This window comes from Nicotiana attenuata, chromosome 10 (genome assembly GCF_001879085.1).
Source record: "Nicotiana attenuata strain UT chromosome 10, NIATTr2, whole genome shotgun sequence".
Lineage (NCBI taxonomy): Eukaryota > Viridiplantae > Streptophyta > Magnoliopsida > Solanales > Solanaceae > Nicotiana > Nicotiana attenuata.
The window spans coordinates 20,019,245-20,091,333 of NC_031998.1; the positions used below are offsets into that span (position 1 = coordinate 20,019,245).

General features: G+C 40.8%; 1 protein-coding gene across 1 annotated transcript; it reads right to left on the reverse strand.

Moving 5' to 3' along the window:
• LOC109233127 (proteasome subunit alpha type-3) lies at window positions 23,923–31,430 on the reverse strand. The gene is made up of 9 exons (XM_019398897.1): window positions 31,133–31,430; window positions 30,960–31,043; window positions 29,866–29,939; window positions 28,665–28,751; window positions 28,486–28,570; window positions 28,296–28,342; window positions 25,218–25,283; window positions 24,580–24,670; window positions 23,923–24,328 (listed from the first exon to the last, which is right to left on the reverse strand). The coding sequence occupies exons 1-9, from the start codon at window positions 31,274–31,276 to the stop codon at window positions 24,257–24,259; spliced, it is 750 nt and encodes a 249-aa protein (XP_019254442.1). The 5' UTR covers window positions 31,277–31,430; the 3' UTR covers window positions 23,923–24,256.

The following is a 72,089-nucleotide window of genomic DNA, read 5'->3' on the forward strand; positions in this document are numbered from 1 at the left end:
TATTCTTGGTGGAAGAACAGGATGAGAGATCATATCATAGGAGAAGACTATGAACTCTGGGACATAGTCACTGATGGTCCCCTAGCGACTACAAAGAAGAATGCTGAAGGAGTGGATGTGCCAAAGACAAGAGCTGACTGCACTGCTAAAGACTTGAAGAAATGGGAGAAGAATGCCAAAGCCAAAAAATGGCTTGTGTGTGGACTGGGTCCAGACGAGTACAGCAGGATTCATAGTTGTACCACTGCTAAGGATATATGGGACACTTTACAAGTGGCTCATAAAGGAACTGCTCAAGTAAAGAGATCAAGAGGAACACTGCTATACTCTCAATATGAGAATTTCACTATAAAGAAAGAAGAAACTATCCAGGAGATGTACACAAGGTTCACAACACTCACAAATGAACTTAAATCTCTTGGTAGAATTATCCTTGAAGAAGGGAAGGTTGAGAAAATCTTGACAAGGGTCTTACCAGTGACTTGGGAAAGCAAAATCACTGTTATTCAGGAATCTAAGAACATTGCTACTCTCAAGTTGGATGAACTGATTGGAAACCTCACTGCCTATGAACTGAGAAGGCAAATCATGAAAATGGATGCACCCAAGAAGGAGAGGAGTCTGACTCTCAGAATAGCTGAAGGTGTAGATCTGGAGGATGATGAAATGGTCATGATCACAAGGGATTTCAAAAGGTACCTAATGAGAGGAAAGGGTACTTCAAGAGGTACAACCTTCAACAAACCAAGGGCTCCTGAGAAACAGAACAACGAGGGTTGTTACAAATGTGGCAAGACTGATCACATGATCAAGAACTGTCCTCAGTGGGAAATTGAATGGAAGAAGGAAAGGGTTGAACGAAGGAACAGGAAGAAGGAACAGGTTCAACCCAAAAGAAACAAAGGATCAACAAAGGCTATGGTTGTTGCTTGGGGAGAAACATCAAATGAGGATTCAGAAGATGAAGCTGGAGATGAACAAGCAATTATGGCCATCGAAGAATCAGATGATGAACAAGAGGTAAGTGTCCTTCATCTCAAAGACAAGATTAAATTTCTGTCTAAAGAAAGGCTATCTGAACTAATGCTGGATTTCATTGATGAGTTTGAAATAATTAACAATGAGAAGGAAGAGCTGTCTAGGGAGTGTATGTTCTTAAAAGCCAAGTGCAAAAATCTAGAATCTAGGGCTAATGAGAGTGACAGTAAAAATGTTGATTTAAAGAACCAGGTTCTTAAACTTGACACCAGTGTCCTAGAACTTAGGTCTGAAAATTTAAAACTAAAATTAGGAACAGGTAAGAAGAAAGCTGATCACACACATCACACCTTAGAAGAAAACCTAGGAAAAATGAAGGATGAGTTGTATAAGAAAGATGAGCAGATAAGAGTCTTAAAAGAAGACCTAGGGAAGGTAAAGCATGAACTAGACAGAACTTGCAAATGGAATAAGGCTTCTGATGCACTATCCTGGCTACAAGAACATCACAGTAGCAACAAGAGAGGACTTGGCTATGGGGCACAAGCACCTAAGTGGGACCCCAAAAGCAAGTACCTCACTCTTCTTGAAAATAAAATTTACACACACTGTGGCAAGACTGGTCATTACAAAAATGAATGTAATGCGAAAGAAAAGGCCAGTCAAAAGAACGAAGCTTTTGTTCAAAAGAAAAATAGGATGCCTGGGTGGGCTAAAAAGAATTTTATTTACCCCTTTGCCTACAAAAGGGGACCCAAACTAGTTTGGGTTCCTAAGACTAACCCCTGATTTCTTTGTGAAGGTCCAAGTGAAGGGAAGTAGCCAAATATGGTACGTGGATAGTGGTTGCTCAAAACATATGACTGGAAGCAAGAACCAGTTCCTTTCACTTGAGAACAAAAAAGGAGGTAATATCTCCTTTGGAAATGGGAAGAAAGATGAGATTATTGGGGTTGGAAAGGTAGGTAAGACAGACTCACACTCCATTGAGAATGTCTACTTGATAGATGGCTTGAAATATAGCCTAAATAAGTGTATCATAACTGTGTGACAGAGGTAACCTTGTAGCATTTACCTCTACCAAATGCTTTGTGATTAACCTTACCACTGAAAAGATTGTTTTGCAGGGAAAAAGAGTTAACAATATTTACATTGTAGATTTGTCTACTCTTTCAGAAAATGAACTCACTTGCTTGAGTGTGTTGGACAATGATCCCCTCCTGTTGCACAAAAGACTTGGTCATGCAAGTCTGAATCAACTCAACAAATTAGTGTCCAAAGACTTGGTGATAGGGTTACCCAACATCAAGTTCAAGGAAGACAAAGTTTGTGAGGCCTGTGCAAGGGGGAAGCAGGTAAGATCATCCTTTAAAAGCAATAAAATGGTAAGCACAACCAGGACGTTGGAACTGGTTCATATGGATCTATGTGGTCCAATGAGAACATTGAGCAGAGGAAGTAAGAAATATGTGATGGTACTTGTTGATGATTATTCTAGGTTTACCTGGGTACTATTCTTAACATCTAAGGATGAAGCATTTGACATGTTTACTGCCTTTTTTAGGAAGAATCAGAAACAACTAGGTAATCAACTTGTATCCATCAAGTCTGATCATGGAACTGAATTTGAAAATACTAAGTTTGCTGAATTTTGTGATGAGCATGGTATAGATCATAACTTCTCTGCCCCTAGGACTCCTCAACAAAATGGAGTGGTTGAAAGAAAGAACAAGACCCTTGAAGATATGGCTAGGACTATGCTTCTTTCTAGTAAACTGCCCCATAGCTTTTGGGCAGAGGCTGTAAACACTGCATGTTATATCATAAATAGATGCATGACTAGACCTCTTGTAGAGAACACTCCCTGTGAGTTACTTAAAGGGAGAAAACCAAATATATCCCATCGTAGGGTATTTGGATGCAAGTGCTTTGTGCACAATAATGGAAAGGACTCCCTAGGTAAGTTTTATCCCATAAGTGATGAGGGAGTATTCTTGGGATATTCTTCGCATAGCAAAGCATATAAAGTGTTCAATAAAAGAACTTTGTGTGTAGAAGAAAGTGTACATGTAGTGTTTGATGAAACTAACATTCTTTCTGAGAGACAGGAACATGAGGATGAATCTATTGGGCTGGTAAAAGACTTGAGTGAAGTCTCAACTCAAGCTAAAGTGGCACCAAAGGAAGGAACTGGTGATGGAACAGGTTCTTCCATCCAGGGCAACCTGACAGGGGGAACTGATCAAAGAGGAACTGAAACCAATCCCCTAAAGGAACCTGTTCATGACCCTGTTCCACAGCAACAGAACATGGGAGAAATATCAAGCAGAAATCAGTTGGTTGTGAAACCTCACAAGTATCAAAGTTCTCATCCTATTGAGAACATAATTACTGATCCAACCTCTGGAGTCAAAACTAGATCACAATTAAAGAATCTGTGTGCTTTTGATGCTTTCCCATCTCTTATTGAACCTAAAAATATTGTTGAGGCTTTGAAGGATGCAGACTGGGTAAATACATTGCAAGATGAACTAATTCAGTTCGAGAAAAGTCAAGTTTAGCATCTAGTTCCAAGAACCAAGGACAGATCAGTAATTGGAACAAAATGGGTCTTTAGAAACAAGCTTGATGAAGATGGAACAGTTACAAGAAACAAGGCAAGACTGGTGGTCCAAGGTTACAACCAAGAGGAAGGTATAGATTATGATGAGATTTTTGCTCCAGTTGCAAGACTGGAGGCAATAAGACTTCTGATAGCTTTTGCAGCACACATGGAATTTACTCTTCATCAGATGGATGTCAAAAGTGCCATCCTGAACGGCTACCTAAAAGAAGAAGTGTTTGTCAAACATCCTCCAGGGTTTGAAAGCAAAGAATGTCCTAAAAACATGTGTAAAAATTAGACAAGGCTCTCTATAGACTCATGCCGGCTCCTAGAGAACGATTGTCCAAATTCCTGCTCGAGCATGGCTACAAAAGAGGTAAAATTTACAGTACTGTATTTTTTAGGGAAAAGGGTAAGGATCTTCTTGTGGTACAAATATATGTTGATGACATAATTTTTGGAGCAACCTCTGACAAACTAAGTAAGGATTTTGCCAAATTAACGGGAAGTGAGTTTGAAATGAGTATCATGGGTGAACTTAACTTTTTCTTAGGCTTACAGATCAAACAAAGCCCAAATGGAACCATGATCCATCAGTAGAAATATGCAAAGGAGTTGATCAAAAGTTAAAATGGATGAATCNTTGATTGTCATTCTAAGACTATGACGTTGGTGATGCTGGGGTTTCCTAGGTTGGAACGGAGAGGTTCTCTTGGCCACACCCCCAGTAGAGTGATTTCATATTTGAAGGCTTAGCGGATGGTGGAGAAGGGGTGTTTGGAATATTTGGCCTTCGTGAGAGATGTTAGTGTTGATACTCCTACTGTTGAGTCAGTCCTAGTGGTAAGGGATTTCCTAGATGTGTTTCCTGTAGACCTGCCGGGTATGCCATCCGACAGGGATATTGATTTTGGTATTGATTTGGTGTCGGGCACTCTGCCCATATCTATTCTATCATATCACATGGCACTAGTAGAGTTGAAAGAGTTGAAGGAACAGTTAAAGGATGTTGGCCCAAGAACAGGTGAAGTTTTGAAGATTGACAAAAGAACTCAGTCATGGATCAGGTCCATCTTGTGAAGCACAGTAATGATCAACCTATACATGTGAGATGCACGTGAAGGAGATAAATCTAACTGATCAAGAAGCAATATCTCCTGATCTGATCGAAAAAGTTGCATATTGGATAAGGAGAGAAAGACTCCTTACATGAAGAGAACACAGTTTAGGAAGAAGATAGTGTTAGAGTTTGAGATCACTATGAACTCTTCTACGATAGAAGAGTAGTAATTGACTCCTTACATGAAGAGAACACAGTTTAGGAAGAAGATAGTGTTAGATTTTGAGATCACTATGAACTCTTCTACGATAGAAAATTAGTAATTGAATTCCAATCAAACTCTGATTACTAACCCATTAAATATCAGTGTTGTTCTCTTTTACAGGCAACGAACATAGGCAGAAGTTAAACTTAAATTGAGAGCAAAAGAGCAAGGCGATTTTGCAAGAAATTTATGTGTGATTCGAGTGTGCAATCCTGAAGCTACTTGAACGAGATAGAAGAACCAGTTCCACGTGTCTATCTTTTATTCTAGTTCAAGATGAGTGCACCACCTGGAAACAAGGAAGGGCAATCCACTGCTAGACCTCCACTCTTTAATGGTCAGTACTATTCTTGGTGGAAGAACAGGATGAGAGATCATATCATAGGAGAAGACTATGAACTCTGGGACATAGTCACTGATGGTCCCCTAGCGACTACAAAGAAGAATGCTGAAGGAGTGGATGTGCCAAAGACAAGAGCTGACTGCACTGCTAAAGACTTGAAGAAATGGGAGAAGAATGCCAAAGCCAAAAAATGGCTTGTGTGTGGACTGGGTCCAGACGAGTACAGCAGGATTCATAGTTGTACCACTGCTAAGGATATATGGGACACTTTACAAGTGGCTCATAAAGGAACTGCTCAAGTAAAGAGATCAAGAGGAACACTGCTATACTCTCAATATGAGAATTTCACTATAAAGAAAGAAGAAACTATCCAGGAGATGTACACAAGGTTCACAACACTAACAAATGAACTTAAATCTCTTGGTAGAATTATCCTTGAAGAAGGGAAGGTTGAGAAAATCTTGACAAGGGTCTTACCAGTGACTTGGGAAAGCAAAATCACTGTTATTCAGGAATCTAAGAACATTGCTACTCTCAAGTTGGATGAACTGATTGGAAACCTCACTGCCTATGAACTGAGAAGGCAAATCATGAAAATGGATGCACCCAAGAAGGAGAGGAGTCTGACTCTCAGAATAGCTGAAGGTGTAGATCTGGAGGATGATGAAATGGTCATGATCACAAGGGATTTCAAAAGGTACCTAATGAGAGGAAAGGGTACTTCAAGAGGTACAACCTTCAACAAACCAAGGGCTCCTGAGAAACAGAACAACGAGGGTTGTTACAAATGTGGCAAGACTGATCACATGATCAAGAACTGTCCTCAGTGGGAAATTGAATGGAAGAAGGAAAGGGTTGAACGAAGGAACAGGAAGAAGGAAGAGGTTCAACCCAAAAGAAACAAAGGATCAACAAAGGCTATGGTTGTTGCTTGGGGAGAAACATCAAATGAGGATTCAGAAGATGAAGCTGGAGATGAACAAGCAATTATGGCCATCGAAGAATCAGATGATGAACAAGAGGTAAGTGTCCTTCATCTCAAAGACAAGATTAAATTTCTGTCTAAAGAAAGGCTATCTGAACTAATGCTGGATTTCATTGATGAGTTTGAAATAATTAACAATGAGAAGGAAGAGCTGTCTAGGGAGTGTATGTTCTTAAAAGCCAAGTGCAAAAATCTAGAATCTAGGGCTAATGAGAGTGACAGTAAAAATGTTGATTTAAAGAACCAGGTTCTTAAACTTGACACCAGTGTCCTAGAACTTAGGTCTGAAAATTTAAAAATAAAATTAGGAACAGGTAAGAAGAAAGTTGATCACACACATCACATCTTAGGAGAAAAGCTAGGAAAAATGAAGGATGAGTTGTATAAGAAAGATGAGCAGATAAGAGTCTTAAAAGAAGACCTAGGGAAGGTAAAGCATGAACTAGACAGAACTTACAAATGGAATAAGGCTTCTGATGCACTATCCTGGCTACAAGAACATCACAGTAGCAACAAGAGAGGACTTGGCTATGGGGCACAAGCACCTAAGTGGGACCCCAAAAGCAAGTACCTCACTCTTCTTGAAAATAAAATTTACACACACTGTGGCAAGACTGGTCATTACAAAAATGAATGTAATGCGAAAGAAAAGGCCAGTCAAAAGAACGAAGCTTTTGTTCAAAAGAAAAATAGGATGCCTGGGTGGGCTAAAAAGAATTTTATTTACCCCTTTGCCTACAAAAGGGGACCCAAACTAGTTTGGGTTCCTAAGACTAACCCCTGATTTCTTTGTGAAGGTCCAAGTGAAGGGAAGTAGCCAAATATGGTACGTGGATAGTGGTTGCTCAAAACATATGACTGGAAGCAAGAACCAGTTCCTTTCACTTGAGAACAAAAAAGGAGGTAATATCTCCTTTGGAAATGGGAAGAAAGGTATGATTATTGGGGTTGGAAAGGTAGGTAAGACAGACTCACACTCCATTGAGAATGTCTACTTGATAGATGGCTTGAAATATAGCCTAAATAAGTGTATCACAACTGTGTGACAGAGATAACCTTGTAGCATTTACCTCTACCAAATGCTTTGTGATTAACCTTACCACTGAAAAGATTGTTTTGCAGGGAAAAAGAGTTAACAATATTTACATTGTAGATTTGTCTACTCTTTCAGAAAATGAACTCACTTGCTTGAGTGTGTTGGACAATGATCCCCTCCTGTTGCACAAAAGACTTGGTCATGCAAGTCTGAATCAACTCAACAAATTAGTGTCCAAAGACTTGGTGATAGGGTTACCCAACATCAAGTTCAAGGAAGACAAAGTTTGTGAGGCCTGTGCAAGGGGGAAGCAGGTAAGATCATCCTTTAAAAGCAATAAAATGGTAAGCACAACCAGGACGTTGGAACTGGTTCATATGGATCTATGTGGTCCAATGAGAACATTGAGCAGAGGAGGTAAGAAATATGTGATGGTACTTGTTGATGATTATTCTAGGTTTACCTGGGTACTATTCTTAACATCTAAGGATGAAGCATTTGACATGTTTACTGCCTTTTTTAGGAAGAATCAGAAACAACTAGGTAATCAACTTGTATCCATCAAGTCTGATCATGGAACTGAATTTGAAAATACTAAGTTTGCTGAATTTTGTGATGAGCATGGTATAGATCATAACTTCTCTGCCCCTAGGACTCCTCAACAAAATGGAGTGGTTGAAAGAAAGAACAAGACCCTTGAAGATATGGCTAGGACTATGCTTCTTTCTAGTAAACTGCCCCATAGCTTTTGGGCAGAGGCTGTAAACACTGCATGTTATATCATAAATAGATGCATGACTAGACCTCTTGTAGAGAACACTCCCTGTGAGTTACTTAAAGGGAGAAAACCAAATATATCCCATCGTAGGGTATTTGGATGCAAGTGCTTTGTGCACAATAATGGAAAGGACTCCCTAGGTAAGTTTTATCCCATAAGTGATGAGGGAGTATTCTTGGGATATTCTTCGCATAGCAAAGCATATAAAGTGTTCAATAAAAGAACTTTGTGTGTAGAAGAAAGTGTACATGTAGTGTTTGATGAAACTAACATTCTTTCTGAGAGACAGGAACATGAGGATGAATCTATTGGGCTGGTAAAAGACTTTAGTGAAGTCTCAACTCAAGCTAAAGTGGAACCAAAGGAAGGAATCTGTGATGGAACAGGTTCTTCCATCCAGGGCAACCTGACAGGGGGAACTGATCAAAGAGGAACTGAAACCAATCCCCTAAAGGAACCTGTTCATGACCCTGTTCCACAGCAACAGAACATGGGAGAAATATCAAGCAGAAATCAGTTGGTTGTGAAACCTCACAAGTATCAAAGTTCTCATCCTATTGAGAACATAATTACTGATCCAACCTCTGGAGTCAAAACTAGATCACAATTAAAGAATCTGTGTGCTTTTGATGCTTTCCCATCTCTTATTGAACCTAAAAATATTGTTGAGGCTTTGCAGGATGCAGACTGGGTAAATGCAATGCAAGATGAACTAAATCAGTTCGAGAGAAGTCAAGTTTTGCATCTAGTTCCAAGACCCAAGGCAGATCGGTAATAGGCACAAAATGGGTCTTCAGAAACAAGCTTGATGAAGATGGAACAGTTATAAGAAATAAGGCAAGACTGGTGGTCCATGGTTACAGCCAAGAGGAAGGTATAGACTACGATGAGACTTTTGCTCTAGTTGCAAGACTGGAGGCAATAAGACTTCTTAAAGCTTTTGCAGCACACATGGAATTCACTCTTCATCAGATGGATGTCAAAAGTGCCATCCTGAACAGCTACCTAAAAGAAGAAGTGTTTGTTAAACAACCTCCAGGGTTTGTGTCACGACCTCGGTTCGCCCTCCCAGAACCATCATGACGGCACCTAGTCTTTATGACTAGGTAAGCCTAAAATGCGGAAAATAAACCAAATTTTTTTTGCGGAAGTAAAACAATTTGAAACAGGAATAAAGAAATGAACAGCATTTAAATGTGCCGCACGGCTTACACAATATTTAACTTTCAAAACCAACACATAAATCCAAGACCCGAAAACCCATGAATCACAAGCTAAGAAATACTACATAGCTCTAACTCCAGAATGTCTAACAAGGACGGAAATACAGAAGGGCTAATACTAAATAGCAAGAATAGAAAAAGACTCCTCGATCTGCGGACGCGGCAGATATACCTCGAAGTCGCTATAGCAGTCGCCTCGCCTCAAGAGTGATGGGACTGAGTCGAAGTACCTAGATCTGCACATGAAAAACATGCGCAGGAAGGGCATGAGTACACCACAGCGGTACTCAGTAAGTGCCAAGCCTAACCTCGGTTGGGTAGTGACGAGGAAGGTCAGGGCCCTACTGAGATTAAATAATAATATGAAGTTCGACAGTGCAGATAAGAGCAGTATAAATAAGTACAACAGTATAAATATCGCAGGATATAAGACAACTATAACTGATACAGAGGCAAACAATCACTAGGATAATAATCGGGGATCTCTCAATATCCCGATGGATCACTTAGTACCCTCAACATGTATATCCGGGGATCTTTTGTTATCCCGAGGATCTCTGAGTATCCTCAATATATGCTAGGGATCTATTGGTATCCCGAGGATCTCTTGGTATCCTTAATATATATATATGAGGGATCTCTTGGTATCCCGAGGATCTCTTAGTATCCTCAATATATGTACCAGGGATCTCTCGGTATCCCGCACCTCAGCTCAATCATAAATACGTACAGGGGATCTCCCGGGATGCCTTCCCGTAGCCCCAAAACGAAATGCACAACAATAGCAGAAAAAGGATATACTCAATTAAGCTCAACTTCATACCAAGGCAAAACAGGTAATTCTAACCTGGCATGCTTCACGTAATACAAATAAGGCAGTTAAAACAAATAGAGCAATTTAGTCAAATAGACATGCTTCTCTAGACTAACAGCAGACCAAGTTTCCAAATAATGTAAGCAAGAATCGAAAGAACACAATTTAAGGCTATTCTTAATGAAAAACCGGATTTCCAACAATTAGCACAAGTACGCACTCGTCACCCCACGTACAAGGCATTTCAAGTATCACGATATCAATCCTAAGGGGAGAGTCCCCCACACAAGGTTAGACAAGCCACTAACCTCGAACCGGCTCAAATGTCAACCCGAAACCACGTTCTTGCCACGAGTATTCGACTCCAAATGGCCCAAATCTGTTCAATTAAATTTCATAATGTAAATAACACTTCAAGTAACTGATTCTACAATTAAATTCTAAGCTAATATGCGAAATTAGGTAAAATGATCAAAATGCCCCTCGCGCCCACGTCTCGGAATAGGGTGAAATTTATATTTCCAGAATCCTCACACTCTCATGAGTTCATGCATACCAAAATTACCAAGATCTGACCTCAAATGGTCCATCAAATCCTCAATCAAAGGTCTCCAATACTAAGCCCTAGTTTCCCCAAATTTTCACCCTAAATTTCCATAATTTCTAGCTCTAATCCGTGAAATAATAGCATAGGAACGAGTTTTAAGTCCAAATTCCTTACCTCAATGAAGTTCCCTTGAAGTCCATCTTTCAAATCGTCCAAAAAGCTCCCAAGCCGAGATAAAAATTGTGAAATAGCTCAAAATTTGCGAAGGACACAATTTATATTTCTGCCCAGGTATTTTTCACATCTGCGGCACAATAACCGCTTCTGCGGTAGTGCATATGCGGCCACACAACCGCTTCTGCGGTTCTTCATTTAACGGACCAAAATCACACATGCGCTCAACATTCCGCACATGCGGCTTCGCAGGTGCGGTCCCGCAACCGCATTTGCGGTTTCTGACAAATTCCTCACCAATCCGCTTCTGCGACTAGTCTTCCGCGTGTGCGGCGTCGCACCTGCGGTCCCCAAACCGCAGGTGCAGAAATACCAGAAGCAGCAAAAGTGCAGCAGCTGCAAACATTCCTCAAACTCCCCGTCAACCATCCGAAATCATCCTGAGGACCCCGGGACCTCAACCAAAGGCACCAACAAGTCTAATACCACTGTCCAAACTTGTACCAATCCTTCAAACACCTAAAACAACATCAAAACCTCAAATTAACCATGGATTCAAGCCTAAGAACTCCAATTTTCTCAAAACACGCTTTCGATCAAAAAGTCTATCAAACCTCGTCCGAATGAACTGAAATTTTGCACACACGTCACATTCAACAATATGGAGCTACTCCAACTTCCGGAATTCCATTCCAACCCTCGGATCAAATTCTCACTATCGAACCGGAAACTTCAAAAAAAATCCATCTTTCGGCATTTCAAGCCTAAATTAGCTACGGACCTCCAAAACACAATTCGAATATGCCCCTAAGCCCAAAATCACCCAACGGAGCTAACGGAACCATCGGATTTCCATTCCGAGTCCGTCTTCATACTGTTCCGACTATGGTCAAATTTCCAAGACTTAAGCTCTCATTTAGGGACTAAGTGTCCCAAAACTCTCCAAAATTCAAAACCGAACATCCCGGCAATTCAAAATAGCAGAAATAAACACGGGGGAAGTAGTTAATAGGGGATCAGGGCGTAAATTCTAAAAACGGTCAGCCGGGTCGTTACAGTTTGAAAGCAAAGAATGTCCTGAACATGTGTACAAATTAGACAAGGCTCTCTATAGACTCAAGCAGGCTCCTAGAGCATGGTATGAACGATTGTCCAAATTCCTGCTCGAGCATGGCTACAAAAGAGGTAAAATTTACAGTACTATATTTTTTAGAGAAAAGGGTAAGGATCTTCTTGTGGTATAAATATATGTTGATGACATAATTTTTGGAGCAACCTCTGACAAACTAAGTAAGGATTTTGCCAAATTAACGGGGAGTGAGTTTGAAATGAGTATCATGGGTGAACTTAACTTTTTCTTAGGCTTACAGATCAAACAAAGCCCAAATGGAACCATGATCCATCAGTAGAAATATGCAAAGGAGTTGATCAAAAAGTTTAAAATGGATGAATCAAAGAAAATAGACACCCCCATTGCAACTGCCACTAAATTAGACATAGATGAACCTGGTTCATCTGTTGATCAGAAGCTGTACAGGGGTATGATTGGTTCACTTTCCTATCTTACTGCCAGCATACCTGACATAGTTTTTAGTGTAGGGCTTTGTGCTTGCTTTCAGGCTAATCCAAAGGAATCTCACTTGACTGTTGTCAAGAGGATACTGAGATATTTGAAAGGCACTACTAATCTGTGTCTTTGGTACCCTAAAGGTAGTAATTTCAATCTAGTAGGGTATGCTGATATTGATTATGCAGGTTTCCTTGTAGATAGGAAGAGCACCTCAGGTATGGCTCATTTTATATGGTCATGTCTTGTATCATGGGCCACTAAAAAGCAGAATTCAGTGGCCTTATCCACTGCTGAGGCTGAATATGTTGTTGTTGCCTCTTGTTGTGCTCAATTGCTATGGATCAAATAGCAACTAATAGATTTTGGCATTGAAGTTGGTTGCATTCCTATCTTCTGTGATAACACTAGTGCTATAAGTATGACAAAGAACCATGTTCATCATAAAAGGACTAAGCACATAGATGTTAGACACCACTTCTTAAGAGATAACTATGATAAAGGATTGATCTCCATTGAATTCTGTGCTACTGATAAACAAATTGCTGATCTTCACTAAAGCACTAAGTAGAGAAAACATTGAGAGGAACAGGTTGGCATTAGGGATGATTAAGATCACCTAATGGAACCAGCTCACAAAAAAAAAGGAAGGATTTTTTTGGCTAGGAAATCTGAACTTGTGTAAATATCCAGATTAATTTTTACTCGGATTCATACTGTAATTAGTACACTCCTGTGACATGTGTTAATATGACTCACTAATCTCTTACAAAATTTTCTTTATGGTAAATTGAGGCATGTTAAAGAGAATTCCAAATGAAGAACCTGGTTCATGAGTATGGGTTCATCCGAAAGCTAAGGTATGTTTTCTACACTCTGCACAATTAGAAATATAAATATTTAAATCATGAGCAGAAGTCCTAAAACTGTTCAATTCGTTAGAAAATTCTATCTGTTAGCTTTGAACCAGTTCCGTCAGCCTTAGAACTCTAAACCACAAAATCGCCTAAAATCTAGGGAAGCTTAACCTATCATTCAAACCTGCAATTTCAGGTTGATTAGACCTCTAATTGACAACTGCTAAAACTCTCGTTATACATTAAATGTGTATTTCTCTTTATATACACATCATAATCCAATAAGCAGATAGAGTAGAAGAGAAGGCCCAGAACAAGGCTGACTGAGACTGCCAACTGCAAGAGAAGAGAGAAAGCAAGCCGTAAACTTCTAACTTCATTACCGGACAGAATGCCTCCTGTCATCTCCATAATTCTAAACCGTCAAAAATCCCTCTTCACTTTCATTTGCTTTCTTCTCCAAAATTCTAACTCACCAATTCTCTCAAGAAACCAACGATCATGACAAACCAACAAGACAATCCTGGAACTCCTCCACAGCCCACTCCATCTGATTCATCTACTCCTCCGCCACCCAGTACATCTCCCAAACCCATGCGGAGGAGGGTGAAAATGCTTGCTCGAAAAACAGTAGCGTCTGGGGCTCTCAAAAGGAAATTAAATGAGAAATTCAAGGCAAGCCAGGTCTAAGACTCTGACTCCAACTCTAATTCTGAGTCATACAAATCTGCTAGTGAGGGAGAAGGACATGGGTCTTCTGCTCTGAAAAGTCTCAAAAATCCCCTTCCAAGGTCAGTTCTGCTTTGTCTGAAAATCTAGAAACTAGGTTTATTCTGGTTGGGCCTATCAGGGATGTAGAATTACCTGAGTTACGAAGGATTGGAGGTAAAAAGAGATTTGAACAATAAAAAGAGAGAGAGGGTGCTGTGGTAAAGAGAGGGAAATAGGAAAGGAGTGGTTGATCATTCACCCACTGCTATCTGTGGGATTGAACAAGAACATGTAGAAGAGAGTGGCAAGAAGTTAGGGGGAAGTGGTTCTGGTGAAGCTGCTGAAGGGTTGGTTAACTTAAGTTCACAGAGAGATGAACCTGGTTCATCAGTTGAAGAGACCCTAGCAGACCTTTTGAAAAAGTTTAGGGCGAGTTATGACCCAAAGAAAAGAAGAACCACCTCATCAAAAGTCCCCAGTGCTCCTAAACCTTCTAAAAAAAGAAAGGCTTCATCCCCAACACCTATTGACACTCTTTGCCAAAGGGAAGAGCCACAAGAAGTAGGGTGAAATAGAGTGAGGTTGATCTACAAAAGGCCTTAGCTGAAAGTAAGAAGAGAAGAATGGATAAAGGAAAAGGGAAGGTTGCAGAGTCCTCAGAGGCTATTGAAGTTGAGGAGATGGAACAGGTCTATCAAGAAAAAGGTTACAACAGAGGAGGTTCAGACCCCCAAGCCCAAAAAGCCAAAGACTTCTTCCAAGAAGTCTTCTTCTGTGTCTGCAGCTGCTGAACCTTCATTAGCCAAGAGGACAAGGTCTGCAGTGAAAAGTAAACAAACAAGAATCTCTGAAGATGAGGAGTGGAGTGGAGAAGAAGAAGAAGATGAGTCTGATGGTGATCAAGCAAGCTTGCCATATTTGGCAGAAGTAAAATTTGAAAGGTAGATTGCTGAAAGACCTGGTGGAACCAAGAATGATAAGACTGGTAGATGCCTTGGCTGCTCAAGGGTGGAAGGACATGGTCCTTCAGATGGATGGAAGACTAGCTAGGAATGAAATCATTGCGTTCATGGCAAATGCAGAGGTTAAGGATGGCATGGTTAGCAGCCTGGTGAAAGGAGTTCAAGTGACCTTTGATGCAGCAAAACAGGGAGAGATCCTTAGCATACCCTCTGAAGGGTTTGATGACTATACAAGGCAAAGGTGGCCTTGTCTAGACTCCCTTCCTACTGCCCTTGAAATAACCAAGAGGTTCTGTGATGCTGAAAATGTAAATGAGGCTAGGGCTGTTCAAAAGAGTGAAATGAGGCCACAGCACAAAGTCATCTTTGAGTTTGTCAACAAATGCCTACTGCCCAGGCAGGAGAGAAGGCATATTGCAAATTATATGGACTTAGTGCTGATGGAGTTCCTGGAAAGAGGAATGCAAATTAATTGGCCTGCACTCATCATCAAGCTACTGGACAGGGTCATCAATGGCTCCAAGGCTCATGCTACTCCCTATGGCTTTATTCTGACTACAATTCAGGATAGGTACAATGTGCCTCTGAAAAAATGGGAAATGGCCTCAAGCAAGGATCACTTTGGCATTAGCACTCTGATTGCTTGTGACTGCTTAGTCAGTGCCATCCCAAATGAACCTGGTTTATCCAAGAAGACTCCTATCAACAGTAAAGTCAGGGCTCTTGTTCAGGAATGTGAAGCCAAGGATGCTGAGATAGCTAGGCTCAAGGCTCGTGTGGCTGAGGTGGAATCTGAGAGAGATGCTCTCAGAACTGAGCTTACCAAGGAAAAGGAGAGGAATGATGGGATTCTTCATAATATGTTGAATCTTCTCCAAGCCCAAAACCCACCCTCTAGCTCCCCCAAGCCTTAGGAATTCTAGCTTTTGTCTCCTGAACCTGTTTAGTACCTTCAATGACCTGGAGTAGGGATTTTTCTATCTTTTTGCTCATGTTTTAAATGTTTTTTCGTTCTGGTTGTGGATTGTGGTAGCAACATATTCTCTACCAATGATATATACTGTTTTTGGTCTTGTTCTATGTTAATGATTCCTTGATAGTTTAAATATATTTGCTTGATTACTGATGATTAATCCATGATTTCACTTGCAGTTGCCCTAGTGGCCATGAGTACTTATTAAAATCTAGGACTCACACTTTGTATGAAACTGTTCGATGATGCCAAAAGGGGGATGATGTATTGTGCTTTACACTTTCTGAATAAGTGATGTTTATAACCTAATTAACCTGGTCCTTGATGATAAGTGAACTTTCTAAACTTTGTATTGATGGTTAAGATGAGTTCTTACAGGATCCAAGTAAGTAAAAAGCACAGAGTTTCTCATCATCAAAAAGGGGAAATTTGTTGGCCCAAGAACTGGTGAAGTTTTGAAGATTGACAGAAGAACTCAGTCATGGATCAGGTCCATCTTGTGAAGCACAGTCATGATCAACCTATACATGTGAGATGCACGCGAAGGAGATAAATCTAACTGATCAAGAAGCAATATCTCCTGATCTGATCGAAAAGGTTGCATATTGGATAAGGAGAGAAAGACTCCTTACATGAAGAGAACACAGTTTAGGAAGAAGATAGTGTTAGAGTTTGAGATCACTATGAACTCTTCTACGATAGAAGAGTAGTAATTGACTCCTTACATGAAGAGAACACAGTTTAGGAAGAAGATAGTGTTAGAGTTTGAGATCACTATGAACTCTTCTACGATAGAAGAGTAGTAATTGAATTCCAATGAAACTCTGATTACTGACCCATTAAATATCAGTGTTGTTCTCTTTTACAGGCAACGCACATAGGCAGAAGTTAAATTTAAATTGAGAGCAAAAGAGCAAGGCGATTTTGCAAGCAATTTATGTGTGATTCGAGTGTGCAATCCTGAATCTACTTGAATGATATAGAAGAACCAGTTCCATGTGTCTATCTTTTATTCTAGTTCAATTGTAGTAGGTGATTTTACATTGTACCTTTCAGCTTTCATGGAAGCAAGTGTATTAGGTACTTAGAGTTTCAAGTTAGTGTTAACTTGAAGTTGTCGCAACAGTTAAGGCTATGTGCCACAATGGGATTAGAGTTAATCCTTAGGTTTACAAAGAGTTTTGTAAATGTTGTTTTGGCTCAGTGATTATAGTGGAAGTTTAGGAAAATCCTACTGAGTAGTAGGTCGTGGTTTTTCACCTTTTGAGCCAGGTGTTTTCCTCGTAAAAATCTCTCTGTTCTTTATTTCCTGTACTCATTATTACGCAAACAGTAGTAGTTGGAACGCATAGAAGAACCAGGTCCTTCTATAGTTTAATTAAGCGAAAATTGGGTACCATACAAATCACCCCCCCTCCCCCTCTTGTGTGGTATTGAAGTATAAAACATCATAGGAGTTGCTTGAAAAGGGTTTCATCAGGCTTAGTGTGTCACCTTAGGGTGAACCGGTACTATTATTGATGAAGAAAGACGATTCTATGAGGATGTGCATTGACTACAGGCAATTGAACAAGGTTACTATAAAGAACAAGCACTCACTATCACGTATTGATGATATTTTTTATCATCTTCCAGGTGATAAAGTATTCTCAGTGGTTGATTTGAGATTGGGGTACCATTAGTTGAAGATCCGGGCTTCAAGTATTCTGAAGACCGGTCTTCAGGACCCGCTATGGTCACTATGAGTTTTTGGTGATGTCTTTTGGTCTGAGCAATGCCCCAACAGCTTTTGTGCACTTTATGAACAGTGTATTTCAGCCTTATCTTGATTCCTTCATCATAGTTTTCATTGATGATATATTGGTGTATTCTTGCAGTCATTTGAGGATTGTGCTCCAAACTTTGAAGGGAAGAAGATATGATAAACTCTCCAAGTGCGAGTTTTGGCTAGACTCAGTGGCATTCTTGGGCCGCGTGGTGTCCAGTAAGGGCACTAAGGTGGATCCGAAAAAGATTGAGGTAGTTCAGAGTTGGCCCAGATCGTTTTCTGCTAGAAAGATCAAGAGTTTTCTTGGGTTGGATGGGTATCGTTGCCGTTTTGTTGAGGGGTTTTTATCTATAGCAGCCTTATTAACTAGATTGATGCGGAAGGGTGCCACATTCAAGTGGTCTGATGAGTGTGAGAAGAGATTTCAGAAGCTCCAGATTGCCTTGACTACAGCTCCAGTTCTGGTTTTGCCCTCGAGATCGGGTTCTTATATAGTTTATTGTGATGTTTCACGAATTGGATATGTGTTGATTTAGGAGGGTAGAGTGATTTCTTATGATTCACGTCAATTTAAGCCCCATGAGAAAAACTACCCAATGCATGATTTGGATTTAGCAGCCATTGTTCATGCGCTCAGGATTTTGAGGCATTATATTTACAGTGTATCTTATGAGGTGTTCACGGATCACAGGATTCTCCAGCACTTATTCAAGCAAAAGAATTTGAACTTGAGACATCGAAGGTGGTTAGAGCTACTAAAGGACTATGATATCACCATTCTTTATCACCCGAGAAAGGTCAATGTGTTGGTCAATGCTTTGAATAGGAAGGATAATAGGATGGGGAGTCTTGTTTGTATTCTAGTTGGGGAGAGGCTGTTAGCATTAGATGTTCAAGATTTGGCCAATCGGTTTGTGAGGTTGGATATTTCGGAGCCTAGCAGGGTTCTGGCTTGTATAGTGACACGGTCGTCGTTGTTTGAGCGCATCAAGGAGGTGACTATTGGATATGATGGGGTATTGAGACTTCAGGGCCGAATTTGTATTCCAAATGTGAATGGGTTGCAAGAATTGATTCTTGAGGAGACCTATGGTTCGCGGTATATCATTTATCCAGGGGCTGCGAAGATGTAACATGATTTGAGGCAGCATTATTGGTGGCGGATGATGAAGAAGGATATTGTTGAGTATGTTGCTCAGTATTTGAACTGTCAGCATGTGAAGTACGAGCATCAAAGACCCGGTGGTTTGCTTCAGAGTCTTGATATTCTAGGGTGAAAGTGGGAGCGTATCCCTATGGATTTTTTAGTTGGGTTTCCATGAATCTTGAGGAGATTCGATACAGTGTGGGTCATTGTGGATAAATTGACCAAGTCTGCACACTCCATTCCTATCATGACTACCTACTCTTTAGAGCAACTAGCTCAGATCATATTCGGGAGATTGTTCACCTTCATGGTGTGCATGTGTCTATTATTTCATATCGAGCCAAGCAGTTTAAATTATATTTTTGGAGAGCAGTATAGTGTGAGTTGGGCTCAGAGGTTGAGCTGAGCAAGGCATTTCGTCCCTAGGTAGACGGCCAGTCCGAGCGCACTATTCAGATATTGGAGGCCATGTTACGAGCATGTGTCAATGATTTCGGAGGATCATGGGATCAATTTCTACTACTAGCAGAGTTTGCCTACAACAATATCTATCAGTCGAGTATCCAGATGGCTTCTTATGAGGCCTTATATGGGAGGCGATGTCCTTCTCTGGTTGGTTGGTTGGTTTGAGCCTGGGGAGGCTAGGTTGTTGGGCACTAATTTAGTCCGTGATGCTTTGGAAAAGGTGAAGTTGATTTAGGAGCGACTTCGTACAGCACGTCCAGGCAAAAGATTTATGCTGATAGGAAGGCTCGTGATGTAGCATATATGGTGGGTGAGAAGGTTCTACTCAGAGTTTCGCCCATGAAGGATGTGATGAGGTTTGGGAGGAAGAACAAGTTGAGCCCTAGGTATATTGGTCCTTTTGAGCTGCCTGAGAGAGTTGGAGAGGTCGCATACAGACTTACCCAGTCACCTAGTCTATCGGATTTCACCTAGTGTTTTGAAGTTTCTATGCTCCAGAAGTATTATGAAGAACGGTCACATGTTTTGGACTTCAGTACGGTGCAATTGGATGAGGGTTTGACTTAAAATGTGGAGCCGGTGGCCATTATAGACCGGCATGTTCGAAAGTTAACGTCGAATAATATATCATCGGTGAAGGTTCATTGGAGAGGTCAGCCGGTCGAGGAGGCTACTTGAGAGACCGAGAAGGATACGTGAAGCAGATATCCTCATCTTTTTGAAACTCCGGGTATGATTCTAGAGTCGTTCGAGGATAAAAGTTTGTTTAAGAGGAAGAGAATGTAACGATCCAACCAGTCGTTTTGAGTATTTTAGCTCGTTTCCCCTATTTGATGCCTTACATATGTGTATTTGTGATTTTGGAACTTTTGGGGTGGTTGGTTGAATGCTTAAGTTATAAGAGTTGACCTGAGTTTGAATTTTGTGTAGACGACTCTAGAATAGTGTTTTGATGATCCCGATAGCTTTGTATGGTGATTTTGGACTTAGGCGTATGTCCGGATTTAGATTTGGAGATTCCTAGGTTGTTTTGGCTTGAATTGGCGAAAGTTGGAAGGTTGAAGGCTTGGAAGGTTGATAGGCTTGACCGATAGTTGACTTTTTTTATATTGGGTTCGGATTGTAGTTCTAGGAGTTGGAATAGGCTTGTTGTATCATTTGAGACTTGCATGAAAAATTTGAGGTCATTCCGAGTTGATTTGATATGGTTCGGCACGAGTTTGGAGTTTGGAAGTTCATTAGTTCCTTAGGCTTGAATTGGGGTGCGATTCGTAGTATTGATGTTGTTTTGTGTGATCTGAGGCTTCAAGCAAGTCCGTGTTATATTTCGGTATTGGTTGGTATGATTGGACGAGGTCCAGAGGGCCTCGGGTGTATTTCAGGTGGGTTTCGGACCATTCCCCCATGTGTTTGGAATGTCGATTTCTGAGCAGTGGCAGAGGAAGGATTTTCGGTAAGGGGTTTCAAAAAATAAAAATAAAAATAAAAGAGATAGTAGCTAGTTGGAATTGAACCAATGATCTCACAAAGGTTTTGAACATCCTTGACCACCAAGCTATAATTTTTCGGTGAAGGCCCCCTTCCACCCCCCTAAATCTGACCATGTTTCTGAGGTCTGGTTTCCTTCTTTGTTGCGTTCGCAAAAGGTTGGGGTGGGCTGGGCAGTCGCCCCTCTATGCATTTGCGATGGGGGCTCCCCATTCGTGAAGCAGCTGGGAGTCGGAAGCGAGGACCACGCTGCGTTCGCGTAGGTTGTGATGTGTTCTTCATCGCGTTAGTGATGGTGGTGCGGACGCGAACGCAAAGGCTTTTCTTGGCCGGGTGATTTTTGTTCTTCGAGATCGCGATAAATGTCCTCGCGATCGCAATGCATATGTCCGGGCAGATTATTTAAGTATTTTATTTCGAGAGGTTTGGTTATTTCATCACATTTTGAGTTATGGAGCTGGAATTTAGGCGATTTTGGAGGAGATTTTCACGATTTCGATTGCGTAAGTATTTTTGACTCGGATTTATTTATTATTCATGATTCCAACCTTGAATTTAGTGTATGACTGAGGAATATAAATGAAGAAATTGGGGATTTTAGTAATGACTTTTCTAAAGTAAAAATTGATGATTTGATGGTCGATTTAAGGTCAGATTTGGATGAAACACATATATTTGGACTCGTATCAAAATGGGTATTCGGAATCTGTGATTGTGGTCGGGTTTTGGGGTGCGGGTCCAGAGTTGACTTTGCATTATTTATTCAATATCTTAGATTAATCATTTGGAATATTTTCTTACGGCTTTTATTGATGATATAAGTTATTTTGGCTAGATTCGAGTCATCCGGAGGTTGATTCACACGGGAAGGGATTTTAGAGTACTGGATTTAGCTTGCTTGAGGTAAGTATCCTACCTAAACTTGGTTGGGGAACTTGTTGCCTGAGTTATTTGTACTTGCTACGTGCTATGAGTGGCGCACATGCGTGGGATTGTGCCCATGTGTGTGCATCGGGGTATTTTTCATGTTCGGGGTAGTGTTTAGGCTATGATATCCCTTGGATTGATTGCTAAGTTTCATGTTGTGATGATTCTTATACCTGTACCCCTATTGTGAGCTAAATGAGCCATGTTTAAGGTTATATAGAGGTTAATCTCCTGATTGAACTGATAATTGTTGCTTACGTGATGTATTCACCTGATTTGAGCTATGATAGAACACTTTGGACATGCATACACCTTATCATGTCATTTATACCATTCGAGGAGTATGAAATTTGATGTTCATTGATCATGTACATCTATTCCTATATATCTGCTTTCTTTGTGATATCGGTTCGACTGGTAGCCTGTGACCACGGGGGGCGGATTGTGATATGCCGAGCGGATTGTAATATTAAGCATGTGACCACACTGGGCGGATTGTGATATTGAGCATGCGACCACGTCGGGCGGATTATGATTAGTGCACGTGAGTCGTGACTATGCCGTGCAACGTGTGGATATGGATCCATCCCCTAGGGTCACCCTCTCATGTTTCTTCTTGATGGAATGTCAAAGAACTCAGTTGAAGATTTGGCTGCTGACCACAGGTCTCGTCTTCAAGCACGAAGAATTGAAAGGCAATTGGGCGATAGCAGATCGAATGGATATGGTTTATTTCGCTTCGAGCAACATAGTACTTCACCTGAAATCATAGAAGTGGAAGTAGGTTCTGTCTTGTTGATAGAAGATTCAAATTGGAAGAAGGGTTATCAGATCAACAAAGTCCTGACTGACGGAGAGATTCCATATTATATCGCCATCTCCTGTTCAAGATCCAGCTAAGGATTTGTTTCCCTATGTAGGTTCAGAGGCAAACTAAGATGTTAAGTATTATGAAATAAAAAGAGTTATCTAGCAAATATCTGCCTCATTTGAGTGCATCTAGCCGGATAAATCACCCTGGCCAGTACTAGAAACTTTGTAATGCCAGTTTCCAACCTGAGGAGTAAATCAACCTGTGGTTCCATATTTTCTGTTTAATTATTAAACTGATCCTAGTTTCATTTTTTCACGGTCTATTTGCAGTCTGAAATGCTCAAGAGAATTCTTGGATGAAAATAGTAGTACCATATTAGATGCCTGGAGCTTCTATTACTTGTTCAGTTGTTTGTGCAGTTCGTTCCAATGAAGACCGTTGGAGTTCTCGGCATTGAGTTGTTACATATATGTATTTTTCTTACAAATGTGATTATTGTAAAGATAGGAATTAGTGAGATTGCACTGAACTGTGTGATTGTTTGTTTACAGAAATTATTCTGTATCTGTAAATGGAATGTCCTTCATCACTTTATGCAACTCCATGGTTTAGTTGAAATAGTCAATGAATCATTTGTTCACTGGCATTGCTCTTTCTTGCTTATAATAAAACTTCTTGCTGTTTGCTTTCTGCTAAGTCAAATATTTGAGCTCAAAAGCAATGGATGCATTGTTGCCCAGGTTGTCAAATTAATGCTGGCAAACTTGGATTTGCTTGTTTTTTGTCTTGTTTTGTAGATTTTTTTTAGGAGACGAGTAAAATCTCTTCATTTCATGATTTGATTAATAAAGTGACTACAACTGCTAGAAGCTTACCATACAGTCAACTTGGGTGTAAATTATAATGCACTACTTTAATGTAGTTTTACTGTTTGGTGTTTAGACGATTGGAGTATTCATATGGTGCAGGGCTGTTCAAAGTGATAATAATACACAATTTCATCTTTATTTTTTATTACGTATAAATAGAACCCACTTAATTTAGATTAAGTTGTTAGGAAAATGACATGTTCTCTCTTTTATCAATGGTTAATCCTATGTTATATCACTATGTCCAAGTCCAAGGTCCAACGACGACAAAACAATTCCATGTTGCCTCCATTAATTATTTTCTTCTGACCAATCAAACTCGAAAGACACATATCAATAATAGTGGAAATAAGCAAATAAGCAACGACAACACTTAGAAGGTTGGTGATCAAGAAAAAACAAATACAATCGAAAATCTAATCAAGCTGACAGTAAATATTTGACATGTATTTTGGTTTGATTTATTCGAGCAGGCATATAATATATATCTATATTATATATTTATATATAGTCATTCGGAGTATTATTTAGGAACCACCTCACAAAGATGGATACAAACCACCGGAGAATGAAAGAAAAATGCCATTCAACTTGAGAAGAAGAAAAAATTAAAAGTTGCAAATGTGGGACAATAAAGAAACTATCACTAAAAGTTAAAAACTGCTAAAAATGAGAATTCCCCATATGAGAATGCAACCTATCCTCTTGATCTTAGAAAATTGTGTGTAACGATTACAGTTTAACAATTTAAGGGAATAATAAATCTCTTTCATCACTAAAAGTAACCATCATACAGGTGTCACCTTCAAAACATGGCAGAGCAAGACTATTTGATATTTTGATTCAGCTTGATATAAGGTAGGTGCCCGAATAAATATGGAACAAACTGTCGTTGTGCCACTAATCTGCATCCATCTCTTCAAGTGCAGCTTTAGCCGCAGCCTTGGCTTCCTCTAACAGATCAGCAGGAACCTATGGCAACATCAAATAGCAGCACGAGTTACTAACCAGATTATCAATAACGCACATAGACGAAATAAAAGTACGATGGAGAATTACAAAAAGTAATAGCTAAGGCTAAAAATTGTATTTGCTTTAATATCTCGTTTTTGCTTCTGTGACAGGTCCAGGCAAAAAATCAAGACAATGTCAAGTCAACACTAGCATTTAATACAAAGATACCAGTTCCTATTAAAAGTGTACTCGGAAGGATCGTGAATCACCTTCTGATGCTGTCGGTTAGACTCATCACACACCCAACTCATTTCCAATTCAAATGCCTTGTCCTTTGCCTCATCATGTACTCCGTATATTCTGGTTCCAGATAGAACACTTTGTCAAAAAGCTGAACGATAAAAGCATGCAGCACCAACTAAATGAATTTGAAACCCTTAAATTTCTGGATAAAACTATAAACTGAAGCCTCCATTCTTGCAACATACAGATAAAAGCAGAGACTTACCACTTCATAAAGAACTAAACTTGGTGTTCCAAATGCAAGTGATGATACTAACATCCCTTCTTTACGCAGAGTTAAACACCAGTTTCACATATTGACTTTTCACTTACAACTAAACAATATCATTGTAAAGCTAAAAGATTCTGATTGGCTGCCAGAAAAATATTGAACTAACCAAAAGGTTGAGAGAACTGGAACATGTTATAAAAATTTATTTGCAGGCAGTACTCAATGTCAACATAGAACATCTACAAACTACACAGAAAACATCTATTGAGTATTGACTACACAAAAATAGATCTTGCTTTGCATCAGGTCAGATTTCAACAAAAATTTCAGCAATAAAATATTAGCATGAATCAAATTGTAAAGTTCAATGACACAACGAGAACAATTACTTACATTTTGGCTACCTCAATCACCCCTTGCCGACACGTCATTTCAGAGAGCTTCAACTTTTCAATTTCTCTGCCAAGATTTTATTTCAAAGTCACATTTAGTGTGCATAAAAGAAAATTTGGTGCCAGACATAACCAAAAAATCAAAACAAGGCAAAGCTTGATGGAATAAAACCCAACTTGATCACTGTTTCTTTTATCTCATACATATTTATAAAATAGCTTAGTCTCCATCGAGTATACTAACTAAACCGGTAAACTGTTTAGCTGGTTTACTTCTAACATCACCAAGATATTATCAGACCTTCATAAAACCTAAATAAACAGTAAGAAAAATAGTTCAATAGAGAAACACAAATAAAAGTTTTAACTTGAATTTCAGAAAGTTCAAAGTTACATAGAATAATATTTCAATATAAACATTTCTTTTTTGAGAATGATTCAATAGAAACATTTCTGAACGACCAAAATATAATGTCACACAAATGGGGTTTACAGATCTCTCTCCCTTGTGCGGATAAGTAAATAAACCTGTCTTTCTTAATAAGACAGAAATAGAAAATAGATGAAAGAAAACAAAGATATTACGTGGTCATTCAGTAACATACTCGACCAGTTTAATGATGAAAAGATTTTGGCTAAGGGTGTTTAAGTGACTTGCTAAGATAAGCAAGTTAATCTCATTGATAATGGGTGTTTCTATGATGGTAGAAACTCGAGAGGACATTCCCATTGTTGCCAAAACCTCATGGAGTCCAAATAAGATATCCCCAATTTTCAATTACCACCCCTCTGACAAACTATGGTCTATGGCAAGAAAAGATTTGAATCTTTTAAGCATTGCTTTTAGACGAGAGAAAGTGTTTATAACCATAAAATTCTGGGCAAAAAAGCACCACGTGAACATCGAGAGCACAATTAATGTATTAGGAAATTGACTTTGAATTTTGATATTGTATCGTAGTGAAGTCAAGGAAAAACTTCTTTGACAACAACTTTTTAATTGTGAATTTTAGCCCAATCATTACTATTAGTAGCAACTTTCCATGTAGTTTCTGGATCTGCAAGTTTTATTTCTAGAGATAAATTCAATGAAAGTCAAAAAACTAGGGCAGATATTAATCAGATTAACCTTTTCTTAAAGATAATTTTGTCATTCTCTTAGGGAAGAGGATGATTGAAGGGAGAATGAGGAGGAGTGTGTCCATTTCCAAGAACCAGTTTGGTTTCATGCCGGGGCGGTCGACTACTGAAGCCATCCACATTGTGAGAAGATTGGTAGAGCGGTATAGGGCGATGAAGAAGGATTTGCATATGGTGTTCATTGACCTAGAGATAGCTTATGACAAAGTCCCGAGAGAGGTCCTATGGAGATGTTTGGAGACTAAGAGAGTGCATGTAGCGTATATTAGAATGATCCAGGACATGTATGATAGAGCTAAGACACGGGTTAGGGCAGCAGGAGGAGACTCTGAGTACTTCCCGGTTGAGATGGGGCTTCATCAGGGATCAGCACTTAGCCCCCTTTTGTTTTCCTTGGCAATGGACGCATTGATGCGACACGTTCAAGGGGAGGTGTCTTGGTGCATGTTATTTGCAGATGACATAGTCTTGATTGATGAGACGTGTGGTGGTGTTAACGAGAGGCTGGAGATCTGGAGACATACACCGGAGTCTAAGGGTTTCAAGTTGAGCAGAACCAAGACAGAATACTTAGAGTGTAAGTTCAGTAGTGTTACCCGGGAAGCGGACGTGGATGTGAGGCTTGATACGCAAGTCATCCCCAGGAGAGAGTTTCAAGTATCTTGGGTCTATAATTCAGAATGATAGGAAGATTGATGAGGATGTAACACATCGGGCAGGGTGGATGAAATTGAGGCTCGCTTCCGGTGTCTTGTGCAATAAGAATGTGCCGTTGAGACTTAAGGGTAAGTTCTACAAGGTAGTGGTTAGACCGACTATGTTGTATGGGGCAGAATGCTAGCCAGTCAAGAACTCCCATGTCCAGAAGATGAAAGTAGCTGAAATGAGGATGTTGAGATGGATGTGTGGGCATACTAGGTTAGATAGAATTAGGAATGAAGTTATTCCAGACAATATGGGAGTGGCCCCTGTGGAGGGAAAAGATGCGAGAGGCGAGGCCGAGATGGTTCGGCATTTTAAGAGGAGAAGCACAGATGCTCCAGTCAGGAGGTGTGAGAGGTTGGACTTAGGGGTAAGAGGAAGGGTAGAGGCAGGCCGAAGAAGTTTTGGGGAGAGATGATCAGGCGGGACATGGCGGAGCTTGAGCTAACCGAGGACATAACCCTGGATAGGAGGGTGTGGAGGTTGAGGATCAGGGTAGAAGTTAGTAGGTAGTCGTGCGTTTCCCTTTGCCTTCATTAGTTCGTTAGTGTTAGACTGTTAGTGTTAGTATAGTACCCTTTTATCCTGAGTTTGCTATTTTTGCATATCTTGTTATTTTAGTACTTGTCACTAGTACTTCCTTAGTTTGCTATCAATGCTCCTTTCATATTCTCTATTGCTATCAGACCTCGACCTCGGATTTAGTTTCTCTAAATATATTGTCTTGCTATCGGTACTTCTTTCATATTCTTTATTGATATCTTCAATTTAGTTTTCTAAATATATTGTCTTGTCAGGAATTGCTATCAGCGCTTATTCCATCTTCTTTAGCCGAGGGTCTATCAGAAACAGTCTCGCTGCCCTCCCAGGACAGGGGTAAGGCTGCGTACATCCTACCCTCCTCAGACCCCACTTGTGGGATTTTCACTGGGTTGTTGTTGTTGTTGTCTCTTAGGGAAGAGGGAGCATATAGTAATGAACTGTCATTTTCTTGTGGATGATAATGGACGGAGCTTAAAATCTAGAAAGGCTAACTGCACAACCCCAAGGATGACATCCATGGCACTTTTAAAAAGGCTAAGCGAAATTTCAACTCGGAGTGTTTCATGCGATCTTTTTTTTTTTTTTTGGTAGCTGAAACTAAATGCAAATTCAAATATTCACCACCATCAGAAAGTCATGCCTGATTGTTTCAAATCTGAAATTTAGGTTGTACAGAGGAGATCTATATACTTACGTTTTGGCAGCTTGCCTGCCCTTCCCAATAGCAGCACCAAAGTACCTCTACAACAAACAACACAAGACATAAACATCTTAAATAAACTCAATTAATAAGGGTTGGTCCAAGGCAAGGAGGCTATACAAGAAAATATAATAGCAAGACATGTGGCGCAAGCATATAGCAGTTAAACAATGATTTTACTCACATAGGAGACACCAGATGGCTCAACCATGTAGAGTTGAGGTCCATCTCTATCATAGCCTCCAAGGATCACCCCACATCCGAAAGGCCTAAAACAAATAGTACTCCAAAATTTCAGGTACAGAAAGCAAATAAAAGGAAGAAGTTGAGAGTATCCAAATGGCAACAGATATTCCAACGTACCTGAGCCACCAATAAAGTGTGCATAAATGTACATAACTAGCAACACGTTCTGCAAGCTCTTTCACCGGAATTGGTTCACCATATGTACTACAAATTACAAACCCAGTCAATAGAAGAGCCAAAAATTAGGGTGGTGATATACGATGACTGTGAAACAACAATTTCATAATGTCGAGTTGGGAAAAAAACTTTCATCACCATCTAGAACTCTAAGATGAGGCTGTAGAATCTTTTTGACTTTCCATCTACAATATAGGAAACAGACAAACTACACGTTTGGTAATAATAATCAAAGAAATCACTGCAAAAGCCCCCCGTCAAATCAAAAGCTATGTTAATAAATATCCCACATGACAACACTGGCATCTTTCTAGGGATATTAGCAATAGGATCCGCTAAAGTGAAAATAAACCCTTGCTGGAAATATCAACAGAAGCAGAGAGGTATCCGGCAATGCCTCTTTGACGCAATTGTAGCAGTAGAAGAGCCAGAAAAATGACTTAAATACCACTGTATCACACTTTAGTATTAAGAAGGTGCTTCTGAAAAAAACGCAAACCAATTAATATTTCTTTAGTCTTGAGAAGCTTCATAGTGGGATTGTAGATCTGCAATATTTTTCATTGATCTGATATCTAGGTTGACTATAGATATTAGATAGCTAGGCATAAGGGCCAGATCGTTCATTTAAATTCTTACAACCACGAAAAGATAAATAAGCAATTCACCTGCAAAAAACTCACTCAAGAAGTGACCTTTGCACTTCAAAGCCGTGACGATATGCATAAAAACATCATTAAGTTTTTCGTCCATATGTCACACTTATGGAGTAGCACCACTTTACCTAACACTAGTCAAAGACTCAAGCGCACCTTACAATTTAAATTATTCCATGTGTCTCTACCATAACACATATACCCCGTAATAGAGCAAATTAATTCTTCTGACCGCAAGTGCTTCCATAAACGATAGGTCCAAATCAATTTACATTTTCAAAACATTAGTAGAAAACTACGAGTGGGTAAAACAAAACATAAAGCCAATAGGAAACCACAAATTAGTTTGCAGTTTTCATAGATCAATGAAATGCCAAATGTGAACTCCCACGAATGCTAAACTACAAGAGAAACAGATATACAAAAAGAACTCACACGATGTAAGTACACATATATGTTTTCAGATAAGGTGGCAAGAAGCAAACCTTTCATAGTTGGTTGCTTCAGACTTCGCACGGGCAACAATTTGCCTCCCATCTGCAGCCAGCCCTGCAACAGCCTGTACATAAGGAAAAATAAGCAAAATAGAATAAATCATCACCCAAGAATCAACCAACAAGCATTGGGTCAAATCTTTAACAGTGCCATAGGTCCTTTTCAGCTTTAATGGTGCATTTGATGATGCTTCCGTAAATTTATACCTCTAACAAATTAATAACTGCAGCAGCACTCCATTGTCATCACTAGAAAACATCTTGATTAATTTTTCACGAACAAACACCGTTGAAAAGAAAGATAACACCGCCTAAACCTTTTCTCAATATTAGTTCGACGCTAAAGAACATAGACAACGAAACCTTTCATCTTCTCAGCCAAGTATTTGAAAATTAAACCAGCACCATCATCAAACAAAAATAAGCAGGAGAACTAGATAATATCTAGCTTTAGAGCACCCCCCAAAGACAAATTATTAGGTATTGGAATGACAGGACTCAAATTGAGCAGAATGGATGTAGAAAATTCATACAGCCGACCTAGTCCAGCTTATTTAGGAATGAGGAGTAATAGTTTAATTCTTTCAAATTAAGGTGGTGTCCAAGTCAGTCTTCACACCTCGGCTAATCCGCTAGTAATTGTTATCTAGTAGCAATACCGGACAGGAATCTATACAAGGGGATTCAAAAATGTTATGCCATGGATTTGAACCTATAACCTAAGCATTTTTTAACCCCCTTTGCCACTTCACTAGAAAATTTTCGTATGTCACGGGAACTCAACAGCTATTATATACAGCCTAAAAAACTAGTTTTTGCCTTATTTACATTCAATGAACCTGGTAACTCTATCCACCAATGCTTAGACGACGGGAAGAATTCACCTACTGTCACCTTTGCTGATTCCAATTATTAGCACTCCAGGTCTTCGATGCTAGGTCATCCAGCTAGGAACTAAGAGATGATAGTATTTATTGTACCATTAGTTGTATTGTCATATAATAATCCCTTGGGAAGATCAAATAATAAATCAATGCAAGAAAAATTAGCAACACTACATCAGTAATATGAGCATAAACGATTACCATGCCAGAATGGCGATGAACGGAGTGAATCCGACGATTAGATCCCGGCAACATCATCTTAGACGCAATCAGCTTCTCAACTCCCTACAATTTCAAAATTCCCCAAAATATCAATCAATCAATAAAAAAACTAGAACACAAAACCCTAAAATCAACCAAATAAAACAAAATACCAAAACTATTCCGTCCTTGCATTTGATTCCGACAACAGTACCACTGTTATCGACGGCTTTGCCGGCGTATTCGATCTGAAATACTCTGCCGTCCGGCGAGAATGTCGTCACCGATAAGTCATAACCTGTTCCTATGCTGCTCATGTTTTACTGATTTTACTGATACAGTTTTGAGTTCGAAGATTTTTGAACTATGAACGACCCAACATCCAGAGGAAGAGGAGTTTTCTTTTGTGTCAAGACAGAAGAAGAGTCGGAAGGAAAGGGGAAGTTGTTTTGTTAAAATTCTTAGCTGGGGAATAGAGTTCAAATATTTTAAATTAGGCGAGCCCATTTAAGTCGGTAAATATGGCACGGTCTAGCCAGTTTTCGGACTGGTCATTCAAAAATAACCAGCATTTTTCAAGTCAATGTAAAATAGCTACTATTTTGCTGCAACAGAGATCGGTCCAGCATAATATACTGGAGTTCTGTGCACCTGTGTATGAACTTCCAGCATATTATGCTGGAACTCCAACACACGGAAAGTTCCAGCATAATACTGGAGATTCGAGCACTTGTGTATGAACTTCCAATATATTATACTGGACCGGTATACTTTGCTGGAACTCCAGTATGTTATGCTAGAGTTCTAGTGTACTTATGCTGGAACTCCATTATATTATGCTGGAGTTCCAGCATACTTATCCTGGAACTCCAGTATAATATGCTGGAGTTCAAGTATACTTATGCTGGAACTCCAGCATAATATACTGGCGCATTTTCCGGGTTTTGAACAGTATTTTCGCTCAGATTTATCTTTACATGAAACTAAATTTCGATTACTTTTGAAATTGGGTTATTTTTGAACGACCACTTGTAAATCTGGCTATTTTTGAATTTCTCCTTTTAAGTTGTCTTCAACGGTCACACAAGCAGCTCAACTGACCCTTTTACCATTTTAACACTTCAAGTAGCTATCAAATGTATCAAGTAAATACCCGGCCTAGTCAGCCCATCTCGGGTGTGACACACATTCTGAAACGCACGTTGCCTACCAATTTTTTTTTAGAATTAATTTGAAGTGGGCCCCGAAATTCCAACATCTTCTTCCAATCATTACAGAATTAGTTGGCCATTATCGCCGCCTTCGCCGCCACCGTGGATGTCAAACCCACATTAGCAAAACAAATTTTTTTCATCAGATTAAAGCCAATCATTAACCAAAAAATTGTTAAACTCATAATTCATGAATGAAATCTCAGCAGAATTACTTCATCCATCCATTTTAGAAATATTTGAAATCCAGTTGCTTGAATCAGAAAATCAACTAGACACCAATTCAAGAAAAAATTACCCAAACATTAGAATACTCTACAAAGAATAATAATTGAAAATCCAAGTTCTGAATCAATGAAATAAGAGAGAGAGAGAGAGAGAGAGAGAGAGAGAGGACGAAAAAGTAGAGAGATAGAGAGATAGAGGTCGCCAGACGTGCCGAGCTTCGTCAATAAGGAAAACGTCCTAGTTAGTTGTAGAATAAGAAAAAATTATGATTAAAGAAAGGGGAAGTCAGAAAGGGATGAAGAAGAATATGTGTGTGGGGGGGGGGGGGGGAGAAGATGAATGGAGGGGTAGTCTCACATTAGGTTAATAGGAAATTTTTTCTTTTTTATTTTTTGCTTTGTTTATTTTTTGGTAATTACATTCATCAGATTTTTATGTACAATTTATAGGTGTCATTTTCTTACTGTTAATTTGACAAGTCATTCGCGAGTGTAACTCACGCATATGGTCTGTTGGACTCCGGTGTTCATGAACGCTTATTTTTTACGAACTATAAGTGCCAAAATGATAAAAGGGTCAGTTGAGGACAAATTAAAGGGGCGGTTTATGTATTTCGCCTTTAAATTATAAAATTGGAAAAATAAACTCTTGCTCATATATATAAATAATAATCCAAAAATGGAATCTAAAGTTAACAATTTGTCCAAAAACCAAAGTTAAAATTTGTAAAGCTAAAGTTAAAGCTAATAAAACTGCAAATGCTAACTATTACAAGAGATATCATAGTCAACTCCCAACATATAGTGGTGTGTGTATCCACAAGTCAAGGTCAAACCTCAGTGTAGCACCTCTAAAGCTCTCACTAGACGTCAAGTTTTGCATTCCAAAGGACAAGGTAAATGTGAATCTCCAAGCGACACCATCAACTTCCAGGGCTGACCAATTATCCATGCAGTATGCATATGCAATGAAAATGAGCATCCACACTCTAAGCATCACTTTTCTCTTCCCTTTAATGAATGAATACAGAACAGACCAATAAACACATATATAGTGCAGCATGAGCTGCTAGTAGCAGCATGTATACGTGTACTATTCCTACAATTTGAACCAATATGCACCGCCATGACACCTCCATATTGGGCATGTAAACATGTCAATACCACTGGATAATGTCCTAACAGTGCACATATGCATAATAGTAGCTAACACACCTTGTAATAACATTGAATCCCAGCTTATGCTCACCTTAGTTTGGAGCTTCAACCACCACTGATAAGTTACAGAATTATGAGACATCTGAGTATACCATGTATCTAATGAATATGACAAACAATGACCTACAATAAGACTAAACTAAACACTGAATGCTTGCTAATAACCTTCATATACCATTAGAATACCACCAGAATGAGCATGAAACCATGCTAATACCACTAGAAAGTACCCTAATAGTGTATATACTATAAGCATACCAATACCTTGAGGTGGTCGGACTTCTTCTTTCATAGCACACTTCTCTATGTACTCCTTCGGTTCTAAGTCCTCAAACCCCAAGTACGCATTTAACGCGTGCTAATCAAACTTCACCTTAAGGTTGCGTACTTTGGTCATCTTTGTCTCCTTCTTGATGTAAGAAATGTTGGCGTAGAGCTCGAGGACAAGGTACTCCTTAGCATCTACCACTCTCTTGGTGAACAATATCCAACCCTTCCTCTCTTTGAATTAACTCACCACTGCAGGGTTGTATGTCTCTAGATCCTTCAACAGAAATTGCCTCTCAAAGGTCAAAGATCTCGTGGGCTACCATATTTGGAAGTAAGTGAAGGCAGCCAAGCTAACGAATTTGTCCTCCCATATCTCCTTCTTCTTTGATCTCTCCACACCAACGGATGTACCCTTTCCCCATCTACCATTATCAGGGACATCCTGAACAATTTGCGCATCCGTCTCTGGAACAGCTGGCTCAGAAGTCTGGCTAGAATTTTTCGAACCATCGGAAGTGCTGTGAGATGAAAAGGCCTTATCCATGAGCTCAAATCACCACTGCAGGAGAGGTCTGCACCCCTCCCTCTGCCTGTGGCCTTCTTTCCGATAGTTTTGGGCTGGCTAAGGGACAAGGTACCTCTACCTCGAGCCCTAGAAGAGTCACCTCTACCTTTTGTAGTTTCGTCGAGGCCACGGGATAGAACCATTATCTTTATCAAAGCAAAGAGGAGTGTTAGTTGTAAGTCATCATTCAACACATTTAATACTTGTGTAGGCAAGGGGTAACATTGTGGACACAGTGAGGTAACTACAAAAACAACATGTTGCAGGAATGGGGCACTGCGGTCCGCACATTTTTAATGTGCGACCGCAGAAAGGGAGTGCGGACCGCACAATTGCAAGAGTGTCTATGCTTCTGACAAGTAAACTTTAGAGGCTCAGAAGCCTCTTCTCTGAAGATAGTGCAGAGGTCGTTTTGCGGCCGCAAAATGCATCTGCAGTCCCCACATTTATTAGTGTGATCCGCACATATGGGCCTCAAGAGGTAGACCTCTGATGGACTTAAGTGTGGCCTCTCTTAGATTTCTGCATCCGCACAATTAAAGTGCGGCTGCAAAAGCACTTGCCTTACCGGGTTGCCCGAAACACAAAACTACGGACTGCACAAATTCAAGTGCGGCCGTAGATTCCAAAATTTACGAACAGACAGTCATTTTGTACTTAGATTTTGCAATTACTTGTACAACTCGGTATGGCGACATGGTATAAATATGAAATCTCACTAACCCAACCCGTTAGAGCATGTATTATCAACTACCCTATACAGATCTACACCATATGGACACATGGATGAACTCTAATAACAGATGGCCTAAAAAGAAACTAAAATTTCAAAAATTAAACTAACACAAAAAATTAACATGAAATGGAGCATACCAGATAGGGTGAATGCATTAGGTGTGTAAGCACAGGTAGGTGTGGGGGGGAACCATGAAAATCTCTCAGGAAAACTTGCAGAGTAGCTGTGATTGTGAGGAGAGTGAAAAGTGTAAAATAAACTCAAAAGTTCTACTTATACTAAGAGTCATAAGAGGGAAAGGGGTCGAGTGCGGCGACAGAATTCCATGTGCAGTCCGCACTCCTTCACCTGAGCCTAACTTCTCTGAACCAAATGTGCGGTCTGCACATTTTTTAGTGCGGTCGCGGATTTCCACTTGTGATTGCAGATTAGCCCTGCACTGACAGACTCAAACTTCAGAGAGTTACATTTTCACACTTTGGCAAGGTTCCAATTGTGCGGTCCGCGTGTGAAATGTGCAGTCGCGCATGTGCTTCTGCTGTGGCACATAAAATTGTGCGATCCGCACAAATAAAGTGTGGTCGCAGTTCCTTCAACACTTAGTCATTTTTTAGTCCACCCTTCTTGCAAGTTACACTCAACCCTGCAACACATTTTAAATCAAGTTAGAACAACAAACAACATCTAACTACAAAAGAAAAAGGAAAAGAACATGGGTTGCCTCCCAAGAAGCGCCTGATTTAATGTCGCGGCACGACGCAATGTCAAAGCATCCTCAAGTAAAGTAAATGACCGCCACCACATGGCTATCTCCAACCTTGCCCAAGTAGTGCTTCACTCGGTGACCATTGACTCGGAATACTTCATTGTTTTTGTTCTTCAAGTCTAATGCACCAAAAGGTGTCACACCAACAATTTCAAATGGACCACTCCACTTGGATTTTAGATTCCCGGGAAACATTCTCAACCTTGAGTTAAACAATAATACAAGATCTCCCACCTTGAAATCTTTATTCCAAATGTATTTTTCATGAAAATATTTCATCTTTTCTTTGTACAAGGACGAACTCGCATATGCATGATACGAGAATTCATCCAATTCATTCAAATGTGTAACCTACAAGTTAGCGGCTACATCCTAATTAAGATTCAATTTCTTTGGAGCCCACATTGCTTTGTGCTCTAGTTCCATCGGAAGATGATAAGTTTTTGATGACGTCCAAATCCACTACAAAAAAGTAAACACGGACTCATGCAATATAATTTACCTAACTATGAGCCGGGAACAAATCCAATTGAGCTTCTTCCTTTGGTTTGAAGAGAACTCATCCGGAATGATTCCACTCACAAGAAAATTTGCCAAGTCCACGAACCATGGCACCTCTTTCATTGAAATTAACAAAAAGTTGCTCATCGGGAAAAGAGTCATTAATTTCAAGGCCATCATGCGGCCTCCCCTCCTCCTCTAAACGAGACAAGTGATCCGCCACTTGGTTTTCACTACCTTTCCTATCTTCGATACCCATATCAAACTCTTGAAACAAGAGTACCAATCTCATCAACCGAGCTTTGGAATCCGTTTTGCTCATAAGATAACGAACCGCTGCATGGTCCCTCTGGACAATAACTTTGACACCCGTCAAGTACGGACGGAACTTCTCAATCACAAACATAATATCAAGGAGCTCTTTCTCCATAACGGTATAATCGAATTGGACACTATTCATGGTCTTACTAGCATAGTAGACCGGACGCAAACTCTTGTTGATATGTTGCCCCAAAATAGCCCAACTGCTATGTCACTTCTTTTTGCTCATAAGATGACGAACCGCTGCACGGTCCCGGTGGACAATAACTTTGACACCTATCAAGTACGGACGGAACTTCTCAGTTGCAAACACAATATCAAGGAGCTCTTTCTCTATAACGGTATGATTGACTTGGGCACTAAGCCCTAACCGCTACATCACTTGCATCACACATGAGTTCAAAAGGAAAACTCCAATTCGGAGTGGTAATGATAGGAGTAGTTGTCAACTTGAGCTTTAATAGTTCAAATACCCTCAAGCAATCATCATTGAAATTGAACTTGGCATCCTTCTCAAGGAGCTTGCACAATGGGTTCAACACTTTAGAGAAATCTTTGATAAAGCGCTGGTAAAAACCCGCATGGCCTAGGAAACTCCACACACCCTTCACTGAAGTTGAGGGTGGAAGCTTAGAAATCACCTCAATCAATTGCCTTGTCAACATCAATTTCATTCCTTGAGATTTTATGGCCAAGGACAATACCTTCCTCAATCATGAAATGGCATTTCTCCCAATTGAGTACCAAGTTGGTTTCTTCACATCTAGCCAACACTTTTTCCAAATCTGCAAGACAATCATCAAAAGAATCCCCAACCATCGACAAGTCATCCATGAAAACTTCAAGGTAGTCATCCACCATGTCCGTGAAAATACCCATCACACACATTTGAAAAGTCGTTGGTGCATTGCACAAACCAAATGGCATCCTATTGAAAGCAAAAGTACCATAGGGATATGTACATGTTGTTTTCTCTTGATCTTCTGCAGCAATGAGAATTTGGTTGTATCCCGAGTGCCTATCAAGAAAGCAATAGAAAACACTTTCGGCCAATCTATCGAGCATTTGATCTTGATCGGCTCCAACCCTATACCACAATAAAATGGCAAAGAGTGATCGATGCAGCATTTACGCGAAAGGTCGGGATCGATATCCATAAGGAGCTAATATTGGTTTGGAATTGGGTTTCTATCCAATCTAGCTATGCGCGTTGTTCTTAATTGCACTTCTAACCATGCTTTGTTTTGTTTCTATTCTACTTTAATGCTACTGAATGATGAAAATAATCTAAGTATAATATTTTTGTAGGGTTTTTCTCAATTAATAAAAGGCAGCAGGGAAGTGACTTACACCTAGGCGAGTATCTAATGAGGTCTAGAATTTAGGACAAACTTGTTATATTTGGGATCATGATATAACCTTTGCACATAAGTACTCACTCTATACCTCTCGGTAGTTCGAGTGACTTTTCCCTAATTGGCTTTCTCAAGCCCAATTGGGTGTTCAAACAATGCAAGCAAAATTGGCTCAAGTCGGGTATTACTATCTCTAGGTTTAACCCTTTAATTGGGGCTATCAATTCTTGAATGAACCATAATTCCTTGTTAGCCTGAATTTCCTAGACTTAGCCTCTCTTTCTCAAGAAGAGTCTAAGTCATAAAGGCACGAATCAGTGTTCGCAACCATCAATTCAACAATTAAAGCATGAATCAAGCTAAATATCATTAACCCATAATCAAGGTAGAAATCAAAGGTAGAGATGAAATATAAGCCATAAAAGTTAATTACAAGAATAAAATCTAAGATTAATAGCTAAAGATGCTCTAAAATTACTCTAAGTAGTAAAATAAGGTTGTTCACCAGCTCCTCAAAACAAAAAGATGGCCTAAAAATGTGAAAAAGATCAATTTATACACAGATAAAATTACTGGACAAAAATACCCCTACGGAGGTTCCGCTATCAGCGCAATACTAAGCACCTCAAGCTTGAACTTTCACGGTCGCGCAACAGCAAGCGCGGATCGCGTTTCTTCCATTTTGGACTGGGACTGGGCTTGATTTTGCTAGGAGCGTAAAGGAGACCGCCCCAGTGTTGTCTTCAACCGCAGCCGCGTAATATGTCCGCGGACAGCGCTCTTCATTTGAGCTCAAATTTCCAGGCCTCTAAATTTCTATTTCGCCCTCAGCGGAATTTGCACCACGGTCGCATCAGGTATTTCACGGCCGCACTATTTCATCACGGTCAGCGGTACTGTCTGCATCTAAAACAACTTCTCTGAACCTCAATTCGTTGTCTGCATAATTATGGGCGCCTCGGTGGTGGACCTTCCGCGGCCGCTCTTTTCCTTTACTGTCAGCGCTTTTATCTCAGCTTTGAACTTGTGCAGGTTTAATTCCTTTATGAGCTGGTAATGACTTTCTTGCTTCATTTTGACCAAACCCTACAAACAAGCACAATAAGTTAGTTTTCGGGAATACTTTTACACATTTTTTATCCAAAACCTAAGCAAAAGAGAGCATAAGATAGGCTAGAATCTGTAGTTATCAGATCTAAGAAAGGAAGTGGAAACTAATCCTTTCTTGTTACTTTGCTGAGCTTGCGATAATCCATACAAACCCGCCAACCGGTTACCGTTCTTGTCGGAATCAATTCATTCTTATCATTGGAAACCACCATCATACCCCCCTTCTTCAGGATATATTAAACCAGAGAGGTCCATGAACTATCGGATATGGGGTAGACAACTCCGGCATCCAACCACTTGATAATCTCCTTCTTGACAACTCCTTGCATAGACTCATTGAGTCTTCTTTGATGTTCAATGGACGGTTTAGCACCATCCTCTAACTTGATCTTATGCATGCAAAAGATGGTGCTTGTGCCCGGAATATCTGCCAAAGTCCACCCAATAGCCTTCTTTCTCCTTTATAACATCGTAGATGTGGAATCAACCTGCGCGTTAGTCAAACAAGAGGAAAGAATAACTGGTAAAGTAGAACAAAGGCCAAGAAATTTACACCGAAGGTGTGGAGGCAATGGCTTCAACTCCAAAGTAGGTGGCTCTTCAATAGAAGGCTTTGTAGGAGGACTCTTCCTATTTTCAAGATCCAAAGATAATTTTTGGGGTGCATAGTTGTACGACCCCATTCCTTGAAAAGAGTTCACACATTCCATGAAACCATCCATCTCATCATCATCAAAATTGAGAAAAATGGCCTTCAACATATCACCAACATTGATAGTAGCACTTGTATCATCAACAATAACATCCGTTACTAAGTCCACAAAAAAACATACCTCATTGCTATTTGGTTGCCGCATGGACTTAAACACATAGAATACCATTTTTTCATCACCAACCTGGAAAGTGAGTTCTCCGGCTTCTACATCACAAAGAGCGTTACCCGTAGTAAGGGAAAGTCTCCCAAGAATGATCGGCACTTCATAATCAACTTCACAATCTAGAATGACAAAGTCTGCCGGAAGAATGCATTTATCAACTCGAACCAAAACATCTTCAGTCACACCTAACGGTCTATTCATAGTACGATCGGCCATTTGCAATCTCATAGAAGTAGGTCTTGGTTGCCCAATCCCCAAAGTCTTGAAAACCTAACAGGGAATCAAATTTATATTTGCCCCAAGATCACAAAGAGCCTTAGCGAACTCGGCACTTCCAATTGCACAAGGAATTGTGAAAGAACCGGGATCCTCTAACTTGGGATACATTGAATGAACAATTGCACTCACCTGATGAGTGACTTTGATAGTCTCAAAATTCATCGATCGCTCCTTTGTCACAAGATCCTTCATAAACTTTGCATAACCAGACATTTGTTCCAAAGCTTCTACCAATGGCATAGTGATTGAAAGACTCTTCATCATTTGAATAAACTTCTTAAATTGATTCTTACCATTTTTGCTTGGCAAGTCTTTGAGGGTATGGAGGTGGAGGATTAGGCAATGGTGCCTTTGCCTTTTGCACTACCGGTTCTAGTATGTCAATGATGTGTTCCCCAGACGGGTTCACCTCCTCTTGAGTCTCTTCCACACTATCATCAATATCAATCCGAACTTCCTCATTTGCTTGAACAACATTGTTTGGGATCTCTTCTTCTTGCATCACTTGGTCATCATCGACAAGTTGCCTTTCACTTGAGGTGGGTGCATTCTCGCCTCTTCCACTTTTTATGATAGCCACCACAGCATGCCGTATTGTTACAACCCTTTGGGTTCACTACCGTGTTACTTGGGAGTGCACCCTTAGGGCGAGAAATTAGAGCTTGAGAGATTTTCCCCATTTGAACTTCTAGGTTTCGGATTGATGTGTTGTGTGAGGTGAGTTGGGCATCCGAATCAACATTTTTTTCCATTATTTGCTTGAACATATTCTCAATACGTCCCATCTCATCATTTGAAGAACTTAAACCATGGGAAGGATTAGGAGGTAGGTTGCTCGGTTGTTGATACATTGGGGGCCTTTGAAAACCCTACCCCCGGTTGCCTTGATTGTTAAACCAACCACCTTGGTTGTTGCTTCCCCAAGTTCCTTGGTTGTCTCCACTCTAATTTCCTTGAATGTCTTTGTTATGCCAATTCCCTTGGTATTAGAACTCCAATTTCCATGGTTGTTTTGTGGTCTCCATTGTTGGTGGTTTGGGCCTTGGAAGTTGTTTCTTTGCCCTTGAAATTGTTCACATATTGCACTTCTTCCTTTTGCTCATTATAAGATTCATCTTGATCAAAACCACCATCATCGTGCATACAGTTCTCCACTCGGGTTTACATTTGTGGAACCTTGGTCCTTTTCTTGTATATCAAAACATTAACTTCCTCCATAGCATGAACTTGTTTAGGGGCTTGCATTTGATTGAGTTGGGCCTTTTCTAGTTGAGTCATGGTAGTAGTCAATTCGGAAATGGCTTGCCCATGGTCTTGCAACTCTTTTTGGAGGTTGATCATATTCGGATCACCTTGTGGGACATTGGCTGGGGATTGCCAAGCCGATGACATCTCCGCCATCTCATCTAGGATGTCACACGCCTCCGCATAAGGCGTAATCATAAAGTTCCCACCGGCTAGTTAATTCACTATAAATTGGTTAGTTATGTTAATCCCACGATAAAAAGTTTGTTGCAACATGTTTTCTGTCATATCATTGTTGGGACATTCCTTAACCATTATTCTATAGCGCTCCCAAATTTCGTGTAGTGGCTCAATCATTTCTTATTTGAATGCCAAGATCTCATCTTGAAGTGTAGCCATGTGCCTGAGAGAGAAAAATTAGTAATGAACTTGGCCGCCAACTCATCCCAAGTGTGAATTGAATGGTTCGGCAAACGTTCCAACCAATCCAAGGCTTTCCCCTGTAGAGAGAAGGGAAAAAGACATAGCCTCAATGCATCCTCGGAAACATTTATTTTCTTGCTCCCCCAACATGTATCCACAAAGCCCTTAAAATGTTTGTAAGCATTTTGGGCTGGTGCGCCGGTAAAAAAACCCCGTTGCTCAAGTAATGTGACCATCACATTAGGGATTTTAAAGTTACCCGCCCTAATATGGGGAGGGACTATTACACTAGCATAACCTTTGTTGGCAATATCCGGTATTGAGCCCCTCGTGGTGGAGGTGGGGATGGAACGGGAATTTTGTCTTGTGGTACCCGGCCTCTCCGATTAGCTTGTGGCTCTTGAAGTACCTCATCGAGTTGTTCCTCCTCGCCGTCCAAGTCCCCCAAAGGCATATTTTTGAGATCATTGTTTGCCATGATTGTACCTAAGATTTCTAAAACAAGTTAGTAACACGGAAGGGAAAGAAGATATTCCAGAAACACACTCAAATATATAGTTAACACCATTAAAGCTCCCCGGCAACGGCGTCAAAAATTAATCCAATCCCAATCCACACTCAACAATGAGTGGAAGAGGTCGTTGGAAGAATAGTACCCAACTATAAGTCGGGGTCTATTTCCTCAGGGAGCTAACTGTGGGCGTTAGAGTGTACACTTGATGCATGTAGGAGAAATTACTTCTATAAACTACACTATCAATGATTAACGAGAGAAATGAAACTAGAAATTGATTTATTTTTTTATTGGTTATTTTTAAATAGGTAAAAGGCCTAGGGATGTAACCTTCACCTAGGTGTTAGCCAAATGGGTTAATTACGTTAACATTTGTTTTTAGTGATTGGGGTGTATTATAGCTCTCAGCTCTAAATTACCCACTCAATACCTCTCGGGTCATAGAGTGATTTTACCCAATTTGGTTTTCTCAAGCCCAAATGGGTATCAAAGCAAATAGGTGATATGAGCCCAAGTCGGGTTTTCCCCATCTCTAGTTTAAACCATTTAATTAGGCTAGTCAAAACCTTATCTATACCAATTTCTTGTTAGCTAAGTTTTTTTAGACTAAGTCCTTCTTTCTCAAGTAAAGACCAAGCCAAAAAGGCATGAATCAATATTTGCAACCATTAATTCTAAAATTAAAGCATGAATAAGGCTAAATAATAAACACCAATCATAAATAAGTATTAGATTAATTACTCATAAGGTTTACACACTAGGGTTGGGTCACAACCCTAGTAAACATCTAGCTACTCATAGTAGAAATGGAAACAAATAAAGAAGAAACACTAATTAAAGCCATAATACAAAATTAAAATGATAAACTAATGTGTTTTTAACCCAAATTGGTCACAAATTACCAAAAGTGGTAAACTACAACGGCTACAGCTCAAAAACAAAAAAAACTTAACCTAAAAAAGTGATTCCCGTCTATTTATAGTGGCACAAAATTCACTAACAAAAATTCCCTTCGGGAGGTCCTGCAGCAGTACAATTCCATCTGAGGTCTGCACTTTGCTCGAGTCTGCTGGTTGAGGGATTCTGCAGTCGCACAATTTGATCTATGGCTGCACTTCAGCTTCTGCGGCTGCACAATTCCATGTGCGATCTGCACTTCTGGAAAGGCTTCAGTTCTTGGTTGTTTTGTAGCTCTGAACTTTTTGAATTCTTGTTAGTGTGACCATGTTCTACGACCGCGCAATTGTGTTCGGTTCGTACTTCTCTTCTGCTTGACCAAATGGAACTTTGAATCCAAGCTTAGCTTGTGAATGGTTACCTCCGGTGGGATCCCTTTCATGTCAAGATGGGATCAAGAAAAAACAGTCGACGTTAGTTTTAAGAAAATCAATAAGTTTTTCCTAAGCTCGGGGGTTGACCCTGTCCCAGGTATACCTTTCATTTCGGTAGATGCTCGATGAGTATAACTTGCTCCAACTCCTTGACCGTTGATTTGGTGGCTTCGGTGTCATCGGGAGCTATGAATGATCTCGAGACGCTGTAATCGTCCTCATTGTCCGCTCCTTGTTCTTCCTGTTTTGCCGATTCAGTTGAATCCGGTATCATTGATTGCTATTTAATCTCTTCTTTTTTGGTTGGTTTTGCGCTCTTCAATGTTGAAACAACGGGCACTGGGATAACTTCATCAACATCAAATATTTCCGTTGCGGCTGACTTTTCTCTGTAGATCATTTTGACTTCCCCCGGTGTGGGAAATTTCAGCGCCTGGTGTAAGGTCGAAGGTACCGCCCTCATGTTGTGGACCCATGGCCTTCCGAATAAAGCGTGGTACCTCATATCCCCTTCGATCACATAGAACTTTGTTTCTTGGATTTTTCCGACAGTGTTTACCGGCAAAGTCATCTCTTCTTTTGTGGTCTCACACGCCATGTTGTATCCATTCAATACCCGGAAAGCCGGTACGATTTGATCCTGTAACCCTAGTTGCTCTACGACCCTTGATCTGATGATGTTGGCCGATCTACCTAGATCAATCAACACACATTTAGCCCTAGATTTATTGATAAGTACATATATTAACAGTGCATCATTGTGAGGTTGTACGATGCCCTCGACATCTTCTTCGCTGAACGAAATAGCTTCATCCGGAACGTAATCCCGAGTGTGTTTTCCCTCATAATGGACACTTTAGTGCATTTTATCATTTGCCATTGGGGGACTTCGACTCCTCCAATGATCATGTTGATCACGTATTGAGGCTCCTCTTGTTCGACTTATTTGTTGGCGTCCCTGTTTCTGAAGTGGTTTTTGGCTCGCTCGTTAAGGAATTCTTGGAGGTGCCCATTGTTGAATAATCGAGCAACTTCTTCTCTTAGCTGTCTGCAATCTTTGGTCTTATGACCGTGAGTGTCGTGATACTTACACATCAAGTTAGGATCACTCTGGTCCAGGTCGGACTGTAATGGTCGGGGCCACTTGGTCTCTCTAATGCATCCTATGGCCAACACGATGCTTGCAGTGTCTACATTGAAGTTATACTCCGATAATCTTGGTGCTTCCCTACTCCCTGTGATGACCCGAAAGGTCTTCACTTATTTTAGAAATAAATTTTGTGTTCGGAGGCCTAAAAACCTCCTTTTTGTCTCACCTCTATTTGCGTGCACGGTCCGGGCGTGTATCCGGAAAGCCATTATGTCAAAATCTGCAATGAAAAAATAGTAAATTTTGTTTCTAAAAATGAATTTGGAGTTCACTTCGGTCAACATTTTGGGTAAACGGACCCGGACCTGTGATTTGATGGTCCCGGAGGGTCCATAGAAAAATATGGTTCTTAGGCGTATGTCCGAAATCAAATTCCGAGGTCCCAAGCCCGAGAAATGAATTTTTGAAAGAAATTGTTTTACTGAAAATATAAGAGTTTTTGGAAATTTTATTATATTTGAAATTTATGGTATCGGTCCCCTACTGTGATTCCGGAGCCCGGTACAGGTTCAATATGACATTTAAGATGCGTCTGTGAAATTTGGTAAGAAACGGAAGTCGTTTGATGTGATTCGGGCCCGTAGTTGTGAAATTTGATACTTTGAAAGTTTTGAGATTTTTCTTAGATTTCTATGCTAAATTCGTTATTTTGGAGATTTGATCGCATGAGCAAGTCCGTATGATGTTTTTAGACTTGCGTGCATGTTTGGTTTAGAGCCCCGAGGGTTCGGGTGAGTTTCGGATAGGCGTCGGGGTGATTCGAACTTAGAAAATCTGGTGTTTTTGCTGTTTGCTGTGTCCAGGTTTTTGTTCTATGCGATCACATAGGTAGGTCCGCGATAGCATAGAGTTAATTCGGGGGTCATCATTTGTTCTATGTGATCGCATAGGTAGGTCCGCGATAGCATAGAGTTAATTCTGGGAGTCACCATTTGTTCTATGCGATCGCATAGGTAGGTCGGCGATAGCATAGAGTTAATTTTGGGGGTCACCATTTGTTCTATGCTATCGCATAGGCAGGTCCGCGATAGCATAGAGTTAATTTTGGGGGTCACCATTTGTTCTATGCGAACGCGTCCAATCGTGTGCGAACGCATAGGTTCCCTGTCCAGTGATATAAAAACAGATTAAAAACGGCCAGACCTTCTTCTTCACCATATTTTCGAGGTTTACAGCCCTAAGAACGATTTTCTTCAACAATTATCATCCCCAAGTCATAGGTAATCAATTCTAAACTCTGTTCTTTCAATTCCTTACTGTTTTTCATCACTTTTAAAGCAAAAACTAAGAATTTTCATGGTAAAAATTGAGGGTTTGGGTAGAGTTAGGGCTTTTTGAATAATTGGAATTTAGACCTCGTTTTGGGGTTGGATTCCGAAACTAATTACATATTCGGGCTCATGGGTGAATGGGTGATCGGGTTTTGGTCCGAACCTCGTGTTTTGACCAAGCGGGCCCGGGGTCAATTTTTGACTTTATGGGGAAAATGATAGAAAACCTATAATTAAACGTTGGGTATGAATTCCTTAGCCTTTATTGATGTTATTCAAATTATTTGGACTAGATACAAGTAATTTGGAGGCGAATTCTAAAGGAAAAGCGGTGTTTGAGGCTTGAGTTGGCCGTTGAAGTTTGAGGTAAGTGTTTGGTCTAACCTTAGCTTGAGGGATCAGGAGTTGTGTCTTATTTGCTATGTGTTAATTATGGAGTACGACGTATAGGCATGGTGACGAGTATCTATACGTCGGTGTCAAGCATGCTCGTGAATCTTGTATTGTAATTGTTATGACTCCGTTGTGATTTATTCGTGCTTCATATGAGGATTATATTATTGTTCCCTTGCCGGGATGTTGTTGTTATATTTTTGTTCCCTTGCCGGGATGTTGTTGTTATATTGTTCCCTTGTCGGGATGTGGTTGTTATATCATTGTTCCCTTGCCCGGGATGTTGTTGTTATATCATTGTTCCCTTGCCGGGATGTTGTTGTTATATTATTGTTCCCTTGCTGGGATTCTTTTATGATTGGTGTTGATAAATGAAATGGGAGCGGGTTGCACGCCTGCAACGATAATATATGAAATGGGAGCGGGTTTCACGCATGCAACGGTACTATATGAAATGGGAGCGGGTTGCACGCCTGCAACGGTACTATATAAAATGGGAGCGGGTTGCACGCCTGCAACGGTACTATATGAAATGGGAGCGGGTTGCACGCCTGCAACGGTATTATATAAAATGGGAGCAGGTTGCATGCCTGCAACGGTATTATATGTGTACTAGTTTCTTATTTCCTCATCTTTTGCTCGTAATTGATTTATGGCGTTCCTTACATTTCTCTATTGGTATTATGTTGTTATCTGCTACTCCCACAGCATGTTTCCCCCACCCAACTTTAGCTGTAATTATCTATTTTTATTTTCCGCTGTATATGATTTAACTGCACAGGTTTATTTAGTAGTCTGGTCCTAGCCTCGTCACTACTTCGCCGAGGTTAGGCTAGGCACTTACTAGCACATGGGGTCGGTTGTGTTGATACTACACTCTGCACTGTGTGCAGATACTGATACCGGAGCGTTTGTACCGCAGTGAGGGTGATGTCTTCAATCCATTCAGGCGAGTCGAGGTAGTCCTGCAGACGTCCGCAGACCTTGGCGTCTCCTTCTATCTTTCTCTACTATTTCTTCTATGTATTTCTGGAACAACTTGTGTTTATTTTTCGGACCCTTGCTTGTAGTATTCTTAGACCGTCCGTGACTTGTGACACCAAATTCTGGGTAGTATTGTACTTCAGATTATGTAGAAATGTTTGGTTAAACTATTAAGTTTTCGTCTTCCGCAATTTGTATTAAGTTAAATAATCAGATTCGTCTTCCACTTGTTAACTGATATTATTATTCCCGCTGTTTCATATGTACTGTATTGAAATTATAAGAACTTAAACACTTTAAAAGGATAACTAATTTAGATTGGTTGGCTTGCCTAGCTTTCACTAGTAGGCGCCATCACGACTCCCGAGGGTGGGAAATCCGGGGCGTGACAAGTTGGTATCAGAGCTCTAGGTTACCTAGGTCTCACAATTCATGGACAAGCTTAGTAGAGTCTGAGGGATCGGTACGGAGACATCTGTATTTATCCCCTAGAGGCTACATACTTAGGAAAAACTTCACATCTATTCTTTCTTGTCGAGCGGTTTGGTTTCTCAATGATAATTGAATTTCTACTCTGTTCTTCCGCTAATGGCGAGGTCACGTACCGCTTCTTCAGCAGAGCGGCAACTCAGACCTGTGATGGATCAACTACATCTTCAGATGCCTTGTGGAGGTTGGACAGGTTCGCCAAGCTCTTCACTACCACTTTCTGCGGTGAATCTTCTGAGGATCCCCAGGATTATTTAGACAGCTGTCATGAGGTTCTCAGGAACATAGGTATAGTGGAGACCAATGGGGTCAACTTTGCTACTTTTTGCTTATCTGGATCCGCCAAGACTTGGTGGAGGGATTATTGTTTGGCTAGACCAGTTGGGTCACTAGCTTTGACTTGGGACCAGTTTTCTCAGCTATTTCTGGAGAAGTTTCTTCCTATCACTCAGAGACAGATCTATCGGAGGCAGTTTGAGCGTCTCCAGCAAGGTTCTATGATAGTTACTCAGTACGAGACCAAATTTATTGACTTGGCCCATCATGCTCTTCTTATACTACCCACTGAGAGAGAGAGAGAGTGAGGAGGTTCATTGAGGGACTCATTCAGCCTATTCGACTTCAGATGGCTAAGGAGACGAGGAGTGAGATTTTCTTTTAGGATGATGCGGCCAATGTGGCCAGGAGGGTTGAGATGGTTCTATCACACGGAGGTGGTCAGGGGTCTGACAAGAGGCCTCGTCATTCAGGCAGATTTAGTGGTGCCTCGTCTAGAGGCAGGGATTCTTTTGGTAGGGGCCATCACCCTAGGCCTTTTCAGTCGGCACTTCAGGCTTCTCACGGTGCCCCAGGTGGTCGTGTTTCTCATATGTAGTATTCCGATCAGCAGTCTTATAGTGCATCGCCAGCTCCTATCAGTGCACCTCCGCTTCAGAGTTTTAAGGTCGTCAGTCCCAGCAGCCGAGGGCTTGTTTTACTTGTGGCAACACGAGGCATATTGCTAGGTTTTGTCCTCGAGCATCGAGCAGTTCTCAGCACCAGGGTTCCCGTGCCATGGTTCAGGCACCGAGTGTCCCACCACCCGCCCAGCCAGCTAGAGGTGGAGGTAGAGGTGTTAGAGGTGGAGGTAGAGGTATTAGAAGTGGAGCTAAGGCGGCTAGAGGTGGAGGCCAGCCAGCAGCCGGCCATCCCAGAGATGTAGTTCAGAGTGGTAGGGTCCAGCCCCGATGTTATGCTCTTCCAGCCAGACCTAAGGCTGACGCTTCCGATGCAGTTATCACAGGTACTGTTCTGGTTTGGTCTCGACTTCAGATGGCTAAGGAGACGGGGAGTGAGATTTTCTTTCAGGATGCGGCCAATGTGGCCAGGGGGGTTGATATGGTTCTATCACACGGAGGTGGTTAGGGGTCTGAAAAGAGGCCTCGTCATTCAGGCAGATTTAGTGGTGCCCCGTCTGGAGGCAGGATTCTATTGGTAGGGGCCATCATCCTAGGCCTTTTCAGTCGGCACTTCAGGCTTCTCACGGTGCCCCAGGTGGTCGTGGTTCTCACATGCATTATTCCGATCAGCAGTCTTATAGTGCATCGCCAGCTCCTATCAGTGCACCTCCGCTTTAGAGTTTTCAGGGTCGTCAGTCCCAGCAGCCAAGGGCTTGTTTTACTTGTGGTGACACGAGGCATATTGCCAGGTTTTGTCCTCGAGCATCGAGCAGTTCTCAGCACCAGGGTTCCTGTGCCATGGTTCAGGCACCGAGTGTCCCACCACCCAGCCAGCCAGCTAGAGGTGGAGGTAGGGGTGCTAGAGGTGGAGGTAGAGGTATTAGAGGTGGAGCTCAGGCGGCTAGAGGTGGAGGCCAACCAGCAGCCGGCCATCCCAGAGATGTAGTTCAGAGTGGTAGGGCCCAGCCCCGATGTTATGCTCTTCCAGCCAGACCTGAGGCTGAGGCTTCCGATGCAGTTATCACAGGTACTGTTCTGGTTTGTAGTAGGGATGCTTCAGTGCTATTTGATCCAGGGTCTACATACTCATATGTGTCAACTTATTTTGAACCGTATTTGATCATGCCTAGTGATTCTTTGAGTGCTCCTGTATATGTGTCTACACCGGTGGGTGATTTTATTGTGGTAGATTGTGTTCATTGTTCTTGCATAGTTGTGATTGGGGGTCTTGAGACCCGAGTAGACTTATTACTATTGGACATGGTTGATTTTGATGTCGTATTGGGGATGGACTTGTTATCACCTTACCACGCGATCTTAGACTGTCATGCAAAGACTATGACCTTAGCCTTGCCGGGTTTGCCTCATTAAGAGTGGAGAGGGACTCCTGGTCATTCTACTCGTAGTGTTATCTCATATATGAAGGCTCAGCGTATTGTCGAGAAGGGGTGTTTGGCCTATTTGGCATATGTTCGTGATTCTAGTGTTGAGGTTCCTTTTGTGGATTTTGTGCCTGTTGTTCGTGAATTTCCTGAGGTATTTCCTTCAGACCTGCTGGGATGCCACCCGACAAGGGATATTGACTTCTGCATTGATTTGGCTCCGGGCACACAGCCCATTTCGATTCCGCCGTATCGTATGGCCCCGCATGAGTTGAAAGAATTGAAGGAGCAGTTGCAAGACTTGTTTGATAAAGGCTACATTAGACCTAGTGTCTCGTCTTGGCGTGCGCCGGCGTTGTTTGTTAAGAAGAAGGATGGATCGATGCGTATGTGTATAGATTACCGGCAGTTGAACAGGGTTACAATGAAGAATAAGTATCCATCGCCGAGGATTAATGATTTGTTTGACCAGCTTCAGGGTGCCAAGGTATTTTTGAAGATTGACTTGAGATCTGGCTACCATCAGTTGAGGATTAGGGCATCCGATGTCCCTAAGACAGCTTTCCGCACTCGGTACGGGCATTATGAGTTCTTGGTGATGTCATTTGGGTTGACAAATGCCCCAACAACTTTTATGGATTTGATGAACCGAGTGTTCAGGCCTTACTTGGATTCATTCGTGATAGTCTTCATTGATGATATTTTGATTTATTCCCGCAGCCGGGAGGAGCCTGAGCAGCATCTGAGAGTTGTTCTTCAGACTTTGAGAGATAGTCAGTTGTATACTAAGTTTTCGAAGTGCGAGTTTTAGTTACGGTCAGTTGCTTTCTTGGGTCATGTTATTTCAGCAGAGGGTATTCAGGTAGATCCAAAGAAGATATAGGCAGTCAAGGACTGGCCTAGACCCGCATCAGCTATAGAGATTCGGACTTTCTTAGGTTTGGTAGGCTATTATCGTCGGTTTGTGGAGGGGTTTTCATCTATTGCAGCCCCGATGACCAGTTTGACCCAGAAGGGTGCCCAGTTCAGGTGGTCGGACGAGTGCGAGGCGAGCTTTCAGAAGCTCAAGACAGCTTTGACAAAGGCACCAGTGTTGGTTTTTCCCACAGGTTCAGGGCCATATACAGTTTATTGTGATGCATCTCGTATTGGACTTGGTGCGGTGTTGATGCAGGATGGCAAGGTCGTTGCTTATGCTTCACGTCAGTTGAAGATTCATGAGAAGAACTATCCGGTCCATGATTTGGAGTTATCAGCCATTGTGCACGCGTTGAAGATTTGGAGGCATTATCTGTATGGCGTGGCATGTGAGGTGTTCACGGATCACAAGAGTGTGCAATACTTGTTCAAGTAGAAGGAGTTGAATTTGAGGCAGAGGAGGTCTTTGGAGCTATTGAAAGACTACAATATCACCATCTTATATCATCCGGGGAAGGCCAATGTGGTGGCCGATGCTTTGAGTATGAAGTCAGCCTGTATGGGCAGTCTTGCGTATATTCCGGTCGGTGAGAGGCCGCTTGCTTTAAATGTTCAGGCTTTGGCCAATCAGTTCTTGAGATTGGATATTTTTGAGCACAGTCGTATATTAGCTTGCACAGTCGCTCGTTCTTCTTTATTGGAGTGTATCCGAGATCGGCAGTATGATGATTCTCATTTGTGTGTTCTCAGAGACACGGTGCAGCATGGTGGTGCCAAGCAGGTTACATTAGGAGATGATGGAGTTTTGAGGCTTCAGGGTCGAGTTTGTGTGCCTAATGTGGATGGACTCCGAGAGTTGATTTTAGAGAAGGCCCATAGTTCCCGGTACTCTATTCATCCGGGCGACGCTAAGATGTATCAGGATTTGCGACAGCACTATTGGTGGAGGAGGATGAAGAAGGATATTGTTGCGTATGTGGCGCGGTGTTTGAATTGTAAGCAGGTAAAGTACGAGCATCAGAGACCTGGTGGTTTGTTTTAGAGGATTGAGCTTCCCGAGTGAAAGTGGGAGCGTATCACTATGGACTTTGTTGTTGGACTCCCAAAGACTCAGAGAAAGTTCGATGTAGGGTGGGTTATTGTTGATAGGCTGACTAAGTCAGCGCATTTCATTCCTGTGGCACTCTCCTATTCTTCCGAGAGATTAGCTGAGATATATATCCGGGAAATTGTTCGTCTTCATGGTGTGCCCGTGCCTATCATTTCTGATCGAGGTACGCAGTTTACCTCGCATTTTTGGAGAGCAGTTTAGCGAGAGTTGGGCACACGGGTCGAGTTGAGCACATCATTTCATCCTCAAAATGATGGGAATTCCGAGCGTACTATTCAGATTTTGGAGGATATGCTCCAATCTTGTGTCATTGACTTTGGAGGCTCGTGGGATCAGTTTTTGCCTTTAGCGGAGTTTGCCTACAACAACAGTTACCAGTCGAGTATCCAGATGGCTCCTTATGAGGCTTTGTATGGTAGGCGGTGTATGTCGTCGGTTGGATGGTTTAAGCCAGGAGAGGCTCGGTTGTTGGGTACAGATCTAGTATAGGATGCCTTGGACTAGGTCAGGATCTTCCAGGAAAGGCTTCATATAGCTCAGTCCAGGCAAAAGAGTTATGCCGACCGTAAGATTCGTGATGTGGCATTCATGGTTGGCGAGCGGGTGTTGCTTCGAGTGTCGCCTATGAAGGGCGTGATGTGATTTGGAAAGAAGGGCAAGCTTAGCCCTAGGTTCATTGGCCCGTTTGAGATTCTTGATCGAGTGGGAGAGGTGGCTTACAGACTTGCGTTACCGTCGAGTTTATCAGTCGTGCATCCAGTGTTTCATGTGTCCATGCTTGGGAAGTATCACGGCAATCTATCTCACGTGTTAGACTTCAGCACTGTCCAGTTGGACAAGTACTTGTCATATGAGGAGGAGCCGGTAGCCATTCTATATCTGCAGGTTCGTCAGTTGAGATTGAAGAGTTTCCCTTCTGTTCGTGTTCAGTGGAGAGGTCACCCTGCTGAGGCATTGACCTGGGAGTCCGAGTCCGATATGCGGAGCCGTTATCCCCATCTTTTCTCCGACTCAGGTACTTTTTTCTTTTGTCCGTTTGAGGACGAACAATTATTTTAGGGGTGGAGAATGTGATGACCCGAAAGGTCATCACTTGTTTTAGAAATAAATTCTGTGTTCCGAGGCCTAAAAACCTCCTTTTTATCTCACCTCAATTTGCGTGCCCGGTCTGGGCGTGTATCTAGAAAGCCGTTATGTCAAAAATCTGTAAAAAAAAAAAGTAAATTTTGCTTCTAAAAATGAATTTGGATTTGACTTCGGTCTACATTTTGGGTAAACGGACTCGGACCTGTGATTTGACGGTCCCGAAGGGTTTGTAGGAAAATATGGAACTTGGGCGTACGCGCGAAATCGAATTCCGAGGTCACAAGCCCGAGAAATGAATTTTTGAAAGAAATTGTTTTACTGAAAATATAAGAGTTTTTGGAATTTTGATTATATTTGAAATTTATGGTATCGGGCCCCTATTGTGATTCCAGAGTCTGGTACAGGATCAATATGACATTTAAGATGCGTCTGTAAAATTTGGTAAGAAACGGAAATCGTTTGATGTGATTCGGACCCATAGTTGTGAAATTTGATACTTTGAAATTTTGAGATTTTTCTTAGATTTCTATGCTAAATTCGTTGTTTAAGATGTTATTTTTGCGATTTGATCGCACGAGCAAGTCCGTATGATGTTTTTCGACTTGTGTGCATGTTTGGTTTAGAGCCCTGAGGACTCGGGTAAGTTTCGGATAGGCGTCGGGGTGATTCGAACTTAGAAAATCTGGTGTTTTTGTTGTTTGCTGGTGTCCAGGTTTTTGTTCTATGCGATTGCATAGGTAGGTCCGCGATAGCATAGGGTTAATTTGGGGGGTCATCATTTGTTCTATGTGATCGCATAGGTAGGTCTGCGATAGCATAAAGTTAATTCTAGGAATCACCATTGTTCTATGTGATCGCATAGGTAGGTCTGCGATAGCATAGAGTTAATTTTGGGGGTCACCATTTGTTCTATGCGATTGCATAGGCAGGTCCGCGATAGCATAGAGTTAATTCTGGGGGTCACCATTTGTTCTATGCGAACGCATCCAATCGTGTGCGAACGCATAGGTTCCCTATCCAGTGATATAAAAACAGATTAAAAACGGGCAGACCTTCTTCTTCACCATATTTCGAGGTTTACAGCCCTAAGAATGATTTTCTTCAACAATTATCATCCCCAAGTCATAGGTAATCAATTCTAAACTTTGTTCTTTCAATTCCTTACTGTTTTTCATCACTTTTAAAGCAAAAACTAAGAATTTTCATGGTAAAAATTGAGGGTTTGGGTAGAGTTAGGGCTTTTTGAATAATTGGAATTTAGACCTCATTTTGGGGTCGAATTCCGAAACTAATTACATATTGGGGCACGTGGGTGAATGGGTGATCGGGTTTTGGTCCGAACCTCATGTTTTGACCAAGCGGTCCCGAGGTCGATTTTTGACTTTTTGAGGAAAATGATAGAAAACCTATTATTAAGCGTTGGGTATGAATTCTTTAGCATTTATTGATGTTGTTCAAATAATTTGGACTAGATACAAGTAATTTGGAGGCGAATTCTAAAGGAAAAGCAGTGTTTGAGGCTTGAGTTGGCCGTGGAAGTTTGAGGTAAGTGTTTGGTCTAACCTTAGCTTGAGGGATTAGGAGTTGTCTTATTTGCTATGTGTTAATTGTGGAGTATGACGTATAGGCATGGTGATGAGTATCTATACGTCGGTGTCAAGCATGCTCGTGAGTCTTGTATTGTAATTGTTATGACTCCGTTGTGATTTATTCGTGCTTCATATGAGGATTATATTATTGTTCCCTTGCCGGGATGTTGTTGTACTCCAACAAATTTTGTTTTAGCTATTGAGAGGCCACAAAACTTTGATGGTTGAACACCTGAGTGAATTCCTGAACGACCCAATCATCTGCAACTGGAGGCAGATCCATCCGCTTCATCTGGAATCTTGACACAAACTCCCTAAGCATCTCGTTATCTCTTTGTTTAACCTTGAAAAGTCTGAATTTCTGGTCTCGACCTTGATGGATCCGGCTTAGGCCTTTACGAAAGCATCTACAAGAATAGCAAACTAGTCAATAGAATTTGGAGGCAAGTTGTGATACTATATCATCGCTCACTTGGACAAAGTCTCCCCGAATTGTTTCAGCAGCACCGACTCAATTTCGTCATCTTCCAAATCGTTCCCTTTGATCCCGCATGTATAGGAGGTTACATGCCCATTTGGAGCTGTGGTTCTATTATATTTGGGAGTGTCGGGCATTTAAAACCTCTTAGGAATCGACTTTGGTGCCACGCTCGGAGGAAAAGGCTTCTAAATGAATTTTTTGGAGTCTGGTCCCTTCAATATTGGAGGTGCTTCCGGGATCTGGTCGACCCTGGAGTTGTATGTTTTCACCTTCTTGTCGTTAGCCTCAATGAGCCTGACTCCACCCATTTGGTTAATGCTTCGAGCATCTTCATTGTCGCACCCCCTTTTTTTCTCGCGAAATCGGGTTTCGACATGACATTTTGGTTGGGACAACTGTTTCCTTTTGGGAAAGGGGGTTTGCATTTTTGAAGAGTCGCCACCTAACGATTTAAGGTGCGTTGGGCACCTATGGGGTTCATTTATAACTACGTTTGGTAGCCTGAGACAGGGTAAGGGCTTGAAATTATCCTAAGGGGAAAGTGTTAGGCACCCCTTAGGATCCACTAGTGTGGTTCCCGGCCAAACAGTTTTTGTGGATTTGTACAATTAGCAAATAAACAAGCGTGGCTCAAATAGTAGGGGATTTAAGTTTAAATACACAGGTATTTGAAAACAATTAATGGAAAGCAAGTTTTAAAAAGATTACAATCTAAGCATATTTGGGAATGTAATGGGGGTATCCTAGGTTTGTTTATAATATGGATCACATCAATGCATACCCGGTATGACACTCCTCAAAGAGGGGCTACACGTGGTATTAACACACCGGTCATCATTTCCATATCTACCCTTTCCGGCCCGTGAAGGTAATTAAAGCGAGGGTTGGTCTCGACCCCTATTGCATGTTGTTACCCGTCCCTTCCTATTAGTCCCGGAGGAATTTTGGACTCTTATCCTATAAAAGGGGGTTCTAGGCAGACCCTCAAGTTTAAAGGTAAAATACTAAAGCGACACATAATAAACAGATGGGACTTCAATTAAAGGGGAGCACGAAGACAAATAAAGGCTCAGATATACCTCCACACATAGTACACACAAACAGCATGACTCATACACAATTAAGGTCTAAATTCAGATCCTAAACATGGTATCTAAGTGATACAGCAGAGTAGATTTATTAGATAATTCAGAGAGGAAGTCCTAATCAGGCTTGCCTACTGATTTTAACATGCTGACAGTTAAACACTATTCACAAAGACGGTTCTGGTTTTATTGTTAAGTTGATTACCTAAGGCTTGCCTAGGCGTAAAATAATATGCAGCAGTTACCAGAATTATTTAAAAAACCAGTTTAGTAAGTATTTTACCTAAAGCATGTTGTTCTAAATGTTGCAAGACATACAGGGATTGGACCAGTTTCACTTAAACAGGATAATCAAACATGAGACTGTTTCATGTCCTTTTTTCATGCATCAGTAGTTTAACTAGGTGTGACTGAGCGAGTGTGAACGAGATCCTAAAACAGGATATCTAATATGCACATATGAAAATGCAGAATGATTTCAGGATATGCAAAATTCCTAAAACATGATTTCTAAATGCCCAAAAACGTTAACTAGCATGATTCTAAGATGTGCAGAGCACAGTTATGTTAATGTCGTTTATCCTAGAAACAAGATTTCTAAGTGATAATAGAGATGTTAAAATGAAACACTAAAAGCAGTAAACATGGAACCTAGGAGCATGGTTTCTAATACATGATATGGTCTGCATGTATTGGTCCTAAACATGAGTTCTAATGCAGATACATGAGAATATAAACCTAAAACATGTCTTCTACCCATTGATATTGATAACATGTATAGCTACCCTCCCATTTTCACTATCCAACCCCATATTCGTTTACAAATTATTACAGACCAATATTGAAATGAATTACATAAGGGGAAAAGAAAAATAAGAAGTTACACTATAGAGAGCCTGAAAACAGGCCCAAAGATTGTTTCATAACCTTTCTCATAACCGGGTGTGTCAGAGTTCCCTAAGGACCTCAAGGGATCCCGGGCAGTGCTCACACCCAGATTTCATGGCCAAGACAGAGTAGGTGCAGTGTGAAAAGGCCAGCTTTCGTGTGTCCAAGTTCAGAGGGAGCTCAAGGGTCCAAAGGCAAGGCTCACACAAAAGGGGCGGAACTTAGTGGTCTAAGAGTAAAGTGAGAATGCTTTGGAATAGTTTTGAAAAGATTTAAGTAGGAGAACAGTTTGAAAAGGAGACTTGTTTGAAATAGTTTTGTAAAACAATAGGGGGAGTTGTTCAAATAGGACAGTTTTGAAAAGAGAGTAGAGTAACAAGCAATAGTCCAAACACAACACCCAAAACAGGTTCACACATAACCAAGGAACATAGGACCAAGGCGGGTTCAGCAACCACAAACAGGGGTAGTGGGGTTCAGGGACACATAGGTCATTACAGGAGCATAGCAGTCCTTGTGAGGGTTTATGGGATTAGGGAATAGCTGGTGATATTAACACGGTATGGATTTCATCCCGTATTTTGGTTCCGGTCGCGATGGTACATGTCATATGTATGACATAAGATAATTCTGTGAAGTTTGGTAAGAACGGANTGCACATACGCAGAAGTTAATCTAAATTGAGAGCAAAAGAGCTAGGCGAATTTTGCAAGCAATTTATGTGTGATTCAAGTGTGCAAATCTGAAGCTACATGAACCAGAGTGAAGAACCAATTCCATTGTGTTTTTCTTTATTTCTAGTTCAATTGTAGTAGGTGTTTCATATTGTACCTTTCAGCTTTATCTAGAAGCAATTGTAATAGGTATATTGAGTATTCAAGTTAGAGTTAACTTGAAGGTGTCGCAAAAGTTGAGGCTGTGTGCCACTGGGATTAGAGTTTAATCCTTAGGTTTACAAGAGTTTCTAAATGATGTTTTTGGCTCAGTGATTTTAGTGGAAGTTTGGAAAAATCTTACTAAGTAGTAGGTCGTGGTTTTTTCACCTTTTGAGCCAGGTGTTTTCCACGTAAAAATCTCTATGCTCTTTACTTTATGCACTCTTAATTCCGCAAACAGTCATAGTAAGTACATCTAGAAGAACCAGGTTCTTCTAGTGCAAAAATTGGGTACCACACAAATCACCCCCCTTCTTGTGTTGTATTGACGTTTAGAACATCAAAGTTACACTATAGAGAGCCTGAAAACAGGCCCAAATTTCCAGAACCTCAAATGCCAAGATTGTTTCATAACCTTTTTCATATCCGGGTGTGTCAGAGTTCCCTAAGGACCACAAGGGATCCCGGACAATGCTCACACCCAGATTTCATAGCCAAGACAGAGTAAGTGCAGTGTGAAAAGGCCAGCTTTCGTGTGTCCAAGTTCAGAGGGAGCTCAAGGGTCCCAAGGCAAGGCTCACACAAAAGGGGCAGAACTTATTGGTCTAAGAGTAGAGTGAGAATGCTTTGACATAGTTTTGAAAAGATTTAAGCAGGAGAACAGTTTGAAAAAGAGACTTATTTGAAATAATTTTGTAAAACAACAGGGGGAGTTGTTCAAATAGGACAGTTTTGAAAAGAGAGTAGAGTAACAAGCAATAGTCCAAACACAACACCCAAAACAGGTTCACACATAACCAAAGAACATAGGACCAAGGCGGGTTCAACAACCACACATAGGGGTAGTGGGGTTTGGGGACACATAGGTCATTACAGGATCATAGCAGTCCTTGTGAGGGTTTATGGGATTAGGGAATAGCTGGTGATATTAACACAGTATGGATTTCAGAAACTATCATAGAATCAGAAATCTAAAGTGACAAATCAATTTGTAAAGTAAGTGCATATCATAACTGGACAACAAGTAGACAAGTATTCAAAGCAAGATAGAGTCGTATTGAAACAGGCTACCAGGGGAGTAGAACTAGCACGCTAGACGAAGTCATTACATGAACATGTCAACTACACATTGAACATCAGCACCATAGATAAAAACAAGTCAGAGACATGATAAGCTGAAGCAGCAAATGAAACATACTGGCTATGGAACTTGAATTAAAATCAGGACATACCAGTAGAGAGACAATAAACACAAAGTGAAGAATAGGAGAGCACAATAGTTAGCCTTGGCTTGTTGCCAGCTAACTTAGAACAATAGCAAGTAATCACAGAAAGAGAGTAGAAAGTTTGAGTGTGAGAGAGAGTTTTGAACCAATGTGTTCGTGTGTTGTGTGTGTCAATGAGAGAGCATATATATAGTTTGAAACTAGGTTGAATAATAAGGTAAGAATCAAAGTCAAGCAGTAATTATGGAACTAGGCATCAATTAGTATAAATTTAGTAGAAGTACTCCCTTAATTAAGGGAGTTAACTTCAAACGGCAAAGACAAATAAGGAAGGAGATCATATGAGACTGGAATACAACACATAAGGAAATAAGCATAGTACAGAGCATGTAATAGAGGCTAGGTTCGACAAATTCTAATTAAGGAAAATGTCTAAGAATCAATTTGACAGCATAATCAACCACAAAATAAGGCAAGAAATATATCTGAGGTTGAAAATCAGTAAGGAAATCATCACAAGAGATGAGTGAAAGGTATCAATTACAGGAAATTAGGGATTCAAATAGGAGTAGTAAGGATTAAGGGAATTAACACAAATTGCTGTAAAATAAACGAAATAATCACAGCATAGGCAAGAAAGAATAAAATTTAGAAACCATAGTAAAGTAAAAATCACATAAAGTCAGGAATTCAACTAGAAAGAATAGTGCTAATTAGAGGAATTAACACAAATTTATGTTAATAAACAGAATAAACATAGTATAGGCGGAAGAAGCAAAATCAGAGACACTGATGAACAAAATAGGGTAAAACCACAGAGAATCATAAGGCTCATGAGAAACAAACACATATACAGATTAAGCGAACATATTATCATAAAACAGACTCAGAATCCAGGATTAAAACCAAAAACTTAGGGTTTTAACATGATAACTCGGATAGAAGGAGAAAACTAAATAAACGTTTAAGCATGGTAAAAAATCATAGAAAAATGCTAAAATCAGAAGGAAAAGCCGTTTTTAAGAGGGGTTAAGAAACCCTAGTTTGAAGACGAAGAGTCGTTTTAGAAGAAATCGGAGAAATCCTTAAGAAAACAGTAAAGATAACTCAAACAGACTCAGATCTTGTTATAGATCTTAGAAATCAAGAGTCAAAATCAGGGTTTCAGAGAGAGAACCCAGAGATGGAGAGATTCCGGCCTAGAAACCACAGGTTCTAGCCGGAGATGGTAGAATCTTACTCGGATGGTCATGGACGGCCTGAGAATGACATAGAAACCATGGGAGGTGAGTTGAACCGCCTTTGGTTCCTTTGAGGACCTCAAGGCAGCAGTAACCCGGTGTAGGAAGGAGCCATGGGGGTTGGGATGGTGGTGAAACCACCATAGTTACCGGTAAGTCGACGGCCGGTGAGAGCTTTAGGCTTTAGCAGAGAGAATTTGAGAGGTAAGGGGAGAGTGTAACAGCGAAGAGTGATGAGAGAAATGAGGGTTTGGGGGGGGGGGGTAGTCTTTAGGTTAAGTATGGTATAGGGGATCTGGACCGTTGATTAGAATTGATCAACGATCCAGATTGGATCAGGGATTGGGTCGGGTAGGATTTAGGTTTGGGCCTAGGTATTGGGCTGATCTAATTAGGGTTTTGGGGCTGGTTTAATTGGGTTATAATTGAAATAAAATGGGGCTATTCGTTAAATACCTAATTAAATTGAATAAGATAATTTATAAATTGGCTAATAATTATACAAAATGAATCTTATGCATAGAAAATAGTTAAAAATGATTACTTAGTATTTAAAAATACAAATGCTTAATTTCTGGTCAAAAATAGTATAAAATCATATGATTGGGCTATAATTGCAAAGTTATTGCAATTACAGCCAAAAGATGCCAATTTGGATAATTATGAAATAATTTGGTTTAAATAGGACCATAAATAATAGTAGCCTTATGCAAAGATGTGAATGCAGATGGAGGTAGAGCTTAACCTCGGAAGGCAGAATGGTAGCCTTATGCAAATTGGAAGGCAAAATAGTAGCCTTATGCAATGCAGATGCAGATGGAGACAACGTTTAGTCTCGGAAGGCAGAATGGTAGCCTTATGCAAATTGAAAGGCAGAATAGTAGCCTTATGCAATGCAGATGCAGATGGAGACAACGTTTAGTCTCGGAAGGCAGAATGGTAGCCTTATGCAAATTGGAAGGCAGAATAGTAGCCTTATGCAAGAAATAAGATAACAAATAATAGTAGAGTTTTCTTAGCTGATAGCAGATTGCGGCGTTGTGATTACTGGGAGCATTGTGACATACGGAACATCACTGGTGTGTGCTAATAGCAAATGTTGGTATGTGCAACGGTTCTGAGGGCAATGTTTGTCCCTTGGGCGTACAGTATGTTTAAGGATTCTACAATCCTAGTGCCTGCATCCAAAGAAAAATTGTGAGTTTTGTAAGGGGGAGGTTAGTTCGTATCCCCTGCTGGCTTTGCTCGACTCGTTCGGCTTTGATCTGGTGATACCGTCTGTATCATTAGGGTAACGTTGCTAAACAAAGCAGTTTCAATAATAAACATGCATGATTTTGTAAAAGTATGACATAAATGTATATTAAAATAACTTTTAGATGAACCGACGACTGTGACGTGGTTCAGGACATTGCAACCTCTCCTGCTACGAGATTTTGAGGGTCCTCCTCAAAATTCTACCCTATTTTGATGGGTTGACGTTTCTGACTATTGCTCGTGCGGCGATCGACTGAAGTTACTTCGGAATTTTGACGTCCTCCTCAAAATTCTGCCCCAGTTTCCAATTGCGGGGGGAAAATGAAATTTTATTGAACTGTGATCAAACCCATAGGGCTGCCTACGTATCCCCTCTTAAACGGGAATCAGGTCAGGCGTAGTTCAATTTACATCATATAAGGAAAGCATAAAGATTACACATAGTAACGCTTGACTGCATCTGAATTGATCGGCTTTGGCAGACCTCCCCGTCCATTTCTGCAAGTATGAGGGCTCCTCCTGTCAAAACCCAGTGAACCATGTATGGACCCTGCCAGTTGGGCGAGAACTTCCCTTTGGCTTTATCTTGATGCGGAAAAATATTCTTTAACACCAATTGCCCCGGTGTGAACTGTCTTAGCTTAACTCTTTTGTTGAAGGCTCTGGACATTCTGTTCTGGTAGAGTTGACCATGGCAGACGACATTCATTCTCTTTCCGTCTATAAGGGCTAGTTGCTCATGACGACTTTTTACCCACTCTGCGTCGTCGAGCTCAGCTTCTTGTATGATCCTTAGGGAAGGAATTTCTACCTCAGCGGGAATGACGGCCTCTGTACCGTAAACCAGCATATAGGAGGTTGCCCCGGTTGATGTGCGGACTGTGGTGCGATACCCTAACAGAGCAAATGATAACTTCTCGTGCCACCGTCTATGATTCTTTATCATTTTCCTCAATATCTTCTTGATATTCTTGTTGGCAGCTTCTACAGCTCCATTCATCTGAGGCCTATAGGCTGTGGAATTCTTGTGTTTGACCTTGAATGTTTCGCACATAGCTTTCATCAAGTCGTTGTTGAGGTTGGAGCCATTATCAGTAATGATTGACTCTGGAATTCCGAATCGACAAATAATGCGATCGCGGACAAAGTCTGCCACGACTTTCTTAGTCACTGCTTTGTAAGATGCTGCTTCGACCCATTTGGTGAAATAGTCGATGGCTACTAGGATAAACCTGTGTCCGTTGGAAGCAGCATGCTCGATTGGTCCGATAACGTCCATTCCTCAGGCGGCGAACGGCCACGGTGAGCGTATTGTGTTAAGCTCGCTTGGAGGTACCTTTATCATGTCTTCATGTATCTGACAGCGGTGGCATTTCCAGACATGCTGGATGCAGTCCCTTTCCATAGTCATCCAAAAGTAACCTGCCCGGAGTATCTTCTTTACTAAGACAAAACCGTTCATATGTGGACCGCAGGTCCCAGCATGAATTTCCTCTAGTAGCCTGGACGCTTCCTTTGCGTCGACACATCTTAATAATCCTAAATCGGGAGTCCTCCTATACAGGTTTCCTCCGCTGTGAAAGAAGTTGTTGGACAATCTCCGAAGTGTGCATTTCTAAGTAGGATTCGCAAGCTCCGGGTACTCTCCTTTTGCCAAATATTCCTTGATATCGTGAAACCAAGGCTTTTTGTCTGCTTCTTCTTCAACATGAGCACAGTAAGCTGGCTGATTATGGATTTTCATCGGAATGGGATCAATAAAATTCTTGTCGGGATGCTGTATCATAGATGATAGGGTAGCCAATGCATCGATGAACTCATTCTGGATTCTGGGAACATGCTGGAATTCCGTCATCGTGAACCTCCTTCTCAATTCCTGTACGTGATGCAGATACGGGAGTATCTTGGAGTTCTTGGTTGCCCATTCTCCTCGTACCTGATGTATAAGTAAGTCTGAATCTCCAATCACTAGCAGCTCTTGAACGTTCATGTCAATGGCCATTTTGAGTCCTAAGATGCAGGCTTCATACTCGGCCATATTGTTGGTGCAGGGGAACCTGAGTTTGGCAGACACCGGATAATGCTGACCGGTTTCTAATATTTGGACTGCTCCTATGCCAACTCCTTTGAAGTTTGCTGCTCCATCGAAGAACATTCTCCAACCTTCATAGGATTCCGCAATGTCTTCTCCTATGAATGATACCTATTCATCAGGAAAATACGTTTTCAGGGTTTCGTATTCTCCATCCACGGGGTTTTCAGCAAGGTGGTCTGCCAGTGCCTGTCCCTTGACCGCTTTCTGAGTTTCGTAAACAATTTCGAACTCACTCAACAGGATTTGCCACTTGGCTAGCTTGCCAGTGGGCATGGGCTTTTGAAAGATGTACTTCAANGGGAATGTAAGGGGGGTATCCTAGGTTTGTTTATAATATGGATCACATCAATGCAATACCCGGTATGACACTCCTCAATGAGGGGCTACACGTGGTATTAACGCACCGGTCATCATATCCATATCTACCCTTTCCCGCCCCGTGAAGGTAATTAAAGCGAGGGTTGGTCTCGACCCCTATTGCATGCTGTTACCCGTCCCTTCCTATTAGTCCCCGGGGGAATTTAGGACTCTTATCCTATAAAAGGGGGTTCTAGGCAGACCCTCAAGTTTAAAGGTAAAATACTAAAGCGACACATAATAAACAGATGGGACTTCAATTAAAGGGGAGCACGAAGACAAATAAAGGCTCAGATATACCTCTACACATAGTACACACAAACAGCATGACTCATACACAATTAAGGTCTAAATTCAGATCCTAAACATGGTATCTAAGTGATACAGCAGAGTAGATTTATTACATAATTCAGAGAGGAAGTCCTAATCAGGCTTGCCTACTGATTTTAACATGCTGACAGTTAAACACTACTCACAAGACGGTTCTGGTTTTATTGTTAAGTTGATTACCTAAGGCTTGCCTAGGCGTAAAATAATATGCAGCAGTTACCAGAATTATTTAAAAAACAGTTTAGAAGTTATTTTACCTAAAGCATGTTGTTCTAAATGTTGCAAAGACATACAGGGATTGTGACCAGTTTCACTTAAACAGGATAATCAAACATGAGACTGTTTCATGTCCTTTTTTCATGCATCAGTAGTTTAACTAGGTGTGACTGAGCGAGTGTGAACGAGATCCTAAAACAGGATATCTAATATGCACATATGAAAATGCAGAATGATTTCAGGATATGCAGAATTCCTAAAACATGATTTCTAAATGCCCAAAAAAGTTACAGCATGATTTCAAGATTTGCAGGAGCAACAGTTTATGCTTAATGTCGTTTATCGTACAAACAGGATTTCTAAGTGATAATAGAGATGTCAAAATGAAACCTTGAAAGCAGTAAACATGGAACCTAGGAGCATGGTTTCTAATACATGATATGCTCTGCATGTATTGGTCCTAAACATGAGTTCTAATGCAGATACATGAGAATATAAACCTAAAGCATGTCTTCTACCCATTGATATTGATAGCATGTATAGCTACCCTCCCATTTTTACTATCCAACCCCATATTCGTTTACTAAATATTACAGACCAATACTGAACTGAATCACATAAGGGGAAAGGAAAAATAAGAAGTTACACTATAGAGAGCCTGAAAATAGGCCCAAAGATTGTTTCATAACCTTTCTCATAACCGGGTGTGTCAGAGTTCCCTAAGGACCTCAAGGGATCCCGGGCAGTGCTCACACCCAGATTTCATGGCCAAGACAGAATAGGTGCAGTGTGAAAAGGCCAGCTTTCGTGTGTCCAAGTTCAGAGGGAGCTCAAGGGTCCAAAGGCAAGGCTCACACAAAAGGGGCGGAACTTAGCGGTCTAAGAGTAAAGTGAGAATGCTTTGGAATAGTTTTGAAAATATTTAAGTAGGAGAACAGTTTGAAAAGGAGACTTGTTTGAAATAGTTTTGTAAAACAATAGGGGGAGTTGTTCAAATAGGACAGTTTTGAAAAGAGAGTAGAGTAACAAGCAATAGTCCAAACACAACACCCAAAACAGGTTCACACATAACCAAGGAACATAGGACCAAGGCGGGTTCAGCAACCACAAACAGGGGTAGTGGGGTTTAGGGACACATAGGTCATTACAGGAGCATAGCAGTCCTTGTGAGGGTTTATGGGATTAGGGAATAGCTGGTGAAATTAAAGCGACGGTAGCAACCCTAAAGCGACGTAATTCATTCGCTTTGGATGATGGAAAGCGATGTGATCATCCCAGGCCCTTCGCTGAATTTCTTGTCGGTATTCGCCCTTTTGGAGATGTTCCATGAGCCAAAGCTGAAGTAGCAGATTGCAGCCTTCGAAGTGTCTCGCTCCTTGTTGGCACTTCTCTAAGGCTCGGTATATGTCTGCAATGATCATGGGTACAATGCTGAATGTCCCCTCCATTAGGGTCTTGGTTACCATAGCCAGCCTAGTATGGATTCTCCCTTTCTTCATTGGAAACACGATCAGACCCAAGAAGCAAAACATGAAGACGAATACCCTACGATGGATATGTCCCAAGGATGTGATGGCAAACTCGTCATGGTAGGTACGGTATGATTTGCTGTGACTGTACCTTTCGTACAGGTAGTCAAAAGGGATGTACGATTCCTTTAGGCATACCAATTCTGCGTTCTTCTTCAAACCCATCATTTTTAAGAAACCCCTGCCTGTGCGGTTCTCAGGCATTAGCAAACCCGAGGTTTCCCACGCTACACCGGCCAGTCCTCCTATCTCGTCCGGCAAAGGTGTCATTTTGATTTCCCCAAAGCAGAACACGGCCCTTTCACAATCCCAAAATAAGGTAGCAGCTTCTATTATCATGTTGTTAGGACGGATCTCCAGGAGGGATGGTAGATTACCCAGATATTTTCTGACGAGGGTTTTGTCACTAGAATGTAAATCTTCCCACCAACTTAACAATCTTGGGTGGATATTGGTGACCATGCCGAACCTGGGGACTTCGTGCCTCATATTTCTACAAGGCAAACAAGGTTAGGCCCTTACCCCCACCAGACTCGACTATTTAACATCAACAATAGCATGAAGCATTTAGTTCTACAAATAAATGCACAGAACGTGATGATGTCCATTTGGGTTTAGGGAAACCCAGTGGACTTTTTGGACAAGGCTATCTTAAAGGATCATTACGTGGACAACATAACTGACCCGGCTAGGTTTGACCATGATGCATGCGCAATTTAAACAGAGTAAGGTTTCTATGGGGTTTTAGACTGGTACCCTTGAGCGGACAACTCAAGGGGGAAGGCACGGAACCGTCGACTGCACCGCTGATCGACTAGTTTTACCGCAAATAAGCCTTTCCGAATTTGGGGGGTAATGATATAGGAAAGGCGCAACTACTCATCAAGCGTTGCTATAGTATTTTGTTTAGCACGAGTGGAGTATGATGTTGAGCATGATTATGCAATAATTAAAAGCATGTTGACATGTATTTGCACGTTAAAAAAGCGATAAATATTGCAGTTTTATAATTTAAAAGCAGTTATAAAGGAAGGAAACAAGAAAGATATGTCAGTTTTGCTTTTGAAGAAGAAATTAAACGCTTAAAGGAATTAAACAAATAATTGCACATAGGGGGGGGGGTTAAAAATTCACAAAAACGGTATGAAATGGTAAAAGCCTAAAGTCCCCAGCAGAGTCGCCATGCTGTCGCCACCTAACGATTTAAGGTGCATTAGGGCACCTATGGGGTTCATTTATAACTACGTTTGGTAACCTGAGACAGGGTAAGGGCTTGAAATTATCCTAAGGGGAAGGTGTTAGGCACCCCTTAGGATCCACTAGTGTGGTTCCCGGCCAAACAGCTTTTGTGGATTTGTACAATTAGCAAATAAACAAGCGTGGCTCAAATAATAGGGGATTTAAGTTTAAATACCAGGTATTTGAAAACAATTAATGGAAAGCAAGTTTTGAAAAGATTAGAATCTATGCATATTTGGGAATGTAAGGGGGGTATCCTAGGTTTGTTTATAATATGGATCACATCAATGCAATACCCGGTATGACAATCCTCAATGAGGGGCTACACGTGGTATTAACGCACCGATCATCATATCCATATCTACCCTTTCCCGCCCCGTGAAGGTAATTAAAGCGAGGGTTGGTCTCGACCCCTATTGCATGCTGTTACCCGTCCCTTCCTATTAGTCCCCGGGGGAATTTAGGACTCTTATCCTATAAAAGGGGGTTCTAGGCAGACCCTCAAGTTTAAAGGTAAAATACTAAAGCGACACATAATAAACAGATGGGACTTCAATTAAAGGGGAGCACGAAGACAAATAAAGGCTCAGATATACCTCTACACATAGTACACACAAACAGCATGACTCATACACAATTAAGGTCTAAATTCAGATCCTAAACATGGTATCTAAGTGATACAGCAGAGTAGATTTATTACATAATTCAGAGAGGAAGTCCTAATCAGGCTTGCCTACTGATTTTAACATGCTGACAGTTAAACACTACTCACAAGACGGTTCTGGTTTTATTGTTAAGTTGATTACCTAAGGCTTGCCTAGGCGTAAAATAATATGCAGTAGTTACCAGAATTATTTAAAAAACAGTTTAGAAGTTATTTTACCTAAAGCATGTTGTTCTAAATGTTGCAAAGACATACAGGGATTGTGACCAGTTTCACTTAAACAGGATAATCAAACATGAGACTGTTTTATGTCCTTTTTTCATGCATCAGTAGTTTAACTAGGTGTGACTGAGCGAGTGTGAACGAGATCCTAAAACAGGATATCTAATATGCACATATGAAAATGCAGAATGATTTCAGGATATGCAGAATTCCTAAAACATGATTTCTAAATGCCCAAAAAAGTTACAGCATGATTTCAAGATTTGCAGGAGCAACAGTTTATGCTTAATGTCGTTTATCGTACAAACAGGATTTCTAAGTGATAATAGAGATGTCAAAATGAAACCTTGAAAGCAGTAAACATGGAACCTAGGAGCATGGTTTCTAATACATGATATGCTCTGCATGTATTGGTCCTAAACATGAGTTCTAATGCAGATACATGAGAATATAAACCTAAAGCATGTCTTCTACCCATTGATATTGATAGCATGTATAGCTACCCTCCCATTTTTACTATCCAACCCCATATTCGTTTACTAAATATTACAGACCAATACTGAACTGAATCACATAAGGGGAAAGGAAAAATAAGAAGTTACACTATAGAGAGCCTGAAAATAGGCCCAAAGATTGTTTCATAACCTTTCTCATAACCGGGTGTGTCGGAGTTCCCTAAGGACCACAAGGGATCCCGGACAATGCTCACACCCAGATTTCATGGCCAAGACAGAATAGGTGCAGTGTGAAAAGGCCAGCTTTCGTGTGTCCAAGTTCAGAGGGAGCTCAAGGGTCCAAAGGCAAGGCTCACACAAAAGGGGCGGAACTTAGCGGTCTAAGAGTAAAGTGAGAATGCTTTGGAATAGTTTTGAAAATATTTAAGTAGGAGAACAGTTTGAAAAGGAGACTTGTTTGAAATAGTTTTGTAAAACAATAGGGGGAGTTGTTCAAATAGGACAGTTTTGAAAAGAGAGTAGAGTAACAAGCAATAGTCCAAACACAACACCCAAAACAGGTTCACACATAACCAAGGAACATAGGACCAAGGCGGGTTCAGCAACCACAAACAGGGGTAGTGGGGTTCAGGGACACATAGGTCATTACAGGAGCATAGCAGTCCTTGTGAGGGTTTATGGGATTAGGGAATAGCTTGGGTGTATATTACACAGTATGGATTATTCAGAAACTATCATAGAATCAGAAATCTAAATGAACAAATCAATTTGTAAAGTAGTGCATATCATAACTGGACAACAAGTAGACAAGTATTCAAAGCAAGATAGAGTCGTATGTGGAACAGGCTACCAAGGGGAGTAGAACTAGCACGCTAGACGAAGTCATTACATGAACATGTCAATTACACATTAAACATCAACACCATAGATAAAAACAAGTCAGAGACATGATAAGCTGAAGCAGCAAATGAAACATATGGCTATGAACTTAATTAATCAGGACATACAGTAGAGAGACAATAAACACAAAGTGAAGAATAGGAGAGCACAATAGTAGCCTGGCTTGTGCAGCTAACTTAGAACAATAGCAAGTAATCACAGAAAGAGAGTAGAAGTTTGAGTGTGAGAGAGAGTTTGAACCAATGTGTTCGTGTTTGTGTGTGTCAATGAGAGAGCATATATATAGTTTTGAAACTAGGTTGAATATAAGGTAGAATCAAAAGTCAAGCAGTAATTATGGAACTAGGCATCAATTAGTATTAATTTAGTAGAAGTCTCCTTAATTAAGGGAGTTAACTTCAAACGGCAAAGACAAATAAGGAAGGAGATCATATGAGACTGGAATACACACATAAGGAAATAAGCATAGTACAGAGCATGTAATAGAGGCCTAGGTTGACAAATTCTAATTAAGGAAAATGTCTAAGAATCAATTGACGCATAATCAACCAAAATAAGGCAAAAATATATCTGAGGTTGAAATCAGTAAGGAAAATCATCACAAGAGATGAGTGAAAGGTATCAATTCAGGAAATTAGGATTCAAATAGGAGTAGTAAGATTAAGGGAATTAACAAAATTGCTGTAAAATAAACGAAATAATCACAGATAGGCAAGAAAGAATAAAATTTAGAAAACCTCATAGTAAAGTAAAAATCTACAATAAAGTCAGGAATTCAACTAGAAAGAATAGTACTAATTAGAGGAATTAACACAAATTTATGTTAATAAACAGAATAAACATAGTATAGGTGGAAGAAGCAAAATCAGAGACACTGATGAACAAAATAGGGTAAAACCACAGAGAATCATAAGGCTCATGAGAAACAAACACATATACAGATTAAGCGAACATATTATCATAAAACAGACTCAGAATCCAGGATTAAAACCAAAAACTTAGGGTTTTAACATGATAACTCGGATAGAAGGAGAAAACTAAATAAACGTTTAAGCATGGTAAAAAATCATAGAAAAATGCTAAAATCAGAAGGAAAAGCCGTTTTTAAGAGGGGTTAAGAAACCCTAGTTTGAAGACGAAGAGTCGTTTTAGAAGAAATCGGAGAAATCCTTAAGAAAACAGTAAAGATAACTCAAACAGACTCAGATCTTGTTATAGATCTTAGAAATCAAGAGTCAAAATCAGGGTTTCAGAGAGAGAACCCAGAGATGGAGAGATTCCGGCCTAGAAACCACAGGTTCTAGCCGGAGATGGTAGAATCTTACTCGGATGGTCATGGACGGCCTGAGAATGACATAGAAACCATGGGAGGTGAGTTGAACCGCCTTTGGTTCCTTTGAGGACCTCAAGGCAGCAGTAACCCGGTGTAGGAAGGAGCCATGGGGGTTGGGATGGTGGTGAAACCACCATAGTTACCGGTAAGTCGACGGCCGGTGAGAGCTTTAGGCTTTAGCAGAGAGAATTTGAGAGGTAAGGGGAGAGTGTAACGGCAGAGAGTATGAGAGAAATGAGGGTTTGGGGGGGGGGTAGGTCTTTAGGTTAAGTATGGTATAGGGGATCTGGACCGTTGATTAGAATTGATCAACGATCCAGATTGGATCAGGGATTGGGTCGGGTAGGATTTAGGTTTGGGCCTGGGTATTGGGCTGATCTAATTAGGGTTTTGGGGCTGGTTTAATTGGGTTAGTTAATTGTAAAATAAAATAGGGGGTCTAGTTTCGTTNAAATTGAATAAAATAATTTATAAAT

Coding starts and splice junctions, on each gene's coding strand:
- LOC109233127 (XM_019398897.1), bottom strand. CDS start 31,276: ATGAGCAGCATAGGAACAGGTTATGACTTATCGGTGACGACATTCTCG. Junction 31,044..31,132: donor GCAAGGACGGAATAGTTTTG/GTATTTTGTTTT, acceptor TTGAAATTGTAG/GGAGTTGAGAAGCTGATTGC. Junction 28,571..28,664: donor ACACTTTATTGGTGGCTCAG/GTACGTTGGAAT, acceptor TATTTGTTTTAG/GCCTTTCGGATGTGGGGTGA.